General features: G+C 65.6%; 2 protein-coding genes across 2 annotated transcripts; both read right to left on the minus strand.

The window, feature by feature from the left end:
- Window positions 1-23,988: 23,988 nt before the first annotated feature.
- Window positions 23,989-25,769, minus strand: LOC132242640 (homeobox protein HMX1-like). The gene is made up of 2 exons (XM_059711597.1): window positions 25,697-25,769; window positions 23,989-24,759 (listed from the first exon to the last, which is right to left on the minus strand). The coding sequence occupies exons 1-2, from the start codon at window positions 25,767-25,769 to the stop codon at window positions 24,116-24,118; spliced, it is 717 nt and encodes a 238-aa protein (XP_059567580.1). The 3' UTR covers window positions 23,989-24,115.
- A 1,293-nt stretch (window positions 25,770-27,062) lies between these two features.
- LOC132242701 (homeobox protein HMX1-like) lies at window positions 27,063-27,643 on the minus strand. Its single transcript, XM_059711719.1, has one exon. It carries the CDS (start codon window positions 27,462-27,464, stop codon window positions 27,063-27,065), a length of 402 nt encoding a protein of 133 aa, XP_059567702.1. The 5' UTR covers window positions 27,465-27,643.
- Window positions 27,644-68,559: the final 40,916 nt, after the last annotated feature.

Genomic DNA, 68,559 nt, shown 5'->3' on the forward strand with positions numbered 1-68,559 from the left:
GGTCTCCTGGTCTGTAGGTCGATGCTCACCCACTGGGCCACGCCGGCCGGGCAGGGAAGCTGGCGTTTGATGGAGGCAGAACGCACACCTTTGGGGAAGGAGACTCACGCGGTGTTGGTGCCGACTGCGCCCATGGCTTTCCAGATGGAAGCGAGGAACACTTGTACTTACAGAAAAGTCACCTCCGGGCGACAAAGACATACGTGTGAAAAGGACGATAAAACCTTTAGAAGAAAAGATTAAATAATATCCGAGGGATTTTTAAATACAGCACAAAAAGTACAAGCCTGAGGGAAAGGCTGGTGGCTTAGGCTTGGCTGAAGCTAAAGCTGCCCATGGAGGCCTCCTGGGGACTGGCCCCATCACCTCTGCCCTAGTCGGTGGGCCCACCCACGTCACAGGCCACCCGGAGGGAACCCTATCTCCGCCCCTCGGTGGGCCAGTGCACAGGCATGTGGCAACGCTGTGGGTGGAGAATTGGGGCGAGCCTTTGTCCCTAATCTCCCGTGCCCAGCCTTGCGGTGGGGGAGGCCGCGGAGAGGAGCCTGGTCTGAGCAGGTGATGGGCAGGGAGGGGAGGGCGTGAGGAGACGGACGGGCCCCTGCACGGCCCCGCAGACCCACAGGCGCTGCCCATCCTACGGCTCCCGGAGCCAGAACCCCGCGGGAACCCGGGGTCCCAGATGCCACAGGAGAGTCACCCTAAAAACGCAGACCTCGTCGGTGTGGCTGTTTCGAATCTTCTCCCCAGCTCTTTCCAAGTGACTGAGCGACACGAGACACGAAGGACTACGTGTCCCTCCAAGCAAAGCACATCAGCGAAAGCAGGAGCAGCTGCCGGCCCTGCAGGTCCCGGCCGGGGGGGGGGGGGGGGGTGCGCTGGTGTCTGCTCCAGGCCCTGCCCTCGGCCTGGAGCCCGGGAGCAGAGAGGGGTGCCAGCGGCTCCAGGGGGGCAGGGGCACCCCGTGGGCGCTGGTGTGGGGCCCACCCGGGACACCAGGGTGCGAGGAGCCTGGGGAGCCGCCGTTCCTCCTCCTCCCTCCGGATGGTCGCGGAGATGCGCGTTTTGAATTGACCTGCGCGAGCTGTGAGGACGGCGGCGTTCATTAATCACTCCCGTCAGCAGCGCCCTGGCCCGGGCACAGCTGGCCCAGATGTGCGGACGGCCCTCCCCGAACGGGCGAGGGATCGGAGACGGGCAGGCGTGCGGGGCCTGGGGTGCAGGGTCTCTGGCTGCGAACACCTGCCAGGCTTCCCAGAGGCAGGCGGGGTCCTGCGCCCATTCTCACCCTCGGGGAACTCGACAAGGGCTCAGCAGCGCCCGGGCCCGGGGCATCTCTGGTCCCCGCAGCTCCACACCGAATCCCTCTGCCCACCAGGGACCAAGAACACGGGAGTCCCCGGCCGTGCCCACCGGGACCCGGTCCCCCAGAGCGGCCTTGCCTGCACCCTCCCCGCCCCCCCACGCCTGTGCGGCTCCTGTGACCCCGTCCTCAGGGTGAGTTCAGGGTCCTGGGGGGAAGGGCCTGCCCCCTCGCACCCTCCCTCTGCCCGTTGCTGCCCCTCCTGTGGGCACTGACGCCTGCCCCCGGGAGGAGGTCGGCCTGATGAGCACATGGCCCGCCGTGGGGTTGGCACTGCACGCCCTCTCGGTCTGTGGATGGGGGGACACAGGGTCTCCCTGTGGGCGTCTAAGTGACAACGAAGCCGGCGCTGCCCAGACACGCGCAGGGTGTGGGCTCGGGGCGCCCGGGAGGCAACGGAGTCTTGCACATTAGTTGCGACTGTGCAGCCCCCCGGCCCCCCTCGCCTTCCTGGGCTGCCCCGGGGCTGCAGGCCTATCACCCGCCGGGCCATGGCGGGCTGGGAGGCTTCTGCCCCACGCGTGCCGGGACTTGCGTTTTCCTCAGGCTCCTCTCGTCCGACCTCCATCAGCTGAGCTCATAACGAGGGAGCCGTGATGGGAAGGTAGCTGACGTGCCGGGGCGGGGGGAGGGAGGGGGGCCTGGGCGCCGTTGCCCAAGCGCGTCTTCTGCGTTCTATCCAGGGACCCAGCCGCTCAGCGAGCGGCCGCATTAATCCAGATGGACAATCGCGCCCTCGCTCTCCCTCCGCGCTCCCCGCGCCTCCTGCCGGGAAGGTATTGTGTTCCGACACGAAAATACTTTTCATTTTTCCTACAATTTCCGTTTAAAACGTTCCAAATGTGCAGCCATATGATCTGAAACTGAACTTCAGACAATCCTACGGGGGTTTGGACGGCGGAGAAACCGTGGGTCGGATCCGCTGACCCCGAGCCAACGGGATCCAGTTTCAGGCCCTTCTCCTCCCCCGCCCCAGCGGTCCTCGAGGGCCGGAGCCTTCGCTGGGGGCGGCCCACTGGACGCCGCCGGGACACCCGCCCCGGCTCGGGGTTCCAGGACCCGCCCTGAGGTCGGAAACCGGGGGCCAGGGCGGCTCTGGGGCCCCTCGCTCTGTGGCCTGAGCTGTCCTCGGTGAGTAACTGCGTTGAGTACTTTTCCGAGAGTGTGTTTTTGATTTTGGAGAGAGAAGAAGGGGAGAGAGAAGCATCCATGTAAGAGAAGCATCGATCAGTTGCATCCCGTCCGCTCCCGACCGGGGATCAAACCCACAACCTGGGGATGTTCCCGACTGGGAATCGAACCCACAACCTCGGTGTAGGGGACGATGCTGCAATCCCCGGAGCCACGCGCCAGGGCGAGGACTTTCACTTTTCCAGAACCGCAGTTAACTCCTTTGTCCTCGCAACACCCTGTGGAGTGACGCTCTGGTTTCCACCTTACAGACGGGTAACCTGAGGCCCACGGGCTCACCAACGTCTTCAGGCCCCGAACGCAGGCCAGGCCGAGTCAGGTGAACCCACGCTCTGACTGCCAGGAGCTTGCGGGCGGCCCTGGGGCTGGGACACCTGTGTGTCTACGGAAGCGTGTTGGGGCCTCGTCCTCTGAACTCTGTGAAGCGGGAAGCCGGGCAGCGGGAGGAAGCCTGCGGGTCAGCCGGGTCCCCAGGCCCCGCCCCGGGCCCCACGGACCCAGTAGTGAGCCCCCCTCCGGGTGCCCGCTCCCCGGCCCGGCTGCGGAGGGGACCAGGGCGGCCTCGCCCGCCGCAGTGGGTGGCGGGCAGTCACAGCCAGGATGCCGCAGGTTTAGAAGGTGAGCCGGACAAGCCGCGTGCATGATCCGCACCGCCGCGTCCACGCACGGGTGCAGGGCCGTGGCACGGCCACACGCAGGCCGGGCCGGGAATGGATGAGCCCCAGAGCCCCGGGTGAGGGCTTCGCATTACCGGCACCTGCAGTCATCAGTCGGAGCCATCGCGTTGCGACTCGGCGCCAGCCCAGCCGGGGTGCTGAGCCCCTGAGTGAACGAACGAACGAATGATGCCGGCGTGTGCTCACCCCGGAGACCCCCGGGCCCACGGGGTCAGCTGGGCCCCGCCGCAGCGCCCCTCGGGCTCCCGGGCCTGGCCCCTCTCGGCTGGGCCCAAGTTGCTACAAGAGAACCAGCCGAGTGTGTCCTGGCCTGTCTCCCCTCTCCCCGCCCACCCCGCCCCAGATCCCTGGAACTTCACAAGGAAGGAGGGGGGCTGACATGAAACGGGGAGGAGGCACAGAGATGGCCCGTGGCTGGGTTTTCACGTGGTCCCTCTGCCCGAGGACTTCTCCCGCAGGACTCACGCCCAGGGCACCCCCACAGCAGGAGCTGCCACTTGGCTGGACTCACAGCCCGCGGGCTCACCCCCGCCCCAGCCGGGGCCGGCGCCCCTCTGCTCCCCATACGTCGGGGGCCGGGGCCGGCTGGCGGGCGCTTCTCTCCCGTCAAGGCTCGAGGTCACACTCAGCAGACCCTCAGGCGGAGCAGACTCTTCCCCCAAAACGCCCACTAATGCGGACCAGGTCCGGCCGCTGCCCTCCATCCGGGAGCCCGGGGAGGCACAGATGCGATGCATCAGGCGGGAGCCCGTTCGCAGGCGGCCCACGGGCTGGAACTCTAGACCCCGGAGGGGAGATCTGAGAGGCCTCCCCCGCCACTGCATCGCCGCCCCACCGGGCAGGGCCGGGAGCTCGGCGCAACTGAGAAAAATTAACACCAGGGCCGCTCACACACCTGCCGTGAGGGGCCACCCACCCCCAGACCCCTCCTCCGCCAGCCCCGTCCTCCCCGAGATGCAGGGGAGAAGGCGTCTCCAGGGCCGGCCTCAGCCTGTCCCGGGGCAGGGGCGTGAGGCCTCCTCCCTGCCCAGCGCTGCCAGGCCCGCGTCCCTTCCCCGGGGGCCAGGCCCGTCCTGCTCCGCCACAGCTCGCTGCTCGCAGCTGGCTCGGTCACGGCGCTCCTTCCAGCCTCCGAGGAACTGAGGACGCCTCTCCCCGCCCCGCCGGCGGGGAAGCAGGCGCAGCGAGCGCACCCATGTTTCCGGGACCACCTCCCAGGCAAGCACTGCCCACCGGGACGCACACCAGGACACCCCAGGTCTGAGGCCGACCCTCAAAGCCGCCCGGAGGGACCCCTTCGCCACGCCAGCCTGGCGGGCACCTGCGTTTTAGCTGTTGCCCTGCGACACTTCACAGAGCAGCCGGCGTCTCGTGAGGCTTCTGGAATGGAAAGGAAATGGGTCAGAAAAGAGTTGGGGCCCGGCCGGTGTGGCTCAGTTGGCTGAGCATCGTCCCATGACCCAGGAGGTTGCTGGTTGGATTCCTGGTCCGGTCACGTGCCTGGCTGTGGGCTCCATCCCCAGTAGAGAGCGTGCAGGAGGCAGCCGACCGATGTTTTTCTCATTGATGTTTCTCTCTCTCTCTCCCTTCCTCTCTCTGAAATCAATACAGACTTCTTTATAAGAGTTTGGGGTGATGGTGAGAATGGAAATGCTGGCAGGACGTGACTGGATGTCCGATTCCAGGATCTCCTCCAGGTGGCGACAAAGGCAATAATGGACCACCCCAGCCGCAGGGGGACCCCTGGGTGTGGGCAGAGCCAACTTCCCCGCCCTGCAAGGTCCAGAACGGACCGCCGGTCCTGGTTCCGGCTCCTCAGCACCCTGGGACCCGACAGGGCAGGGCCTGCTTCCAGAACCCCAGGAACCAGCCCTGGAGAAAGGGCCACAGGAGTCCTGAGCGCTAGGACACCAGGTGGGACCCAGGTGCCACAGACCTACCTGGGGCCAGAGTCCAGCATCCAGGCTCCGCTCAGCCGGCCCGTGACCCTCCCAGGCCTCGGTCTCCTTGGAGCAGACCCAGGTGGTCGCCAGGGGTGGGCAGAGAAGGCGGCCAGAGCTTGGTGCCAGATGAGGAGGGCTTCCGTCCCAGAAAGCCCAGGGAGGACTGGAAGATCCCGGGGTCCCAGTGGACCTCTGCAGGCGAGGGCAGGCGGGACGACGCGGATCAGCTCTCCCACCGCTATTGGGCCAAGAACAGAGCCCCCCGGCCACAGGCTACGGCCCCCGGATGTCACTCATCTGCTTCTTCCGCCCGGCCTCCCCGCGCCTCTCAGAAGGACCTACTACGCGTTGGGCACGGTGCCCGCACACCAGCCAGGTTCGCTCAGCTGGCACCTCCCCGAGCACCTGCCAGGGAGGATTAGGACGGCGCCCTGGGAGCCGGCTTTGTTTGAGGCATTTCCCCAGCGGAGCAGGAGAGGGAAGGGGAAAGAATGACCAATTATTCACTGCGTTGTCTCAGATGAAAGGCCCTTTCTGTGGTCCCTCCCGCCTCCCTGGCGGCTGTCAACAGCAATTTGACCAGGGAGGCTGCTCGCCTGACCCGTTCCTGTTCCTCCCGCCAGAACCCACTTGTGCCCCATCCCAGCCCCGGAGCAGCCACGCCTCCCGCGGCCCAGGCCCAGGAGGCGCTCAAACCGGGGACACTGGTCGGGGTGAACGCAGGGCGGCCTCCCTGCCTCCATGTTCTGAGCTCGGGAACCAGGGAGCGGGAGCTAAAGGGGCCTCCACCGGGTTCTCCCCACGCAAATGTCGGCGCTGAATGGCCAATTGTTACTCAATTCTAATTGGTTCTGGGTCACTTCCTTCGAAGTCGCGGCTGCGTTCTGTTCATTTTTTCAATTAAATCTTAACAATTCACATCTGACAAAACTCAAAAATCTTGTCAAAAACTGTTCAGACTTGTGTGAGCGGGACTGTGCCGGGCGCGGCGCGGGCAGGGCTGGCCAGAGAGGCTCCCGGGAGGAGCAAGTGAGGGCTGACTCCCAGGACGGGCTATTCCCTCCAGACTCACCGTCCTGCGCTGCGGGGCACAGAGCACGAGTCTTTCTCACCAACTCGCCCCAAAATTATAACCCTGACACTGGGGGGAGACCACAGGCCGGGGCCTGCGCGGGGGTTTCTCCGGGTCTGGGGACTCGAGCCTCTTCTCGTTTCGTCTCCATTGAGAGAGCGGTTTCTTTATCCCCGAGGTACCCAGGAGGCGCCGATGGAGAAAGAGGAGGGCTTGGCAGCGAGCAGACTGGGCCCGGAGCGGCCACGCTGACAAGCTGGCTGGGTGGCATTTCCTGCAGGGACGCCCTCGGAGCCTCGGTTTCCCGCGTGGGGACGGGGTTTGCTACGTCTGTGGTCACCTGTGAACAGAAGCTGCGCTGTCCCCAGACGCTGCTGCTGCTGTCACCCGGTTGCAGAATGCTGATGGCTTAGCCCCAGCCTCTCGTTTGTCGATCAAAAACCTGCAGACCAGAGAGGGCGGGTGACTTTCCCAAAGTCACACAGCCCGTTAGTTCTGGAGGCAGAAAGAGAAGGGACCGTTCCCTCGACGCTGCTTTCAGGTGAGGTGCCGGGGCGGGTCCTGCTGTCTGGGGCCGGCTCCTCGCAGTGCGGCGGTCCCTGGACCCCAGCGGGGCGTCCCCCCCGGAGACCTCGTCAGAAAGGCAGGGTCTCAGCCCGCCCCCGCCCAGTGCGGTGGGTGTGAAATGGTGCTCTCACCACCCGGCCCAGCCATGGGGCGCCCTGGGATTTAGCCAAAGGAGGTGGAAACGGACTTGGGAACAGCTAAGCTGCCCCTCGGTGGGCGGCTGCATGAAAATCTGTGGTCCTTCCAGACCAGGCGCCTTACTCGGCTCCAAAAAGAAATGAGCGCCCGGCCAGCCTGGCTCAGGGGTTGAGCGTCGACCTATGAACCAGGAGGTCGAGGTTCAATCCCCAGTCAGGGCACGGGCCTGGGTTGCGGGCTCCATCCCCAGTAGGGGGCGTGCAGGAGGCAGCCGGTCCATGGTTCTCTCATCATTGATGTTTCTCTCTCTCTCTCTCTCTCTCTCTCCCCCTCTCCCTTCCTCTCTGAAATCAATAAAAATATTTTTAATAACAAAAATAAAAAGCCATGAGAAGATGTGGCAGAACCGTAATGCATGTGACTAAGTGGCAGAAGCCGACCCGCGAAGGCCACACACTGTGATTCCAGCCACAGGACACTCTGGAGAAGACAGCGCTATGGAGACAGCGGCAGGAGGCGGTCGCCAGGCTGGGAGGGGGCGGGGGGGGGGCCACGGGGAGCACGGAGGGCTCTCAGGCAGAGAAACAGCTCCCTGTCGCCCTATGAGGGAGGACACAGGCCACACGCATTCGTCCAAACCCAGAGAACGCAGAGCCCAGGAGCGACCCTGTGGACGGATCCACATTAGCTCATCGAGGTGAGGACTGTACCGCACCAACCTGTCATCCAAGGCAGGCGCCCCGGGAATGCTCTGTGCTTCTGGGCAGCCGCCTGTACCCCTGAAACTGCTCTGAAAGTGAGCGCTGTGAGTGACATTTTCACGAATTCCTCAGCATTAGCGGCTCCAGAGCCGCCGCCAGGAGGCCGGACAGGATGAGGCCCGAGTGCACCCCACAGCGCCAGCCCGGCTCTGCTCTGCGCCAGCTTTGCCCTGCGAGCCACACTGTGCCCAGGGAGACACAGGAGGCGTCTGGCCCTGCCTGGGTGGGGGAGGGGGAAGGGACAGGAAGCTGGGGCCCTTAGGAGGAGGGCGAGGCCAGTGGCACTGGCCACGGGGCTCTCTGGATGGGGACAAGGAAGGATGAAGTGATGAGGCCCCAGAGGCAAGCAGGGGCAGAGCTGGAAGGCTTCCCGGAGGAAGAGGCTCACTTCCTTAAGGGCCAGTCCCAGGAGCTGACCATACCCCCACCTCAAGTCTGGCTCACCTGTACCTCCTCCGGCCTCCCCATCCCCCACCAGGCTCAGGACACGCCCTACCACCCAGGCACTCCATCCCTTCCAAGCCCCTCGTCACAGCACCCACCCGGACTGCTGTACAGCACAGGCCCGCCATGGCTTCCCATTGCCCTCAGGAGAGCAATGCCTGGCCCCGCCCCCACCCCACCTTTCCCCGCAGGTGCGCAGGGCCAGGTGGAGGTGCGGGACCTTCCAGGTGGGCAGAACAGCGGGCACATTCCAGCAAAAGGGCTGGGCCTGTCAGCAGCTTCAGGGACATGGACCCCTCGTCCCTGCACAGAGGCCAGGTGGGCAGGTGGTGGCCGCCCGCAGAGGGACCCAGGTGCGAGGAGGCCCTGCCTGACCAGGGACTTCCCGGAGAGGAGCCTCCCCCCAGAGCTCCGCCCACTGTGCGGCGAGGGATCTCGGAGGGGAAGGACACCCAGGACCTGGCTGAGGGACCTCAGGCCACTGGGGCTAGACCTTCGCCTGCCAGCTTCCTAGGTCCTGGTGATGATGGGGGGACAAAGGGGAGGGCGGCGTACAGCTGCGGAGAGCCGGGCTGCCCTGGGGAGAGGAGGCAGCCCGGAGCACTTGGCCTTGACCCCAGGAGCTGAAGGCCACCGGCAGTGGCGGCAGCACTCCGCTAATTCATTACTGAGCACCCCAGCCGCCAGCAGGCAATTAGCAGGGGGCCTCCATCCTGACGGCTAATTGCACTAAGTGATGGGGTCGGCCACGGCCTCCCAGCCCTTGCCCCGGTCAGGGATGGCTTCACGCCTGGGAGCCCGGCCTCCGACCCCCTCCCGAGTTCTCTGGAGCGTCTCTTCTTGGAGGCCACAGTGTGGGGACCCTCGGTCAGCCCTCACCTCTGGCCTGGACTTCAGCCACGCCCTGACACCTGGTCCTTCATCCACATCTCTGTGAGACTTTGGGGGGGGGGTGTGGTCACAGAGTACAGAATCCGGCAGCCACTCAGGAGCTGTGGTGCTGTGGGTGGGTGAGCAGCCTCAGGACACTTGCAGGGTCATGGGGAAGGTTGGCTGAGGGGACAGATGTGATGCACAGACCCAGGTGAGGAGCTCAGGAAACTGTGCAGGTGCCATCACAACGATGACAATAATAGTGACAGTGATGGTGGTGGTGATGGTGATGGTGAGGATGGTGGTGATGGTGATGGTGAGGATGGTGGTGATGGTGATGATGGTGCTGATGATGGTGATGGTAATGATGGTGATGGTGAGGATGGTGGTGATGGTGGTGGTGATGGTGGTGATGATGGTGATAATGGTGGTGGTGATGATGTTGGTGTTGGTGGTGATGGTGGTGATGGTGCTGATGGTGATGGTGATGATGGTGGTAATGGTGATGATGGTGATGGTAATGATGATGACGATGGTGATGGTGAGGATGGTGGTGATGGTGGTGATGATGATGGTGATGGTGGTGATGGTGATAATGGTGATGGTGATGATGGTGGTAATGGTGATGATGGTGATGGTAATGATGGTGATGATGGTGATGGTGAGGATGGTGGTGATGGTGGTGATGATGATGGTGATGGTGGTGATGGTGATAATGGTGATGGTGATGGTGGTGGTGGTGGTGGTGATAATGGTGATGGTGGTGATGGTGGTGGTGATAATGGTGACGGTGGTGGTGATGGTGATAATGGTGACGGTGGTGATGGTGATAATGGTGACGGTGGTGGTGATGGTGATAATGGTGACGGTGGTGATGGTGGTGATGATGGTGAGGATGGTGGTGATGGTGACGGTGGTGATGATGGTGGTGATGGTGGTGATGGTGGTGATGGTGACGGTGGTGATGATGGTGATAATGGTGACGGTGGTGATGATGGTGATGATGGTGATAATGGTGACGGTGGTGATGATGGTGATAATGGTGATGGTGGTGATGGTGGTGATGGTGGTGATGATGGTGGTGATGGTGGTGATGGTGGTGGTGATGATGGTGATGGTGGTGATGATGGTGATGGTGGTGATGGTGATAATGGTGACGGTGGTGATGATGGTGATAATGGTGATGGTGGTGATGATGGTGGTGATGGTGGTGATGGTGGTGGTGATGATGGTGATGGTGGTGATGGTGGTGATGGTGGTGATGGTAATGGTGATGATGGTGATGATGGTGGTAATGGTGATGATGGTGATGGTAATGATGGTGATGATGGTGATGGTGAGGATGGTGGTGACGGTGGTGATGATGGTGGTGATGGTGGTGATGATGGTGGTGATGGTGGTGATGATGGTGGTGATGATGGTGGTGATGGTGACGGTGGTGATGCTCTCTCACCCCCTGTAAAGGCCACAGTGTGGAGCTTCCATTGTGGGGTGGTTACAGCCCGGGCTCTGGACCCAGCTGCTGGGTGCAAATCCTACTCTGTCGTGTCCCCTGCCCACCTGAAAGGCAGGGCTTGGAGGGACAGTCTTCTATGTGCCTGCTGGGGACAATAGTCCTGTCTACATGGGGTGTCAGCTGTCCTGTGGCTCCACTGACCCGCCACAGCAGCTCAAAACCAGGCCCTGGCTCACAGAGGGGTTCTGTGACCCTGGGAGCTTGTCGCACGCAGGCTCCCACCGAGACGGATGCAGTATGTTCGGGGGGGGGGGAGCCTGGGGGTCTCCCCTGGGCTGCACTAACCCCCCATCGGGGAGTGTGGCCTGCGATACCATGTGTCCTAAGCAGGCCTGCCATTCTCCCCTCCTACACCCGCCCACACTGGACATCGGACCAGGGCAGAGCCCCCTCTGGGCCCTGATGTGCCCTTTCACGTGCTGGAATCCCTTCCCCGCTCCTTATCTTATTCTTTTCAGGTTATCCCTTCAGACTCAGTTCGTATATCACCTCCTACAGGCAGTCTTCCTTGATCTTCTGATGGGAAATGCCTGACCCTTTTTCCGAGCTCCAACATATCATCGCTTTAGCTCTTCCTTTGGCCCACGTTTTCATCAGGGGGCACTGCCAGGCGTCTGCCGTGAGCAGGGTGCCGCTGGGGTCGTGTGCAGAGGGCGGGGGGGGGGGGCGGGCAGATATGGCTGGCGGGACCCAGGAGCTGAGTTTTACATCTAAAAACCGACACTCCTCTCAGGACCTGGACGTTGGCATGGTATTAGCGTGTATGGAGGAACATTTCAACTCTGGGGGTACCAGGGCCTTGGTTTCTCCATCCCACCGGCCCTGCCGACCCCTCTCCAGGTGGCACAGACAGCAACGCCTCTGAGGTCCTTGGAGACAGACAGGGTCAGTGTAGGAAGTGGGGTGTGAGGAGGGCACCCCTCGCTCCCCAGCCCAGAGAGGAGGGGCGCCGGGCCTCCAGGGGTCTGTCTGATGGAAGCCACACCCCCTGCCCTGACCCCACCTTCCAGGATGCTGGGGGGGGGGGCCGGCGGGAGGAAGGGGGTGGGTGGCAGCCAATCAGTGATTCTCTCTCATCATTGGTGTTTCTCTCGCCTGCTCTCCCTTCCTCTCTGAAATCAATAAAAATATATATTAACAATAAAATAAAGCCCTGACCGGTTTGGCTCAGTGGATAGAGCGCTGGCCTGTGGACTGAGGGGTCCCAGGTTCGATTCTTGTCAAGGGCATGTACCTTGGTTGCAGGCACATCCCCAGTAGGGAGTGTGCAGGAAGCAGCTGATCGATGTTTCTCTCTCATCGATGTTTCTGACTCTCCCTCTCCCTTCCTCTCTGTAAAAAATCAATAAAATATTTTTTTAAAAAATAATAAAAGTCCCGGTCTTGTTGCTGAGCTGTGGCTGCAGCTCACAGCCTCCTCTGCGCAGCGCCTCCTGGTTGCCTCCCAGTGCCCAATCCCCTCCCTGCATTAGTAACTGCACCCTCTGGACGATAGGGGTGGTCAAAGAGATGAAGGCAGGCATCAGGGAAAGGGCCCCTGGGGCACCCCTAAAAGCTGGGAGGACACCCCTCTGCTCCTCGCACTTCCTTTCCTCCTGCCTGGGACAAAGGCATGATGGCTGGAGCTCCAGCAGCCGTCCACGGGCCTGGCGGGTAGGGCCCATGTGTTAGGGTGGCAGAAAGAGAGGCAGAGGGGCCCTGGGTGCCCCTGCCTTTGTGCGTGGCTCACCTACAGGCTGTGTAAGCTGCTGTGGCCAGTTGGTAGCTGGCCAGTTTCCTAAATGGAAACCAAGTCCCAGGGCTTACACCAGACAGGAGGTTTTCTCTCCCGAGTAAAAATGCAAGTGCAGATGGGCCAGGGGCCTGGCAGCTCTGCTTGGGGCCAATGGACCCAGATGAGCCAGGTGTAACCGTGAGCCAGCCTCCCGGCCCCGCCCCTACACTGCCACCACCTGGACACTGCGGGAGAAACACCCGCCCCCACCTGCCCTCTCCCCGCACTGGCCCAGCCTCTGTGGGTCCTGGGCACCGGAGGTGGTGGAGGTGATGGAGGTGATGGAGGTGGTGGAGGTGGTGGAGGTGATGGAGGTGGTGGAGGTGATGGAGGTGATGGAGGTGGTGGAGGTGATGGGGGTGATGGAGGTGATGGAGGTGGTGGAGGTGGTGGAGGTGATGGAGGTGGTGGAGGTGATGGAGGTGATGGAGGTGGTGGAGGTGATGGAGGTGATGGAGGTGATGGAGGTGGTGGAGGTGATGGAGGTGATGGAGGTGATGGAGGTGATGGAGGTGGTGGAGGTGATGGAGGTGGTGGAGGTGATGGAGGTGGTGGAGGTGATGGAGGTGGTGGAGGTGGTGGAGGTGGTGGAGGTGATGGAGGTGATGGAGGTGATGGAGGTGATGGAGGTGGTGGAGGTGATGGAGGTGGTGGAGGTGGTGGAGGTGGTGGAGGTGATGGAGGTGGTGGAGGTGATGGAGGTGATGGAGGTGGTGGAAGTGATGAACTCTCCCCTGCCCTCCAGGAGCTCACCGTTGGGCGGGGAAGGGACCAGAGGTTGGGGGACAGGGTGGCTGCCCTCACACAGTGAGTCAGGCCGTAGCTGCCCTGTGGTGTGACGGCTGCTCCCCGCTCCCCGCTCCCCACGGCTGGTGCCCCAAACGGGGCCTGCAGCTGGGAAGCCCAGTGGTTTGAAGCGCGGGGGGCTCACAGACGCTGCTCCGTTCACCTACACGTTACGCGATGCCAGCTTTTTCTGTGGAGAGAAGACTCGAGATTCATACAGAGGCCCGACTCCTGAGATGTGAATGTCGGGCACCAGGTAGCCAGTGTCAGGCTCCGGCCCAGGTGCTGCTGCGAAGGAGGTTTTAGGCGAGATCAGCGTGGACTTGGGGTAAGCCCTCGCTGTGCGGTGGGCCTCACCCAAGCAGGTGACGGCCTGAGGGCAAAGACCCGAGTTCCACCGGGTGGGAGGGGCCCTCCTGAGACCCCCGGAAACCCGCCTGCGCTCCAGCGGCAGCCTGTCCTGCAGACCTCAGGCTCGCTGCCCCGGGAAACAGCTCTCTCTCTCTCTCTCTCTCTCTCTCTCTCTCTCTCTCTCTCCCCCCCCCCACCTCAATACCTAAGACAAACGTGTATTACTTCTCCAAACAAGATTTTTAAAAATGAAATATAAGGTGACAAAAATCATTCTGACATGACCCTGTGACCTTCAAACTCTGTAGACATGGTAAGAAATAAATCTATAACTACAGGGTGTAAAGCAATTTCAGTGAACGCGCCAGCCCTGACAGGTGTGGAGCCTGGGTCCCCCACCCCCACCCCCACCCCCACCCCCGCAGCTTTATCAGGGCTGAGTCACTGTGCCCAGCGCCCCATCCCGTGGGCCTCTCCACCGCCCCTTCCGGGGGCCCCGCTGTCTCCTGTGGCGCATGGGGACCTGGGACCAGTGCCCGCTTTGCTCCCGGATTTGGACTCCGTCCCCGCTGAGTGGGGGCGCCCCCCATCGCATGGAGGCTGTGGGGGTTCCCCACCACCTCGCCCACCATTCACTCACCACGATGGACCAGGGGCCCCATCAAGCCCCCAGGAGCCCCAGGCCCGCCAGGCAGACATGGAACTCCAGAGCCTCAACGATGGGAGGAGGGGTGGGGAGGGGTCACCTGGCAGAGCCCAGAGGCGGGTGGGTTGGGTGGGGGTGCCAGGGCAGCTCGCTGCCCAGTGACCCCCACTTGAAAGAATTCTGTCTGACAGGAATGTTTGCGTTGCCTGCACCCTCACTGACCCCGGCTCAGGGAGGCTGGTCGGGGCGTCGCTCTGGGCACCCACAGCTCAGCCAGGCCCCCATTCCTGCAGCGCCTGGGAAATTCCGAGTCTGAGCCAGGCAAACCCCCCTGCGAGGAGCGGAAGGTGTCCCAGGGGCACAGGCGCCCAGAGCCTTCGGGAGGGACCCACAGAAGGCCGCAGCCGGGAGCTGGCGGCTGAGAAAGCCTCGGATGTGGCCTCGGAGAGGGGCGTCCAGAGAGCAGGAAGCCGAGCCCACCTGCATCCCCCTTCCCCAGCCCCCGCCCCCCCCCCCCCCGCATGCGTGTCCCGGAGAAGCATATGGCAGGTACAGAGAAAAGGAGGGAAACTAGTGTGCGAGGGACCAGTGACCCAGCCGGTGCCAGTGGGAGGGCGGCCCTCTGAGGAGGGGAGGGGAGGGGAGGGCTGTGCCTGCCCGAGGCAGTGACCGCCTGCAGCCAACCTCCCATCTTACATCCGGGCCACGGCACTCGGACCCGGGACTGTTCTTTTAAAAATGAAACCCAGCAGCAGCAGCAGGAGCGCCTGGAAGGAGGGCGGCCCGCGAGGCAGCGGACGGGGCTGTGTCTCCTGTGGACACGGAGGGTTTAGAATCGCGCGCGGATAAGTGATGTTCGAGGGGCGGGAGGGAGGGGGTGCGGGGGGCCTCTGAGCCTCGGTCTCCGGGCCGTGTGCGCGAGTGTCTCCATCCCTTACAGAGGAGGACGGGGCGTGGTTTGCCCCAACGCACTGAACTGTGCGCTCCGCGCGGTGCCCTCCGCGGACCTGCCCGGTCGGGAGGCAGCGTCCCCGCGGGCGGCTGCTGGGAGTGTGCGCGGCCGGGCAGGGCCGGCACTAACTGACCAGCCAACTAGCCAACTAGCCAACTAGCCAACTAACCAACTAGCCAACTAAACAACTAAACAAATGAACAAACAAGGAGAAAACCCCAACAACCTTGTTGTTTTCGTGCCTGGATTTCCGACTTTTCTACAACAAAAGGGACAGGAAGCGAGTAGCGCTTGTTTCCCGGTGAAATGAGGGGCCTCGCGGGCGGGCGCCGGGGCAGGGCCGGGCGGCGTCGCCACGGAAGGCGGCCCGAGCGGGACTCCCGGGCAGCGGCCGAGGAGGTGGCGCTGGGCCGGGCCGGGGCTGAGGCGGCGGGTTCCTCCCCTTCCTCTCGGCCCGCGTCCCGGGCCTGCGAACGGCCGGCTGCTCCGGTGACGGGCGCCCTGGAGCCGGTCCCTGGCCGCGCCTCCCGCGGGTGGAGCGGGCAGCGGGGCGCCGGGAGCCCCTCCGAGAGGTGGACCTGCCGCTCCTGGTCGGTCCGTCGGCGCTCGGTCCTGCCGGGTCCGATGGCGGGGGAGGGGGGAGACTGGTCGGCCTCCTGGCTCAGCTCCAAGTTCTGCATTTTACGCGCCGGGAGCCCAGGGGCCCGCGCAGCCCCGGCCCGGCCCGGCCCGCACCCCGCGGCGGGATCACGGCTCGGTGGCGGCCACGCGGTCCGAGCGGCGCCCGCCCGGTGGCCGGAGCCGCGTCTCCGGGGGCAGCGGGTCCTGGGCGCGGGGCTGCGGGCGCGCCGCGGGCGGGGGGCCGCGTGGCCGGGGGAGGCGGCGGCGGAGGCGGGTGAGGACCGAGGGTCGGCTTTTAGCGAAAAAGAAGTTGAATCATCAGCGAAACCATTAGGGCTAATGCGCCGTGCACAGGAGGCGGGATCAATGCCGGGCCTCGCGGGGGCGGCGGGCGGAGCGGGCCGCGGGGCCCACGCGCCCCTCCCGCCCATGGCGGCGGGGGGGAATGGATTTTCGCGATTCAGAAACAAACTCAAACCAAAGGGAGCGAGGCCCGGATGTGCTGACGCTGCGGCCCCGAGACTGGCTCCGGGAAGGGGGCGCGGGCGGGGTGGGGGGCGCGGGCGGAGAAGAGGGAACTTGGCCGAAGGGACCAGGCCACGCGCGGGGTCTGCGCTCCCGGGCGGTGGGCCGGCCTGCACTCCCCGTGCTCCGTGTCCCAGGCCCCCAGTCGAGCCACGTGAGCCCGGTGGAGGCCGGGCCTGTGCAGGACGCAGGGACACCGCCTACCTGGCCAGCTGGGACCAAGCCCCCCACCACCACCACCACCAGGCTTTGATAGGTGGGCACCATCACACACGGCCCCGCCTCCTGAAGGACAGTGAGCCCCAAGCTCGGGTCCTGGGGTCCTGGGCCCAATCCTGAGTGTCCCTCTGCCAGCCCCTGGGGGAACCAGGCTTTCAGAGGAGAGAGTCCATGGGGTGAGCGTCCTCACAGCCCGGGTCTCCCTCCGCCGCCCTCTCTCCTCCCTCCAACACGCTGGGGGCGATGGCCCCTCCGTTTCTGGGCACTTCCTGTGGGGTGGGGCGTGCCCTCTGCCAGGGCCCCTTTGCGGGTTCAGGAGCAGAGGGAAGAAGAGGGAGCTGACTGGCTCAGTCTTTCTCGGGGCCTCATTGGGTTTGTCTGTGAAATGGGTGCAGGAGCTGAGATGGGCTGGAGCAGGGGGGCTGGGAGGTGGCTCAGGAGCAGTCACCACCACCTCCAGGAGAGGAATATTGTTAAAGCGACCCTGTCCATCACACATCAGCATGTCAGCATCGTCTGTCCACCTGGTCTCTGATCCCGGCCAGGCTGCTTCCCAGAACTGGGCCCACACAGGGCTCTGCGGCCTGAGCCTCCCCTGGGGCCCACTGAGGCCCAGGTGGGGTCCAGGCACCCAAAGGGCCTTAGAAAACTCCACGGAAGGCACTCCACAGCTCGGGGCCCCTGAGGCAAAGCCTGGGGCACGGAAGGACAGCCTCTGAGACACCCCCACCTTGGGGGACTCAGGGAGGGAAGAGGGAGGGGGGGCTTGAGGAAGGGAGGGGCGGGCCCTCACCCACCCATCTCCCCTGCCCCAGCCCTGCCCCTTTGGAGACCCAGCCCTGCCTTCCCCGCAGGCAGCATTTGCAGTCAGAGGCCCTCAATCCTCTTTCATAAAACGGGGCCTCATCCCACCAGGTGGCTCAGGGGGTGAGACAATAAGGCCCTGGATCACCCCCAGCTCAAAGGGAGCCCCATGGATGCGGATGGGGCTGGGCCATGCACCTCTCCCCGTGGCCAGCTCTGGGCCAGGGTCTGCGCCAGGGTCTGCGCCCACCTCTGGACACACTGTCCTGCCAGCTGTGTGGCCAGTTGCCTGTGGTGGGAATGGGGGCACAGGCATGTGGACACCCCATCTCTGTCTCTGCTGGGGATGTGGCAAGGGGTGGAGGGGAGATGGGGAGCTTGGATCCCCTGGCGGAGGCGGGGGGGGGGGGGGGGGGGGGGGGGAGGCGAAAGAGGGTGCTGGAAGTGCCTGCAGGTCAAGGGTACAGCTGTGAGCATGGAGGGCCATGGCGCAGCGTGCGCTGTCCTTGGGGCTAGGGTTGTGGGCACCTCAAGGGGCAAGGCCGCTGTCTTGGCTGAGCCCAGTGGGGCAGCGGCGTGACGCTGCCCCCTGTCCACCCGCAACAGACAGGCCGGGCGCTGTGGCTGAGCATCTGGGCGGTGCGGGCTGTGCGGAGATCTGAGAGGGACGCGGGCGGCTGCATGCCCACGCTCAGCCTTGTCATGAGGTCGCGCTGCCTTCACCCAGGCTCCCTCCCACTGCTGGGCGAGCTGAGCTCAGGAAGGTGAGGCGAGTCTCCCGAAGCCACGCAGCTGAACTCTGAGCCCCTCTTCCGGGCAAGTCCCGCCCAAGGACCGGAGGGCGCAGAGCCCGATGTAGCTGCCCCTGCCAAGGCCGAGGCGCGAGGCCGGGTCTCTCTGTACCTTCGGGCCTCCAGCCTCACGTCTCTCTAGCTCTCGGGTTTCGTGCCGCCGCCTCCCAGAAGCCTTCCGGGACCTCCCTTCGTCCTCCTCCTGCCCCCCCACCCCCACGCCCGCCCCTAGATTGCGCTCTGCGCACTTCTGGAGCTGGTGGCGCGGATCCTGCGCGTGAGCCGAAGGGAAAGGGACGGGCGGGGGAGAGGGAGCGGGAAGGGGCGAGGTGAGAACCGGGGGGCGGGGCCCCAAGGCCCAGCTAGACTCCCCGACGCCTAAGAGACACCAGGTGAGCCCGGCGGGGGCGGGGAGGGGGCCGGGCGCCAGCGGGAAGGGTGGGGGCGGGGCCGGAAGGGCTGCGGGGAGGGGGCGGGGCCCCCCGGGGCCCGCGGGCGGGGAGGATGGAGGCGGGGAGGGGAAGGGGTCGCGTCCGCGGGGCCGGGAGGGGCGGGGCTGGCGCCACTGCCAGGTTCTCTCCTTCGGTCCCGGGCAGCCCCGCGGGCCCGGGCGCCGTTCCCTCTTCTACCTCCGGGACCTCAGGCCCGAGAGGGGGCGAGCCCGGCTCCAGGGCCCACGGGCCGGCGCGGGCTTCGGACGCGGGGCAGCGACGCCAACTCCCCCAGCCCGACCCGAGCGACGCAGGGCCCGATCGGTGCGCCGTCGCCCCCGGAGCGCGCGCTGCTGGCGGCCTGGGTCCGGGAGACGCTCGGCAAAGAAATCAAACCTTTGGGGGCGCGGGGCTCACCTGGGCGGGCCCTGGAGAGGGACATGGGGGACGGCCCGCGGCCGGGAGGAATCGGGTCCCGGAGAGGGACACGCGGGGACGGCCCGCGCAGATGCCGGCGCAGGCGGAGAGCGGAGGGGAGGCGGGCGGAGGCCCAGAGCGGACTCTGAGCGAGGAGGCAGCGCGCGCGGGGCAGGCGCAGTCCCGGGGCGTCGCCGGGATCGTGCGGGTAGGCGCTTCCCCCAGGCTCCTTTCCAGGGGGCTGGGGAGACACGCGATTCCATGCTGGGCGTCCCCACCCCCACCGCCGGGCCCTAACACCCCCAGATTCCGGGAGCTCACCCCCTTCCAGGGGACAGGGCGCAGCCTTCGCACGGCTCGGTCCCTCGGACGGATCCCTCCCTGGCCTGTCCTCCGGGGTCTCCGGCCCAGCAGCGGGTGGCCACCCAGCCCAACTTCCGGGGAGGCCGAGAGCGTCCGGGACGCATCGTGAAACCAAAGACACCAACACAGGACTGGGGAGGCCGCCGCCGGGCTCGTCCTCATGAACGCACAGCGGGTCTGACGGCCGCACCCGCAGCTGCACCTCGAGGTCCGCGTTGGCGACTCCAGCGCTGGGCCCGGCGTTGGGGGGGGGGGCGCCCTGATCCCGCAGCGAAGCTCCGACCTGTCCCCGCGGGGCTCAGCGGCGCCCCAGGCGGGTGGAGGCCAGGGAAGTTTCCTGGATAAAGAGGAGGCTTGAGGCCGGGACGCGTCTGCAGAGACCGAATGGCGCGGTTTGCTGTGCCGGGTCCGAGTGAGCGGGCGGTGGGGGAGCCCGCGGGCGAGAGCGGGGCCCAGGCAGACCCGGGTGGGATGAACAGCCTTCCGCCAGCGGGACCGCGGCCGCCAGGAGCACCGGGGGTTTCTCCTGCTTTTAAACGCGCTTTTATTCTGGTTTCCTAACGTCCGCGAAGTGGAGGGAGCCGACCCCCCCCCCACCCCCCCAGCTGTGACTCCTGGCCAGCCGGTCCATCCTTCTCTATTAGCACTTAATGTTTATTTTTGTTGAGCTATTTTCAAGCAAACGCAGGCATCACATCATGCCATCGGTAAATACATGTGTCTTTAACTGATAAGAACTTTTAAAATTAACAATACAAAAAAATAAAACTAAAAAATTACCAATACAGCTGAAAATTCACCTCTGGGTAAGCCACCGCCTTGTCCGCAGCAGCCGACTGGTCCAGGGGGAAATGCAGGCAGTTGCTTCTGTTCTGACCGATCGCAGGGATGCAGGGGATCTCGCTGTGACTTAAACGCAGGGAACTGAGCCAGTGGCTCTGGAGCCCTGAGGGCGGAGCAGGCGGGCGGCTCCGCTGCTGGGTCTCCAAGCGGCTGAGGCCGCGGGGCTCTCGGGTTCCTCTTGGCACCTTTGTCCCTTGAGTCTGAGTCTGAGTCCCCTGTTTCACCCCCCTTGTCGGGGCAGGCAGCAGGGCTGTGCAGCCCGCTGTGCAGAGCCGCCTGGGGAGGGCCTGGACCCCGCTCCCCTCCAGAGGCAGGCGCTAGGAGGACGCTGCACTGGCCAACAGCGGGGAGGGTGGCCCAGGGAGATACCCAGGCGATTCCAGCCGCAGGGAAGGCGCCTGGGCACTAACTCCCAGGGAGGGGCCCCAGCACAGGTCGGGCTCCGGGGAGGGGGTGTCTGACCTCCCAGCACCAGGTGGAGGAAGGGGGTGGCCCAGTGACTGCAGGGGATCCCTGCCCCACAGTCTCTGCTCCTCTCCGAGCCCCAGTTTCCCTTTCCGGGAATTGCCCGATGGGCCTGGCCGGTGTGGTTCAGCGGTTGAGCATCGTGGACCCAGGAACCAAGAGGTCGCAGGTTCGATTCCCGGTCAGGGCGCATGCCCACATGCTGGGGTTGCTGGCTGGATCCCCAGTAGGGGCCCTGCAGAAGGCATCTGACGGATGATGTTCCTCTCTCATCTCTCCACGATGTTTCTATCCCTCCCTCTCCCTTCCTCTCTCTCTAAAAATCAATAAAAACATGTTTTTAATTTAAAAAAGAAAAAGAATTGCCAGATGGGACCAGAGGCCACGAAGGATGCTTGGGAGAGAGACCCGCAGACACAAGAAAAAGAGCGGCCCGCCTGCCGCTCCTGCTCCTGCCTCCCTCTTGGTGCCCACCTGTCCCCTGCAGCTCCCAGCCCCTTTGTCTCCGTCCACCTGGGGCAGCTCAGAGCCCGGCTTTAGGAAAACCCCTCCCACGGGCCTCCCGCCTGGCTCGTCAGCGGGAGGCCCTGGGGGCAGCAGTCTGGGCCAGGGCTCCGAGGTGCAGGAGCCTGGCTGTGGTTTGTTGTCATGTTGTGGCTCCATTTCCCCTTGACCCAGGAAGGGCCCAGCCCTCGTCCCCCTTTAGTGGCCCTTCCCAGACTCACCTGCACAGACGGGGGAGCCAATTCTCCACCTTGTTCTCCGGGAGGCGCTAGTGAGGACTTGGCCTGGTCCTCCCCAGGCAGGGCCCGGAGTGCCCGAGGCTTGGGTCACTCCCGAACACCCGTGGGGTAATCCCTAGACTCGTGGGCAGGGATGTGGCTATGGCGCTGGCCTGGGTCCGGGCCAGGGAAGGCCCAGCACTTACAGGTGAGACCCCATCCTCAGCCTGGAGAAGAGAAGGGGCCGGCTCCAGGCCCAAGGTCACTGGTGAGGACGGCTGGGGCTGGGCCAAGGCGGGTCTGCCCTGGGCGTCCAAAGCCGGTCAGATCCTCCTGGGCTCAGGGAGTCTGACCCGACACCCTGGGCAGCTCTTGGTGGCTGAGTCGGGCCTCTCTGAGGGGTGTGTGGGGGGGGCAGTGTGGAGGGGAGGGCAGGCGAGGTGGAGGCAGACCTAAGCCATTCATCTTCAGCCAGGAGCGGAGCCAGCACACTGAGGCTGGCGGGAGATCCATGGCGCTGGGGCTCGGGGTGCTGCGGTCCCAGCCTGGCCCCGCTTGTAACCACCACTGCTCCCTGCTGGTGCTGCCCCTGGTGCCACCCCCAGGATGCTGGTAGCGCCGGCTTCGGGAGCCCGGTTTTCTGTGCTTCCCCGTGGGGCTCCCAGCTCAGAGACAGCGCCAGGCCCTCCGAGAGGGGTGCAGCCGCCTCCACCGCCGCTCCCTCCATCCACCTCAGCCCCGCCAGCCCCCGGCCTGGCAGGGCAGGTGTGTTAGGTGCTGGCCAGCCCAAACATTCACAGATTCATGGAAAAGACCTGGCCCTTCTCTCCCCTTCCCTCCTCCCCCTTCCCTCGGACATAAGTGGCCAGCTCCTCTGCTGCTTGGGGGAGTGGAACTTCTGACTCTGCGCCCACAGGCTCCGTGCCCTTCACACGCCTGTGGCCCTGCCGTGAGGCTCCTGGGCCTGAGGCTCGCCTGCCTGAAGCTCTGGTTGGTGGCACCCACCGGCCCCTGAGGGAGACACGCCTGGGGACCGGCACCGTCCTCTGCTCAGCACACGCTGCAGCCGCCATGTCTCCTCAGGGCCACGGGGCTGTGGGCCTGGTGTGCAGAGAGGGTGGGCGCTGCAGGCAGGACCAGCCCTGGCCCCGAGGCCTCCATGGGAGGACGGGAGCCACAGGAGGCCGTCCTCAGGACTGACATTGCATGAGGCCACCACCAATGCGACAGCGCGAGGGTCCCAGGGGAGCTGGAGCCAGGGTGTGGAGGCCCAGGGTGGGCCTGGGGAGCAGCGACGGAGGGTGGGTGGGTGGGTGCGGCCCTCGGAGCGGCCATGCGGAGCCCCTGGCACCTCACTGACTAGGCGCCCAGGCCTTTAAACTTAGCATAACTAGCAGCAAACCCGCTCTGTTAAACCAGGTCCTACGTCCCTTCTAGACTAAGTCAAGCCGAGTCTCAGCAGCTGCTAAAGGAGGGGGTGAGCCTCCCGCCCCGGAGAGCGAATCTGAGCCTGGCAGGGCCACGGGGAGGCTGACAGGGAGCTGGCAGGTCTGCCTCACCAAAGGGTGGGGGCTGGTTTGGAGGGTGGGCCCCTTAAGTTCCTTAAGATGCTCCCCGTGTCCTGCATCAGGCAGGAGGAGCAGGGAGCCGGGGATCTCAGGTGGGGATCTTAGTGCCCAGAGGTGCCAGGACAGCCTGGGTCACCACGGAGGCCCCACCACGGAGGCCCCAGGCTGACAGAGAGGGGTGGCCACAGGGATCCCGGCGTTTGAAACGCTTTCTTCCAGAGCCCACAATGGCCCTGAGTGGGGACTGTGCCCATCGCCAGTCCCAGGCCCCCAGGCGGCCAGAGACTGCAGGCGGGCCAGAGGTGAAGCCAGGTGGGGCTCAGCATTCCTCGCAGCCCTTTTTGGGAGGCCAGGGTTTTGTTTTGGCAAAAAGAAAAACCCCATCTGGTTGGAGAGGCTCTTAACTCCAGGCCCGATGGGACAGTGGGCATGGCTGCCACACGGAGCAGCCCACAGGCTCTGCCTAACCTGCCTGATGGCTGCTGGTTTCCGCGGAGACCCAGAGCTTCGCATAGGGACCCACCTGTGCCCCTCTCCCTCCCAGCTCCCTCCCCGGCCGCTTCCTCTGGGGTCGCTGGGGCTCCCCGTTGGGGGGAAGGGGCGGTGGTAGCGCAGCCCCCAGACCTCAGACTCTGGCCCACCTGTCACCAGCGGGGCTCTGCGCGGCCCAGGTCGGCTGGAAAGTGCTCCGGAGGGGAGGGAGGGAGAAAGGGCGCCCACGGGCTGCCGGAGAGGCGGCCCCACCCAGTGATCACAAAGCAGCCGAACCGTCCAGAAAACGTCCCTTTTATTCCATACGCAAATAAGTAGATTCGTTACAAAAAAAAAAAAAAGTCTTGGCCGCTGGAGCCGCAGCCCCGGAGGGGAGGCCCAGCCTGGCCCTCTCCCCCGGGTCCTCTCTCGGGGGCCCAGGGCCCGGCCCGAGGCTGGTCACAGTCCTGGGTGGCCCGGTCCGGTCCCCTCGCGGTGCGTGTGCTGAGGGTGCAGCTCCTGCTGCAGCGGGCGCGGGCTGTCTTGGCTGCGCGGTGCCGGCTCCCCCGCAGCGGCGGAATGGCTTCCAGGCTGAGGCCCCTTCCCGGGGGAGGACTCCGGCCTCGCGGATCCGCGTCCCTGTTATATTCTGGGGGCGCTGGGGCCAAAGCCCCGCCCAAGCTGGCGCGCCCGGCGCCCCGAGGGGCTGCAGGCGCACACCAGCCCTCCTGGGGGGCCCCGCGCCCCCTGAGCCTGGCGCCACCCCACGGAACGTCCCCAGAGCTCCCAGCGGCCGAGGGGAGTGGGCCCGGCGGAGGGGCTCACACCAGGCCGGGCATCTGCGCCCGCAGGAAGGGCACGGAGGCGGCGGCGGGGAAGGCGGCCAGGGGGTAGGCCAGGGCCCCGGAGAAGCCGAGCAGCGGCGGGGGCGGCGCGGGAGGAGCGGACGCCAGCGGGAAGGGCAGCGCGGCGGGCGCCCCGGAGGCGGCGGCCGGCGGGCTCTCGTGGTAGAGCACGGGCACGCGCACGAGGCGCTGCGCGCCGGGCGGGGACAGGCTGGCCGCCTCCAGCTCGGCCGCCAGCTGCCGCTTCCACTTGTTGCGCCGGTTCTGGAACCAGATCTTGACCTGCGTCTCGGTGAGCTGCAGGGAGGCGGCCAGGCCGGCGCGCTCGGCGCTGCTCAGGTAGCGCTTCAGGTCGAAGGTGGACTCGAGCTGGAAGACCTGGCTGCGCGAGAAGACCGTGCGCGTCTTCTTCTTGCGGCCGCCGGCCGCCGCCGCGCCGCGCGCGTCCCCCGCCGCCGGGGCCTCCGCCAGCTCCGCCGCCTCCTCCGCGCCGGCCGCCGGGCCCCGCGCCGTCAGCTCCGCCGCCTCGCGCTGCACGGCGCCCGGCCCGGGGCCCCGCTGCCAGGCGCCCTCAGCGCGGCCCATCTCCTCGCCCGTCTCGGGTGAGTCCCGGTCGCTTGCTGCAGGGAGACAGGGAAACACAGTCGGCGGCGCGGGCTGCTCCCCAGGCCCCGTCGCTGGGGCCTCTGCGCCCCGCGCCCCGCAGGCACCACCGCTACTCGCTGGGCGTCTTCCCGGCACCGGGACCGCAGTGGCACATCCCGCGGGGACGGGGACGGAGAGGCAGAGGGACAGGAGGTGGCCTGCAGACCAGAAACTGCCAGCACCTCGCGCCCGAGACAGAAAGCGGGGAGACGGCCGAAATGCACAGAGGCCGCCGCCTGCAGCCAGTGACACGCAGTGGAACAGGACACACAGGCCGCCTCCAGGAGGACAGATGCCCTTCAGAGAAATGTGCCGGGCGCCTGGGGAACAGCAAGACGCCCTGGCCCCAGCCCCCAGCCCCAGAAACGAGGACCTGCTGGGACCCGTGGGCTCTCGCAGGAGCGGGTGCAAGTCCAAGTCCCCGCGTGCACAGAAACATTCCTGCGGAGGCAGACCACGAAGCACACGATCCCAGGAAACTCCAGTGCTCAGGCCACCGATGCCCACAGCCCCTTTCCCGGCCCTGAGCCAGATTCCCCAGGATGCTCCCCGAAACCCACAGTCTCGCCCGGAGGAAACAAACTCAGGGCCTGCAGGACATGCATCGCCACTGAACACGCGGGCGGCTGCGCAGCCTGTGGCTTTCCGGGCTCAGGAGTCTGCAGGGGCCCCTGGCCGCCCAAAGGTGAGGAGGCCCCAGGCTGACAGAGGATGGTGCCCCCAGCCCAGAGCCGGTGGTGGCTGGGGCTGTATCGCCTGGTGCCCCGGGCTGTGCCGATGTGCGGGTGCCCCTGCCCAACCCCGGTGGCTACACCTCTTGGTGGCCACGGAGAGGTCAAGTTCCAGGCTGGTGTTCCTGCCACCTGATGTGGGGAGCCTGTCTGACCACAACACCCACACCCCCACACTCACGAGGCTGGTGAATGGCCACAGGGTGCCCGGCAGGACCACCAGCTCCGAAGCAGACTGGGACCCTAACCCGCATGGTGTGAAAGGAGCCCCGCCACCTCCTGGGAGCTGAGGAAGTGGGGGAGGGGGAGGGGGGTCTCACCTTCTGAGACCGTCTTCAGAGTCGCCCCTAGAAGGGCCCTAAATTGGATCACTCGATTTTAGGAAACACATCCGCTCACTTTAGTAACAGGGCTCAGACTTCCTGAGTGTGGCCTCAAGACCTGCCCGCGCTGCCAGGCACACCAGAGAGGGGGTCACCCAAGAGGGAGCAGGTCTCTGCCCACCACCTCAGCACACAAACATGCCACAGGGCTGAATGGACTTCGGATCAAGAGCCCCCAGAACCCAGAACCGAGCTGGCCACGCTGTGTGTGTGTGGGGGGGGGGGGCGCTGGCAAAACCTGGGCCTGGTTGGAATGGCTTCCCGGTGCCCCTCCCCGTGTCTCCCTGTGAAGGCCAGGTCCCCCCGGAAACAGCGACCCTCCTAGGAGAGCAGAACCTTGGGGAAGGGGTTCGGAATGAAGGGGTGCTGAGCTGAGAACCCCCAGTCCCAGCCCTCAGCAGGGAACAAAGGCAGGAGAGGGGGAGGAGCAGGAGAAGAGGGGAGGGGGAGGTTGGGGGCTTCAGTACAGGCCCCCTCTTGCCACCCCCCCCCAAACCACAGTCCTAGCGTCTGGAGGCGCGGGAGGGAGGCCGGGCCCTGCGGGAGGCCTGGTGCACAGCTCTCGCAGGAGACGGGACTTCGGGGCACAGACACTGTGGAAGCCGCTCCCCTTGGGGTCGGCCCCCCAACAGTGGCTCCCTCTGCTCAACGCCTGTATTTCCCGCATCTGACTCTCCTTTGTCCTCTCTTCCTCTCCTCCTCCTCCTCCTCTTCCTCCTTCTCCTCGCTGTATCCTTTCTCTTCCCCCCTCACTCGGGGGTTCGTTTTCTGCACCTTTCTCCTCTTTGCTCCTCCAGCGTCCTCCTCTCTCTCCGTCCCTCTCTGCTCCCTGTCCTGCAGGTCTCCTCTCTCCTCGTCAGATTTCACTTTCTCTTTTCTCTTTCTTCAACTGCCACCGCCTCTCCCAGGCCCTCTCCACGCTCTCCGGCCTCCCCGGGCCCTTCGGGGTCTGGCAACAGTGAAACCCCGACCCTGCGAAGCCTCCTCGCACGGGCACCCTGTTCCGGAGCGCAGGCCTCCAAACGCACCCACCAGGGTCTCCGCTGCGGCCGACAGGACCCAGACTCCGCCGTACACAAGAGGAGGGCGACCCAAAACAGTCCCCGAGCAAATGCGCGGGGAGGAAGCCCGGCCCCTCCGCCTGGCCCGCCCCGCCACGCGCCCTCACTCACTGTCCGGACTCAGGCCGCCTCCGTAGCCGCCGTGCGCCCGCGGGTACCAGCGCGTCGTGCCGCCGCAGCCCAGAGCGTAGGGCGGCCCGGGACCGGGGGGCGGCCGGGGACCGAGGCCCAGCGCGCCAGGCCCCAGCAGAGCCCGCGCCCGCGCCTCCCCGCCGGGCCCGGAGCCCGCGCGCAGCTGCCGCCGCCGCTGGAGTCGCCGCCGCCGCGCCCGCTCCGCGTCCTCGTCCTCCGGGTCTTCGTCCTCGTCCTCCTCGCCCTCGCGGCCGCCGCCGCCCTGGGCCGCGCGCCCCGTGCCCTTGGCCTCTGCCGCCAGCAGGTTCTCGATGAGAAAGGAGGAGGCGCGGGCCGGCGTGGCGCGCCCGGGCTCCGTCAGCTCGTCCGGCATCTCCGCGGCGGGCCCGTCGGGCTCGGCAGGGCTCCTCGGGGTCCCGAGCGCCCGGGGCGCGGCCAGTCCCGAAACCCACTGGGGACTGGGGCGCGCGGCTCCGGGTGCACGCGCCGGCCGACCCTGGAGCCGCCGCTCCGAGCCCCGGCGTCGGGGCCCGCGATCAGGCGGCCTCCGCGCGCGGTCGGGCCAGGCCGGGAGCGGGTGCGCGCCGACAGCCGGCCGGACAGCCGCCTCGCTCGCCTTTCACGTCGCCGCTCTGGTCGCCGGCGGGGCCGGCCCCGCTGGGGGCGGGGAGGGGAGGAGGGGCCAGCGGGGGCGGGGCGGGCGGGCGGGCGGGCGGCCAGCTCAACCCACGGACCCCGCGGCGGGCCCCGCGCGGCCACTGCCCGGAGATGCCACGGGATCCGCACGCGCAGGCCGTCGCGCGGCCGGGGACCCAGGCGGGGGGTCGCGGCGGGTCCGGCCTCGCGTGATCCGTTCCCGGAGTCCGCGCCAGCGCTCCGAGGGGTGGGGAGCTGGGGCCTCGGCCCGGCGACCGCCCATTGGCTGCGGGACCCCGGTAAGAAACAGGCTGGCCAATCACCGCCCTGCGAGGCCGCAATTCCCGGGCTCGGGGAGAGTGTGGGACCGAGCGTGAGTAACTGTGCGCGCGCGCGAGTGGCCTGTGCGTGTGTGCACGCGTGTGTGTGCGTGTATGTATGTACGTGCGTGTGTACAGCGGGGCGCAAAGATCCCGGGGCGTCCAAGAAATCGCAAGGGGCTGGACCACAGTCATTTTTTTTTAAAGACCCCGGTGTCAGGGCAAAATTATGGCATATTTTCTTTTTCTTTTATTTTTTAAATATATTTTTATTGATCTCAGAGAGGGAAATGGAAGCACCAATGATCAGAGAGAATCCTTGATCGGCTGCCTCCTGCACGCCCCACACGGGATGGAGCCCGAAACCTGGGCATGTGCCACCTTGGTTCCTGGGTAGATGCTCAACCGCCGAGCCCTTCGGACCGGGGCCTAGTTTCATATTCAAACTTAGTGAGACGTGAATGCCGACGTCGTTAACGTCGTTAACGCAACTCCGGTTCCCCGGCTCAGGCTCCGAGTAAAGAAAGACTCCCCCCCCCCCTACCCCGCCTGAGCCACCCGAGTAGGAGCTGGTGGTCCCCAAGTCCAGCGCCTGGGGAGGCCCGGCCTCCGAGGGGGTGGGGGCTTCCGGCCCAGCCGCTGCCACTCCGGGCGGCCCTGGGGAAGGCCCGTCCTCTCTGAGCCTCCGTTTCTTTTACTGTGAAGACGCGGAGAGCGACCTCCCTGCTGCAGCGGGGAGCGCGGGGAGCGTGCACCCCGCCCACGCCGCCACCCGGAGCTGCGGCTGCAGGGGAATCGGCTTTGGAACGGCTCCTGGCTCGGGTGGCAGCCGAGCGGCCGGGTCGCGGCGGTCGCTCGGGCTGGCGGAGCCGGCTTCCCCGGACGCGGATTACCGCGGGGCGATCCATCCGCACGCCCAGCGCCAGCGGGGGCGGGGGAGGCGAGGGGCAGTCCAACCGCGTGCCGCCCGCTTCCCCGAGGCCGGCGGCAGGCGCGGCCTCCAACTCGCTTTAATCCCCGAAAAACCAGGGCCAACGCGGGGAGCGCCGCCTCGCTTTCCGGGGCAGGAGCGGCGAGGGGAGGGCGCCCAGGTGGGACGTGGCGCCGGCCGGGGTTCGCGCTCGGAGCCTGGGATGCGCCCGCTCCGCGCCGACGCGGTGATCCGACGGGAGCTCAGCAGCGGGCGGGAGCCGCGCGGGCCAGGGCCTAGTGGGGACCTCGCCCCGTGCAGGTGCGCCTGCGGCCTGCATTTTCCTCCTGCGGCTGCCCCAGGACGGAGACCTCGGGGGGAGGGGGCTTGTCTGCCCACGCGGGACCGAGGCTGGACCCTCTCCTCCGGCCGCACAGCGGCCCAGGAACAAAGACGCCCCGGGATCCAGGCTCCTGGAGGGGACTCAGGGCTGGCGCAGATGCAGATGGGGCCTCCCGTCCGTCCGTCGGTCCGCTCTATGGATGAGGACACCGAGCTGAGGACACCGAGCTGGGGTCTTGGGAAGAGCCGTGGTCCCCAGGACTGCTCCCCGGGACTCCCCAGCCAGAGGGGCTGGCCAAGGGGAGGGATGAACTCCCCAATTACAAAGAGGACTGGTTCCTGGCTCCACGCTGCGGCTGCCTGCGACTCCCAGGGCGTCTGACAGATGGGGAAGCAGAGGCCCCCCGGGAAGGCGCTGGTGCAGAGGCTCTGGGGAGGAGTGCCTTCCGGACAACAGACTGCTCCCCCAGGGTGCCTGGGCGCTCCCAGGAGGGCCGCTCCCCCAACACTTCCCTGGACCCACAGCCTGAGAGTGGGGCCACCATGGCCATCTATCTGGGCACCTTCCAGCGGGCGTCCTCTGAGTGGCTCCTGACTCTCCCTGCTTGGGGGGGGGGCTACTGGCCCTGCGTGGGGGGGGGGGGGGCTCGTCTTCCCCACCCTGGCTCTCCTGGAAGCCGCACTAGTGCGTGCCCTGCCTGGGCCGGCTGCTGGGAGAGGCTGGACTCAGCCAGCTTGTGTCTCCCCACTGCCTCTGGGGGGCCTTGGGGGATAGAGGTGCCTTCCTGCCACAGCACAGGTTTCTGGGGGTGTCGGAGGGCTTGTCCCTGAGCGCAGGGCACCAGGCACCTTGGGTCCCCGCACCCCTGGGCCCTCATTGCTCCAGCCCACCCTGGCGGCTGGCAGCCCAGACTGGGACAGCCAGCAGGAGGTTGTGCTGTGGCCAGAGGAGGTGAACTAGCCACTGGCCGCAGGTGCTGGCTCAGGCCTCCCTCTGCTCCGTGCTGGTCGCTGGTCGGAGTGCCCTCGTGGTGGCTGGGTCCAAGGAAGGGGAGAGCGTCCAGGGAAGGGGAGAGCGTCCAGGGGAGGGGAGGGGAGAGGCATCCAGGGGAAGGGGAGAGTGTCTAGGGGAGGGGAGAGGGTACAGGGGAGGGGAGAGGCGTCCAGGGGAGGGGAGAGGCCAAGAGCCACAGGACCAGCAGCAGAGGCCCCATGGTCGGTTGCAGGTCTAGCAGGTCGCTGCCTCTCAGGCTCTGCAAGTTCAGACAAGGCTGCAGCTAGAGCAGCGGCTGTCCTCAACCCCAAGACCCACTCCAGAGGGACCCGCGACAGCACTGCTCTGGCGGGAGTCCTGGCGTTCCCATGGCCAGCGCCCCAGTTCTGGTCAGCCCTGGGCACTGGGAAGATTGGGAAGCTGGGGATTCCCTTGCAGAGTGGAGCCTCAGCCAACAGGTTGTCACATCTTTGTCTCCATGAGGGCCCCCACCCCCCAGGCCTCAGCCATCCCCCCCTTCCTCCTCCTCTTCCTCCTCCTCCTCCTCCTCCTCCTCCTCCTCCTCCTCCTCCTCCATCACTCTTGTCCTCCTTACTCTCCAGCCGCCATCTCTCCAGGTGCCGTGGCCACTGCGGGGCCCCCAGCGAGGGGTCTGAGAGGACGCCCTGTGCCCTTCCCACCTGGACAGTGGACAGGGCTGTGCCTGGTCGCTGGGCCCCCTCGCCTGGCTCAGGGCTGGTGGCCAGGGCTCCAGACACCTGAGGGATGAGTCGGTGGATGGCCGCCACCGCTTTTGTTTTAATAAAATTTTATTTGGGAATAATTTCAAGGAACGTCCACTTTTAAATTCCAGGCTGACCTCAGCTTGGCTTCCTCTCCCCACTGGGCCCTCCCTCCAGCCCCCAGGTCCCTGCTCCCGGCCTGCTCTCCCCGGAGGGGCTGCATTGGGAAGGGAATGGGGTGCTCAGAGGGGGGACCCCTGGAGGATGGACTGGGAGAGCGAGCGAGTGCGGGCGGGCGGAGTGTGTGAGATGAAGGGGCGCAGGAGGTGAGTGCATGGACCTGTAGGTAGCGCTGTTGGTGCCAATATTGGGGAGGGCCTGAGTGGCCCCGGAAACGCACCCCCAGCCCCTCAGGGTGCGCTGCCTCGGGGAGAGGGTCTTGGTGGGTAATGAGATGAGGTGCGGTCGCCTGGGGGGTGGCCCCGGTCCAGGGGGACCCTGTCCTGCAGGAGAAGGCCCTGCCCTGGCTGGTGTGGCTCAGGGGTTGGAGCATCGGCCTCCGACCAAGAGTTTGGTTTGGATTCCCCATCAAGGGCGCGGGCTTGGGTGCAGGCTCCGGCTCCAGCCGTCAGAGCAGGTGTGGGAGGCAGCCAGTCCATGTGGTCTGTTCTCTCTCTCTCTCTCTCTAAAAATATATCCTCAGATGAGAATTTAAACATTTTTTTAATTAAATGGAAAAAGTGAAAAGTCTTTAAGGTGACACCCTGGGGAGAGGAATCATTAAAGGTGGTTGGCAGAGAAGGAACCCCAGGCCAGCGGGCTGTGGAATGAGAGCGGATGATGTGGGAGAGGTGCCCAGAGCCCAGAGGAACCCCTACCCCCGGGCCCAGAGGGGCGGAGTGTGGGGGCGGCAGGTGTGGGGGGGTGAGTGTGGGGGGCGGCGGGTGTGGGAGGGGCTGGTGTGGGGGGCGGCAGGTGTGAGGGGCGGCAGGTGTGGGGGGGTGAGTGTGGGGTGCGGCGGGTGTGGGAGGGGCTGGTGTGGGGGGCGGCAGGTGTGGGGGGGTGGGTGTGGGGGGGCGGTGGGTGTGGGGGAGCGGCTGGTGTGGGGGGCAGGGAGAGTCAGGAGGCATCTAAGAGTGAAAGGCCCCACCAATGGACTGAAGTGTGGGTGAGGGGGGTCCATGTTGACTGTCCCCCAAGGCCAGCAGCGGGGGGCTGGGCTCTGTGGTCAGGCAATCAGCCGGGACATCCTCTCTGGGCAGCGGAATGAACGGGCCAGGCGCCCAGGGTCAGGGCCACACTGCAGCTGTGTCCGGGGGTCACCCGGCCCAGGCGAGGCCCTCCCGCTCCATGGCCATCAGTCCCTGCCTTCGCCCGCCTCTTCTCCCACGAGAAATAGGGTTCTGTGTCGCGTAAATAACACACTCAGCCTGAGACCCACCACCGTCTGCCTGGGACCCGCCGCCCACCGCTCTCCAAGCAGACACAGCCCACACCCACCCCCACTCATACACACACTCACACACACACACCACTTATACACACCCACCCCCACTCATACACACACTCACACACACACACCACTTATACACACCCACCCCCACTCATACACACACTCACACACACACACCACTTATACACACCCACCCCCACTCATACACACACTCACACCACACACCACTTACACACACCCACCCCCACTCATACACACACCCACACCACACACATGCATACACTCACACAAACACACACCATCCACACTCCCACACCCACACATCCTTACACACATGCAGCCCTCCAACCTCACCACACACCTCACATACACACGCACACCCATGATCACAGCATGCCCCCACGTCCACACCCCTCCCTCCACAGCTGAACCCCCAACGCCCCCTGCTCAATGTCACACCCAGGGCGCCCTCTGCACCCTGGTCACCGGCCCTCAGCACTCACCCGCCCCCACCTGCCCCGGAAGAACCGCCCTGCCGCCCTGCCATGTGTGCCCTGGTCTCCGGCCGTGTGACTGCACCCACAGCGGCGGTGGCGGGGTCAGGACAGCGAGAGCATCGTCCGTGCAAATTCCGTCGCATGGCGTCAGCCTTCGGCCTTCTCTCCCCCGGCGCGGCCTGGGGGCCCGGGCCTGGCCGTGTGAGCTGTCACGCTGGGCACATGCCCCCCGGCCACTGCCTCCTCTCATGGCCTTGACTTGGTCTCCAGCTCTCCCTGGCTGCCAACAGCACTGTGTCCGCGTACAGGAATCCTGTCACTGTCTCCTTCGGAGCTGCCTGTGTCTGCGGGAGACTCCTAGAGCCCAATAGCGTGTGCGTGAGTGAGTGTGCATGTGTGTGAGTGCGTGAGTGTGCACGTGGTGTGGGTGTGCATGTGTGTGAGTGTGCACGTGGTGTGAGTGGCATGTGTGTGCACGTGCACATGTGCATGCATGTGCATGAATGTGCATGTGTGTGTGCATGAATGTGCATGTGCGTGAGTGTGTGTGAGTGAGTGTGCATGTGTGTGCGTGTGCATGTGTGCGCATGTGTGTGGGTGTGCATGCATGTGCGTGCATGTGTGTGTGCATGTGTGTGTGAGTGTGCATGTGTGGGCATGTGTGTGTGGTGCACGTGCACGTGTCCGTGCCGTTGGCAGGATCCCCTTCCCAGAAGGCGTGAGTCGGTCGAGTTCTCACCAGCCTTGTGTGGGCCTTCCCTCCCTCCTCTGCCAGCAGGGGGCACGGCTCCCTTTAACTGTTTAGTTTCTTGCCAGACGGATGGGGTACAGTGGCCTTTAGGTCAAGGGCTGCAGGTGGGCAGCGGTGCAGGGTTGGCGGGGACGGTGGCGCGCGCCCGGCTGGCAGGGCACAGCTGGCATCCACACCTGCTCCCTGCCTCCTCCACGTGCTCCCCAACCCACGTTCAAATCTCAGTGAATGGACTGCCCCCCTCCGCCCAGCGCCCCGCCCAGGGCTCAGTGCAGAGTGGGGGCAGCGGGCACCTGTGGGGGGACGGGCTGTGGGACCCGCACCTCCCCCCTCAGGCTGTCCTCCGGAACCAGAGGAACCAGCGAGCCCTCCAGCGGGCGGAGGGGAGGCAGTGTCTGCCGTGGAGGGATTTCCACGGCACCAAGCCCGTCCCACCCGCGGCATCACGCTCCCCACCGAGGCCGAGTCCCTCAGAAGGAGGACGTGGTTGGGCCACGGGCTGAGGGCCACGCGTGTCCGGTGCCCTGACGGCAGGGGGGCAGTTGGCAAGGCGGGGCCTGGTTCTCGCCCACAGTGTCCCCCGGCTCACAGCCAGCCTGGCAGTCACCGGACCGTGGCCGAAGCATTGTGCCCAGATGCCGCAGCGCTCGGGGCCAGGGAGGACCAGCAGCGCCTGGGCCGGCTCTGCCAACAGCCGGGCCCTGGGGCGGCCAGCGGGCGCCTCCTCGCAGGCCCCTGCCTTCAAAGCGGAGCCACAGCGCCCGGTGACCGCCGACCCTCCAGCGCCACCGTGCGGGCACTTCTGGGACTGACCTGAAGGACCTGCAGGCCCGGGACAGGCCTTTTTAAGGTTATGTATGTGTGCACAGCTTAAAGTATTACCAAGAGCATTGCATGTGGCTCCTTTTCCCCCCTTGACAACCCCCTGGCCTCCCCTACCCCCCAGTGTCTTATGTCCATTGTGGGACAGGCCTTGAAAGCAGGCACTTCATCCCACGTCCCACTCCCCACTCCCACTCCCCACTCCCCACTCCCCACTCCCCACCCCCACCCCCCACTCCCCACTCCCCACTCCCACTCCCCACTCCCCACCCCCCACCCCCCACTCCCCACCCCCACCCCCCACTCCCCACTCCCCACCCCCCACTCCCCACTCCCCACCCCCCACCCCCACTCCCCACTCCCCACTCCCCACTCCCCACCCCCACCCCCCACCCCCACTCCCCACCCCCCACCCCCACCTCCCACTCCCCACCCCCCCCACCCCCACCCCCCACCCCCCACTCCCCACTCCCCACCCCCCACTCCCCACTCCCCACCCCCCACCCCCCACTCCCCACTCCCCACTTCCCACCCCCCACTCCCCACTCCCCACCACCCACCCCCCACTCCCCACTCCCCACCCCCCACCCCCACCCCCCACTCCCCACTCCCTACTCCCCACCCCCCACTCCCCACCCCCACTCCCCACACCCCACACCGTGTCTGTGACAGTCATGGGGAGTAAAGAGCTGGTGTGGTGGGGGTGCGCCAGGGGTGGAACTGGACTGAGGGTTAAAAACCCCTCTTCCTCCCGCCCCCAAAGGCTTGTTAAACACCCCCCCCCCAGAATGTGGGACCCTTTGAGGTGAGGCAGGCACGCCGTGTGCTCACAGGGTCATTTGTTCAGCGGCTGCAGGAGGCCCTGTTCCACGCCCGTGAGAGCAGACGGGGGGGGGGGGGGGGGGGCAGGGGGGGTGCTGTTTGCGTTTCAGTCTAATTACACAGCAGAACCCAGGGCAGCGGGGCTCACACAGGGGATGCGCCCCCACCTGCCGCGCAGGGGTCTCCTGCCCACCGGCCAGCGCGACCAGGACGCCTGCCCGCCGCCTCCTGACCCGGCGATGGGAGCCAACCCCAAGCCCCCCACCGGCTCCAGGAAGCAGGGGGACAGCTGAGCGCGGAGCCGTGCACCCCGGGGCCCAGCGCAGCCTCGCAGGCCATCTGCCCCCCGCTGAGCCGCTCGGAGAAGCCCAGCCCTGAGAGGTGAGGCACCCCGAGAGGGAGGGCCGGTTCCTGCGTGGGCCTTGGGGGTTCCTTCCCCACCCGGAGCCCGCAAAGCAGGCAGCACACGGAGGAGGAGGAACCGGAACTCAGCCCAGCAGCGGGCCTGGCCTGGCCCCAGGGGCCTGGGGTTTGCGCCAAGTGCCCGAGGGCACGGGATGGAGGGTTTCCCGGCCCAGCCCCTCCATTCTCCCAGCAGAGCTGGCGAGGGGAGCCAGGGACTTGCTGACGGCACAAGGCGGTGCCAGGCTGCCAGGGGACCCCTCTGTGCCAGGCTGCCTGGCCAGGGCGAATTCCCGTCCAACCTCCCCAAGCCCCGGCCTGCGGGGGAGCCCTGGTCCCCGCGGCGACCCTGCTGAGCCTGCCTGCACCCCACCCCCCACCGGCCAGAAGGTGGGGGCCCAATGTGTTCCCAGCGGAGCGAAGTCCGACCCTTCACCCCACGCCCTTGAGTCGCCCTTGCCCTTGGGAGCTGGCTGCAAACTCCTCCCTCAGGCGCCTGCGCCTCCGCTCGCCATCCCGCCAGCGAGGCACTAACCCCTCCCGCAGCGCCTGCCGGGACCTGGAGAGGCGGGGTGTCCGGTCCCCACCGCTGCCTGGCCCGGCCCTGCCCGGCTCCTTCGGGTCCCTGCACCCCGCTCTGCGCTCTGCAGCTGCAGGGGCGGGGGTGCGCCGATGGCCCATCGCGGGGGTGGGGGAGCTGAAAGCTGGGAGCACTGGTTGAACCTCGGCTGGTTGAACCTTCCCGCCCAGTCAGGACCCGCACCCCTGACCCCTGACCAGTGGGGTCAGGCGAGGGTGGGGGGCGGTGAGTGACAGGGACCCCCCCCCATCCGTCGTGCGCGTGGCTGGGGCGCGGGACGAGTCTGGCTGTGATCTCTCGGCAGCGAGGCCCTCCCCACCCCCGCGGTTCCGGGCTCTGGGGCCACATGAAGACCTGGGCCCCCTCTGTTCACAGCTTGAGATGGGCCCTGACGTTCGGGGAGCCCTTCCCCTGGGGGATCGCCCGGGGCGCTGGGGGCCTGTGCTGGCAGCCGGGGCTGCCCTGTCCCTGCACATGCAGAGATGGGCTTCGACCCCATCTCTCCCGGACCCGTCTCTCGCGGACCTGTGGGGCTCAGGGCCGCCCAGTCCCGCCACTGAGCGGGGAGGGAGCAGAGGGCTGGGGGGGAGGGGCTGGGGCTCAGGGAGGGAGTTGGGGCTCCGGCTCCGGAACCTCACAGACCTCAATCTCCTGCTGGAGGCGATGCCCGCGGCACCCCATGTGGGAGATCAGGGAGAGGGGTCCCAGAAGAGCTGGGTACCGCCCCCCCCAGAGCGCCGGGCAGAGGCTATGCACCCCAGCGAACGGGGGCGCTGTGTATTGGGCCCTGGACCATCGGGGAAGCAGGAAGCACCCCTCCTTTTGTGGGGCACCTGCGGGGGGGGCCTGGAGCAGCGAGGCCCAGGGCCCCCCAGGCAGAGCCCCCACAGGAAGCGCAGGCTGCGGGGTGGGGGGGAGGAGCTGGCCAGGCCCGGCCCCTCTGGGCCTCAGTTTCCCTGCCCGTGGGGCGGCTGCAGGACTGTCAGCTCTTCCCTCGGGAGGGGGGTGGCACCCTGAAGCAGAGGTTGACCTGGTCGGTCAGGGAAGGGCCTGTGGGGTGAATTTCCCCCGGGGGCCCAGCCCGAAAGGCCTCTGGACTGTGGGGCTCTGTGGGCGCAGCTCAGCTCCAGGCCCCTCTGGCAGCCAGACCCCGGCCACTGCGGGGCCCCAGCTGGGCTGGAGGCTGATGGGCCGGGAAACTGAGGCCGCACCTGAGACAGGGCCCTGGGCCCGGCCTCCCCGGCGCCTGGAGGGTGGGCATCCCAGACCCACCCCCACCCCCACAGGGAATGCGGCCCCCAGGAAGCTGCCCCTCCCACTGGCAGGAGAGGGGCTGGGGGGGGGGCTGCCGGCCAACAGCCTGGGAAGGCGACCGGCCACTGACCGACTGTCCCTCTTCACGGACCAGGAACCCAAGGCGGGGGGGGGGGGGGGCGGGGGACGCGCTGAGGACACAGCCCCCGAAGGAGTGGATTTGCATCCCGGCAGGGCCGCCCTCTGCTGCCCAGCCTCGCACACCGCGCACATAGTGCACACCACCTTGCACACCAACTGGGAACACCACCAGTCACACTGCCGGTCACACCACCTCACACACCACCTCGCACACCACCGCGCACCCGTGCAAATGGTGCTGAGACCTCTCGGGCACTGGGAGGTGCAGGGCAGGGGCACCCCAAGGTGTGAGTACAAACCCCCTTCCTTCAGGGAGCGGTGCATTGAGGGGCTCTGTGGGCGCTGACTGACATGGAAGTCAGTCGGGTAAACAGATCGGTTCAGGGGGGCGCTCCTCCCGGGGACCCTCCTCCCGGCGGCTGGGAAGGCAGCTCTGACGCAGGGTCCTCCCTGAGCTCACTTCCCATCCTGGGTGCTGGAGTTACCAGGGAAACCTGGAGGCTTCAGAGTCCGCCCGCCCAGGAGTCTGGCTTTTTTCAAAGGAACACCTTTTGGGATGGTTCCGAGCAGTGTGGCCTGGGCGGCTGCTGGAGGCTCAGGCAGATGCCCCAGCAGCTCCATGCTCCCTGCAAAAAGCAGCACACGTCTCCCTCTTTCCTCTTCCCTCCCCCTCCTCCCCTTCTCCCCTCCCCCTTCTCCCCTCCCCCTTCTCCCCTCCCCCTCCTTCCCTCCCCTCCCCCTCCCCCTCCTTCCCTCTTCCTCCTCCCTCGTTCCTCCCCTTCCCTCCTCCTCCCTCCTCCTCCCTCCCTCCTTCCCTCTGTCCTCCCCCTCCCTCCCTCCCTCTCCTTCCTTGACTCCTCACTGCCTGGGTGTGCCGGTCACCAGCCTGGGGCAGGCACCCAGGGCCCTGCCCACCCCCGCTGGCCTGGCCCCAGGAGGCATCCCTGTGTGGCAGAGGCCGACTTGCCTGAGGTCACCAGCAGGTGGTGGGCTCTGAACCCCCTCCCAGGCCTTCCCTCCTCTCCGGCTCCTCTTCCAAGCCCCGCCCCGCCCCGCCCCGCCCCGCCCGGCTGAGCCCCGCCCCACCCCTCTGCGCAGTGCACAGTCCCCCCCCCCCAGGAAGCCGGCTCCCAGCTAGAGGTGCCCCCACGTCTCAGAGCCGGGACCCCCCTGGGCCTCCTCCTGGGGCGGAAGCGGCCTCCCTGCTGCCCCCTCAGGACCTCTGTCCCCCGCTGAGCTGCGTCCCTCCCCCCCCTCTCCCCGCAGCCTGATGCTGGCCCAGCAGGCGGCCGCCAGGAGGCAGGAGGGCCGGGAAGGAAGGCTGGCCAGGGAGGGAAACGTGAAGGGGAGTGGGGGCTGGAGGGGGGTGAGGTGTGTGGGGGAGGGGGGGGGAGGTGTGTCTGGTGCACTGTGGGCCGGACCTCCAGAGCCGGGCAGGCAGGGTCCCAGGGCCTCGGGAGAAGGGACAGTGAGGCGGCCCTCGGGCCCCCTGGGCGGCAGGCGGCGGGCACCAGGGCAGGAGGAGCCCAGGACGGAGGTGAGGCAGAGGCCGGCCCATCCCACCACCTCCCGCCGGGCGTTAATTCGGTTCTGGCACTTTCCGGCGCCGCCCTTCGGAGCTGAGAGCACGTTGCTCTGCATCTGCTGGTGAAACGCCAGGGAGCCCAGGAAGAAACCACATCCGTCCACGTTGGGGGGCGGAGGGAGGGCGCCCGCCGGGGCTTGGGGTGCCGCGGGTCTAAGCGAAGGCGGGCCAGCGAGACGCGTCTGCAGACGAGGAGACGCTGGCCCTGGTCACGCTGCCCCCAGCGATTCTAAGGCCAGGCGTTGGCTCAGAGGAACGTGAGAACCCGTCGGGGGCTGATCCCCCGAAAAACATTTTAAGATGTGTCTCCCTCCCTGGAGCCGCTGAGTTTTGAGGGTCCGTGGGGCCTGCCCCCCCCCCCCCGCGCTGTTGGCACCTCCTCCTCGGTCCCGGGAACCTGGGGCTCGGTGCTGAGTCTCCTGCTCCCAGACAGGGACTGACTGGGCCATGACCCAGCATCACCCACCCTCTGGGGGCGCCCAGCACCCGGACCCCAGAGTCAGAGAAGGTGCTCTGAGCCTGAGGCGCTGCGTCCCAGGCGCCCTCGCAGCAGCCAGCTCCATGAGCCCCTGAGCCCCGGGAGCCCGCGCGGCTCCAGGAGGAGGATCCGTGGCCCTCAGGTCTGGGAGCAGCCGGGGCCACCCCCCTCCCCAGTGCAGACACAGGTTCCGGCTCTGCCCTTGCAGAGGTCATGGCCCAAGTAGTTTCTTTCTGTCTGAACCTCAAAAGACAGAGGCTTCCGGGGGAGAGGGGGGTCTGCAGCCATCCCCCCTCCTCTCCCCTCCCCCGGTGGCACCGGTGGCACCGAGGAGGCATCCCTGGGACATTCAGAAGCTCATGGCCCACCCAGCCCCCTGCGGTCCCCCCCCCCCCCCCCCCCCGCACTTTAGCATCAGCAGGAGGTGTGCCCAGTCCCGGGGGGAGGGGCTGGGGGGGTGGGGCTGAGCTGCAGGCACCTGGCGGGTCCAGGACCCACCTGGGACCTCACCCTGCAGAGCCCAGGCTGCAGGAGGTGGGGGGCCTCAGCTGCCTTCCCCACAGGCCAATGGGGGGCTGATGGATGGGAGGCGATGCGCACTGAATGGCATGGAGGGGACCCAGTGGCCCGTGAAGAGTCCTTATCCGCCCCCTCGCCCCTCCCCCCGAGTTTGCTTTACAAATTAGCGGAGGTCAGGGGTCACCCTGGAGCAGCCAGGAGCAGGGCGCGGTGGGAGACAGGGGAGGCTGACAGTTGCGGGGGGGTCAGGCAGCCCACCTCCCAGATCTCACTGACAGTCACCGCAGAGCGGAGGGTGTGCCCAGGCCCGGGGCTGACGGTGGGCGAACCCCTCACGGGGTCCTGCTAAGCGGGGTGCAGGGCAGGCCCCTCTGGCCCTGGCCCAGCTCCTCCCTCCAAGCGGTGGTCCCTCAAAGACGGGAGGGAGGGTCCAAATGCCAGAACTCCGCGCTGACCTGAGGGAAACTGCCCTCCCCCCTCCCCCTTTCCCCATCATCCTCCCCTGCCCCCACCCCCACCCCCACCCCCGCACCCGCTGGGCCCTCCGCCTCCACCTCCCTTCGGGAGGGGATATTTCACCCAAAGTGCCTCCTGCCTGGGTGCCCTGTGACCCACAGTGCGGGGAAGTGAGGGGGCCGCCAGCGCCTGCAGAGGCCCTGCGCCCAGTGCCCCAGCCTCCAGCCTCTGCACCGGAACGGAGAACAGGGAACGGGGTGGCAGGTGGTCCTGGCAGGAGCGCAGAGAGGGCACAGGCAGCACTGGGCCAAGGAGGCGACGGGCACTCCACTCACAGTCCCCGCACGGAGCGTGTGCTCCAGGTCCACAGGGACTCGTCCATTTAATCCTCACGCAGCCTCGTGGGGGCCTGCTGACATGACCCATTGTATAGACGAGGAAACCGAGGCGCACAGAGGGCACAACTTGCTCAAGACCGCACAGCAGTTCCAGGCCGGGGTGGGACTGGAGGGAGGCAGTGTGGCCCGCCACCCACGCCGTGGCCTCCACGCTATTCGCAGAAGCCTGCCCCGCACATGCAGAGATGGGCTTCGACCCCATCTCTCGCGGACCCCGTCTCTCCGGACCCCGTCTCTCGCGGACCCCGTCTCTCCCGGACCCGTCTCTCCTGGACCCCGTCTCTCCGGACCCCGTCTCTCCTGGACCCCGTCTCTCCCGGACCCCGTCTCTCGCGGACCCGTCTCTCGCGGACCCCGTCTCTCCCGGACCCGTCTCTCCTGGACCCCGTCTCTCCTGGACCCCGTCTCTCGCGGACCCGTCTCTCCCGGACCCCGTCTCTCGCGGACCAAGCATCGAATGAATCAACAGTCACTTGTCCACTTCGGCGTCTTCAGGAGCCACCTGGCGGGTGGGGCTGGCTCACCGCTGGGATGGAGCAGAGGGTCTGCCCTTGGGCGGTGGGCAGTTGGGGAACCTGGAGCGGCAGGGACCCTGATTTCCGAGCCTGATTCCTCCCCGGGCGCCCCGTGGGCTGGCCCTGTGCCGGCTGCAGGGAGCCCTTGCCCGGGGGCGAGGGTCCGGGACCTCACCCTGCAGAGCCCGGGCTGCAGGAGATGGGGGGGCGGGGGTCTCAGCTGCCTTCCCCGCAGGCCCGTGAGGGGGGCTGACGGATGAGAGGCCCCTGCCCCGGGAGGCCCCTGGCCAGGCCACGCTGCCCATCTTGCACCTGACGTTGCCCCTCCACATGCTGGACTCTGCCCTGGGGTGGGGGGGTGTCTCGGCCCAGGCCAGTGAGTCTGAAGCACCCGGGCTCTCTGTGGGCCCTGCTGTGCCCTTTGTCTGATGCGGGAAGGGCCTCGGGGTGGAGCGGAGCCACCTGCCTGGCAGGTGAATAATTCCCGCCCCCTCGCTGGCCAGAGACGCAAGGACCGCCCTCTGGGTTTGGGAGAATGCCGGGAGCCGGTCCATCCTTGCTGTTTCAAGGGACCTGGCGTATATGGCATACTGTTCTTAATATGTTTGCTCACCTTCTTGGCACTATGTGTTTTAACCAAGGTCACCTCTCTGAGAAAGGTTGTTTCCCCAGGTAGGGATTTTCCCCTGAAGTTAGGGAGGGAATAAAACCCCTTCACTAAGTGCCAGGCGAGTAATTAATCACTTTAACTACAAACAATCATGCTTAAGCTACATAATCTTTACTCCCTGGAATGGAGATAAGAAACGCCCTAATCTTTGGAATAGAGATTGATAGGATTGGAATCAACTGGTATAAATACAGATGTAATAAGACAACAGAACCCACACAGAACCTAGACACAGAACCTACACAGAACCTAGAGACAGAACCTAGCGAGAGAACCTGGCTGAAGAACCTAGAGACAGAACCTAGCGAGAGAACCTGGATAGAACACGGCGACTGAACCTGGCTGGAGAACCTGGAGAACCTGGCTGGAGAACCTAGCGAGAGAACATGGACACAGAACTTGGCTGGAGATCCTGGCTGGAGATCCTGGCAAGGTTGCCGATCAACTGAATGCTGCCTCCGTGTCATTCCCTCTTCGCCGACTCCGTCCACACCTTTGGGGACCCCTGGACCTGCTGGGGTTGGACATGGCTACAAAAGCTGGCTGGAGAACCTAGCAAGAGAACATGGACACAGAACCTGGCAATAGAACCAGGCAAGTGAACCCAACCATGCTGGTCAACTGAACGCTGCCTCCGAGTCTTTCCTTCTTCACCGACTCCGTCCACACCTTTGGGGACCCCTGGACCTGCTGGGGTTGGACCCCAGCAGGGGAACCCGCTAGGACCGGCCGGTCTGCACCCTCAGCGGCCTCTCCCTCACCCTTGGACGTGTAGACACCCTCGGGACGCCCTCCGGTCCTGGTGCCTGGGCCACAGTGGTGTCGGGGCACCGTCCTCCAGGCTGCCCCTCCTCCCAGCTCCTCCCTCCCTGGCTCTCCCTCCTCCTCTCCTCCTTGCATTGGGGAGGGCCTGGGCTCAGCCCTCTCCTGCCTGGACGCCTGCTCTGGGTTCCATGCCCCCTCCCAGCCCCTAGGAAGCCTCTCCCAGAGAACCCAGGACAGTCGCCCCATCGGACGATCGCACGGTCACACCTGCAAAGTCCCTTTGCCCTGCCAGGCCCGTGCACAGGTTGGGTGAGGAGCCCACCCGGCGAGGAGAGGCAGAGGGTAGGGGCTCCCCTTTATCCAAACTTCACGTCCCAGCCTGGGGGGGGGGGGATGGCTCAGGTGACCGGCAGCCAGAGCCGGGCGCAAGGGCGGGTCCCCAGGCGCGAGGACAGGGCGGGCTGTCCCGCCTGCCCCTGCCTTCCCTATGCCCACGGGAGGGCCTCGCAGAGGCGGGAGAGCCTGGGGCTGGGCCCACAGCAGCTCGAGGCGCAGAGCTCCAGGCGGGGCACCCTCCAGCAGTTAGGGCCGAGGCCTGGCCGGCAGCCGCCCAGCCCCGCCGGCTGCCAGGAGGGCAGCAGCTGTGTGCGGCCCAGACACAGCAGGAGGGTCTGCGGGCCGCGCCGTCTGGCTGGCCGTGAGGGCCAGGCGCTCTGCCGTCGGTGCGGGTTTAGGGTGCAGGCCCGTGGCCTCCGGGTGCAGGTCGCCCTGACGGCCACTCAGCCCGTGTTCTCCGTGGGGCTCCGTCCTGCCGGGCGTGGACGCTCGGCGGCATTGCACACCCGAGGGCCTCGGAGGACGGAGAGGTTAAGCAGCCAGCCGGGGTCACCCAGCTGGGCCTGACGGGCCGGGCCTGGCGCGGACACCTGTTTGCTCTCGAATCTGTGCTCAGACCCTGCAGGGCCCCCTCCCTCCTCCTCAGAGATTCAGCTCAGGCTGTGCCCCCCCGCCCCCCGTGTCTCTGCCAGGACCCAGGGCAGCCCAGCCCAGTCCCCCCAGAGACACACGCCTGCAAGGCTGGTCCCCTGTCCAGGAGGGCTGAGCGCTCGGGGGGGGGGGGGGGGGGGGTCCGGTCTGCCAGGCAGCAGGACAGGGGGCCGCGCTCCCAGGGCCAGGCCCCTTCCCCATCGGCACTCTGGGCACCGCGGGTGGGACAGACGGGAGGACAGACGGGAGGACAGGACATGATGCGGTGTTGACAGTGACGCCCTCATCACGGAAGGTCTGGTGAGTGAGCGCTGACGGTCCCCCAGTCCACCCCCCCCCCCCCCGCTGGGAGCCAAGGACACTGCTCTGGCCGCACAGCGGGCCCCTGGGCTGCGATCCCCTCGGTGTCTGACAGGGGGACCAGGGGACACTCCCCAGAAAGGCAGCAGGTGGGACAGGAAGCTGAGAGGACGGAAGACAGCGGCTCACACCTGGAGAGAGAGACAGCTTCTTCAAAAGCCGACGGCTCGGCCTGCTGCCCGGCTCTAATCTGCAGACAGTTTGGCGCGATTCAATGAAGCAAGTGAGAAACTGCAGGTTCCCGGTTTGGATTGACATCAAAGGTGCCTCATCGTCAACTTTAAATTTATCTCTGAAGGAGGGGGCCGGGGGATCAGATAAAAGGGCCAGAAGCAAACAAAGGTGTGAGGAAGCTGAGAGCCGCCCGCGCCACACGACCAGGCGCAGCGCAGCGGAGAAACGCCCGGTCGCCCCGGCACCGTCACTCCCTCTCGGAGGAGACGCAGTGACTAGAAGCAGCCAGCAGCCTGCGTGGACCCTGAGTGACCCCATTACTCGCAGGCGGGGCCGGGGAACCCGGGGACGCGGGGAAAGGAAACGGACGCTCTGTGCATCGGGAGCAATGAGTGTGGAGCTACAAACAAGGCAGGACGACGACCAGCAGAGCAAATTACAACCCACCCGACGGTGGGAAGCAGCGCCCACTTTCCGGTCTTTACCGAGATGATGGCCTCGCTGTGTCACCCCCAACTCGCCCGCCCAGCCCGCCCAGCCCGCGGGGGCAGGACAGGGAAGCGGCTCTGAGCGGGAGGATCTAGCAAATGTAGGGGAAAGGGAACACCATCGGGCAGATAATAAAACTGTTCTTGTCCCAGATTTTTAAAAATATGCGTGGAATTTGTCAGTTTAAAAGAAAGGGTAACATGTGCTTCTTTCCGCTGGTCATTAAACGTTCACCTTTGCTCCTGTTTTGCATTCATAGTTCTGCGGAGTCTTTCCTTAAAGAGGGTCCCCAAGCTGCCTCTGGGCCAGGCCCACGGTGCCTGGTCCCACCCCCGCCCTCGCGGTGTGTTTGTGGGGCTGGGACGAGACCCACAGGGGACGCGCTGAGACGCTCACAGTCAGGATGATTTCTTACTGGTGACGAGATCCAACTCCCGCTTCGCCCGCCTTGGGCTGGGGATCAGAAGTTTCCCCTGGTCCCCCACCCCTGCCCTGCCCTGCCCTGCCCTGCCCTGCCTCCACCGAGTCTCTCCCTCCAGTGACCCTGCCTTCCTCCAACTTCCAGCAGCCACAGCCCTCTGGCCGGTCCTGCCTGGGCCCGGTTCTAACCTCGCAGAGATGAGGAAGGGGCCCCGGGGAGAAGCAAGGCCCTGGCAGAGACGGCGGTGGTGCGGCCACCAGCCAAGGAATGCTGGCGGCCACCAGGAGCTGCGAGAGCCGAGGAACAGATGGGCCCCTGGACCCTCCGGGGGCTGCAGAGCCCTGGTGACGCCTGGGTTTCGGATCAGACTCCAGCGCTGAGAGGGTGGCTCTCCTGTGGAAGCCCGACGTGTGGTAACCGGTTACAGCGGCTGCAGGAAACTAAGACCCCATCTCAGCGTCTGCTCACTGCCGGCCCGTCCGCAGGCACCAGGCCCTCCCGCCGCAGGCCTGTGCTCACGGCCATGCCCTGTGCCTAACGGGCTCGCTCCCTCTCGTCCCTCAGGTCTCTGTGCGAACGCCCGTCTGCCTCGATCCACAGTCCCCACCTGATTGTCCTCCGTAGCACCGGTCACCGCCTCTGCTCCGTGCCACCTGCTGGTCTGTGGTGGTCACGCTCGGTGTCGCCCCCTCACCCCGCCCGGCCCACGAGGGCAGGCCTGTGCCCGGTGTGGGAAGCGATGCTCCGTGAAGTGTCCTTAGGTGACCGGAACTGAGAAGTAGACTGTCCCCCCGGGAAAGGCCCCTGGAGGCCCCTGAGCTCAGATTTTTGCTGCAGGAGATGTGGCTGCAAAGGAAAGGGACAAAGAGGACGGAGCCCTGCCCGCGCCCAGGGACCCAGCTGCCGGCTGGCTCCCTGGTCCATCAGCCATCCAGGGGGACCAGCCATGGGACCGGCCATGGGACCGGCCAGGGGACCAGCCAGGGGACCGGCCATGGGGACCGGCCATGGGACCGGCCATGGGACCGGCCATGGGGACCGGCCATGGGGACCGGCCATGGGACCGGCCAGGGGACCGGCCATGGGGACCGGCCATGGGACCGGCCATGGGGACTGGCCATGGGACCGGCCAGGTCCTGACGACAGTGGCTGCATGATGCGAGCCTGGGCATCAGGGCCCCGCCGCCTGTGTCCTCAGGCAGGAGGGGTGCGTGGCCACCAGGGACCTGCACTGGCCTTAGAGGCCCAGGACCCAAGTTCAGGTCTGCCCCACCCCCAGCGTGTCCATGCCCCCAGTCCCTCCCGCCCGGTCACCTGGGACCTGTCATTCCCTGGGCTCTGCTGCGGTGGGGCGGGGGGGGGGGGCGGGGGTCAGAATGCTGAGCCCAGACCCAGCAGAGCGCCCGCAGCCCACAGAAGGTTCTAGTGAGGGGCGGAGCGGCCGTGCTTAGAGAGCCGCGCTCACGCTCAGGACTGGTTGGGGCAGCCCTCCCCACAAGGGCCCCTCGGAGAGCATCTGTTCCCCATTATCTGGGGGCGGACAGGACGCGAGATGCGGCCCCATGATCTCACGCGGGAGGGCGGAGGCTGGCGGCTAATCAAGAGCCCAGACCCCTCGGCTCAGCTCCGCACGGCTGGTCTGCGGGCCGCTGGGGAGCGAGGGGGCGGGGGGGGGGGAGCGAGGGGGGCGGGGGGTGGGGAGCGAGGGGGGCCGGGGGTGGGGAGCGAGGGGGGCCGGGGGGAGCACAATTAGGCGGAGGCGCCTCGCCCCGCAGGCTGAAGCAATCAGCATTCCTGGCATTTTTATAGCACCTTGCCCGGATGGACAGACAACTCCAGCCCGGCTCCCGCCCCTCCTCCCTGCGGGAAGCACCGGCTGGAGATGGGGCCGGCTCCCTCCGTGACACAGAAAGGGATGCCGCCAGCCCCGGGACAGGCTCTAGGGGAGAACGAGTGACCATGTGGACAGCGCCTGCGTCCCCGCCAGAGCTCCGAGCACCACGCGCCTTGCCCCCTCCCAGCCCCCGGCCACTCGGCCTCCCGTGGCAGCCCCGTCCGGCACTGTCTGCGGGTGCTTTTCACCATAGTCTCAGACGATGGCTGGTCGGCTGCGCTTGCATGCCTCCGGAGACAGGCAGCTCACTACCTCCTGGGGACTCCCTTTCACACTTGGATGGCTCCAACTGCTACTGCCCCCCTGGGACCCCGCTCACCAGGCCCAGCTGTGTCCCCTGGGCCCGTGCCCCTCCCCCGGCGGCGGCCTCAGGTGGCGAAAGCGGTGACCACCCTTTCCTGGTCCGTTAGGTGCTGGGCACTCCCCTCGTCATGGTCGCCTTCCCCGGCTGTGCTCTCTCACTACATAGATGTTGCCGGAAAGAGCAGAACAATAAGATCGAAGGCTCCCAGGGCCTCCCTGTGGGGCTGCGCCTGAGTCAGACCCCGACTCCCGGGAGGAGCCTGGTAGGGACCCGCGCCTCCCGCCCGGTCTGGATCTGACCATGTGCCTCCCCTCCCCCCTCCTCCCCCCTCCTCCCCCTTCACCACTCGGTGCTTACTGAGCCCCTACTAAGTGCCCTAAGGCCGGGTGGAGCGCTGTGCCATCCTGCGCCCACGGAAAGCCTTGGGGAGCCCGAGCATCAGGGCGTTTTCTTCCCTGAGTGGGTCAGTGACCGCCATAAAAACCCCTTCCCGTTTCTGAGCTCACACATCAGCTACTGGGGCCCGGAGCCTGCAGCACGGAGCACGGGGCGCCAAGGCCACTCCCTCGCTCAGCGTCCTCTCTGTCTAGTTTCCCAAAGAGAAACCCACCCCCCCACCCCCCACAACCCACCCCCCACCCCCCCACCCGCGCACAGATCGACCATCTTTCTCGCCGGGACCTTGACCCTAACACTCGTGCGTGGGGCCTCCCTCCAGCCGCTCCGCTGATGCCGAAGGACCCGTGGGCTCGAGGTGCGGCACGGCCCTCCCAGCAGAGAAGCGGGGCAGTGGGTCCTGTGTGAGGCCTGAGCCTGGCCCCCATGTTGGAGCCCCAGCCCCAGCACCTCCGAACCCGACTTATTTGGAAATAAGGCCTTTGCAGATGCCATGAGTCAAGACGAGGCCGCGCCGAGCAGGGCCCCGGGGGTCCTTCCCGAGGCGGGAGTTGGGCACAGCCCCCCCCCCCCAGAAGCCGTGGGAAGGGTGGTGGCTGCCCCGGGAACCGCCGGGCGGGGACAGGGACAGGGACCCTCCCCTGGCGCCTCAGGGGGAGCAGGGCCCGGACCCCGAGACCTGAGACTGCAGCGGGCGGGGAGGGGGGGCAGGCCTGTCTGCAGGGGTTGGTGAGAGCGGCCGGGAGGTGGAGGTCAGCGCCCAGGGCCGGCGCCGGGACCTGAGGCCACGGAGATGCGGCTCCCGGTCTCCTGTGTGCGGGGCGGGGCGGGGATGGCGTCGGTTCACTTTGCCATCGTTCATCCGCGGACGCGTCGCCAACAGCTTGGACATCCGAGCGGAGGGGCGCGCTCCCCTGACCGGGCTTCGTTATGGGGCGTCACCGCAGGCGCCCGGGGCATCCGACCGCACACGGTCCGGGCCCTGCCGCCCCAGCAGCATGAGCAGACCCGGAGGGAAGCCCGCAAAAGCTGCTCTGAACAGGGTGACCCCAGATGCCCCCCCCGCCCCAGTCAGCCAGCGGGTGCCCGATGCTCTGTCGGAAGAGGGGTGTCCACTGGGTCACCCCGACCTCTGCAGCCCAGTGGGAGCCCTCTGCCGGCCCCGACTTCCCGGCAGCACTGTCCCCACACCCCATCCCCGGGGGACCCCTGTGGCAGCCCCTCAGCTTCCTGAGGCCTGGGCACCGCCGGAACCCTGGGGCCGGCCTTCTCCCGTGTCCCAGGCCGGACCCCAGGCCGGACCCCAGGCCGGCTCGGCCCCTCCTCTCCCTCACCCCTCCTCAGCCTCAGCCCCTGCCGTGGAGAGGGTGTCTGTGCCCCCCCACCCCCCCACCCCCAGCAGCCATTGTTTGTAACAAAACAGCCTCTATGTTTGTGTCTCCAGGACAGATTGCTCTCACCTGGAGTTTAATGGAAACCAGGCCTCACCTCATTTGACTCCCCGGGAGGGCTGTCCAGGGAAGGGAGGAGAGGGACCCCAAATGTTGGAGAGGCAAGAGGGGGCCCAGTGGTCAGCGCCCGGCCTCCAGGACCAGACCAGGTACACACCCCAGCTCTGCGGCTTCCTGGCCGTGCATCCTCCTGGGGGGGGGGCACCCCGACCCTGCCCTCAGCGCCTCCCGTCTGTGAGACCAGCGGGTGCTGCTTCCATCCATCCGAGCCTTGGTGGGGCCTGTGCGGCCAGGGGGGCCCTGCAGGAGCGACAGGGATGCGGAGCGGGGAGCAGCCCAGCCCGGGAAGAGGCCTGGGCCTCCGCTGCTGTTCATGCCGCCCTGGAAGCCTAGGGGTGAAGCGCCCTCGGGAGGCGGCTGGTTGGTTTGTGCAGGACGTGTGGCCGCAGCGGCTCTGGCCGAGGCTGGCGGGCTGGAGGCGTCCAGGCCAGGGACCCAAGGGCCTCCTCGAGGTCCCAGGGGAGTGGGAGTGGCAGGCGGGCAGAACCCCTCGCTAGGGCTGTGACGGGAAGTGGTCTCTGGGGGTGTCCGGAAGGGTGTCCTTGAGGAGTGTCCTTGGACCCAGGTGCACCTCTGCCATCGGGGCCTGGGAAGGGCTTGGGGGTCCCACCCAGAGAGAAGGCCCAGGGACAGACTCCAGGGATCCCTGGGGAGTGCCACCCGCTCTGTGCACAGCCTCGCGGTGTATGTACGCAGCCTGGGGCTGAGTTTGGGGTCATTTCTCCAGGCCAAACAGTCAAGCTGTCCTTTCCTCATGACCTCTGGGGTCAAAGCTGGCAGAGCCACACCACTCCGGCCCACACTGAGAAATATAGATGATTCCATCCGCTCATCCATCCATCCATTCATCCATCTATCCACCTCTCCATCTGTCCATCCACCTCTCCATCTGTCCATCCATCCATTCACCTCTCCATCCATCCATCCATCCATCCATCCACCTCTCCATCCATCCATCCATCCATCTCTCCATCTGTCCATCCATTTATTTACCTCTCCATCTGTCCGTCCATCCATTCACCTCTCCATCCATCCATCCATCCATCCATCCACCCATCCATCCATCCACCCATCCACCCATCCACCCATCCATCCATCCATCTGTCCATCCACCTCTCCATCCATCCACCCACCCATCCATCCATCCATCCATCCATCTGTCCATCCACCTCTCCATCTGTCCATCCACCTCTCCATCTGTCTATCCATCTCTCCATCTGTCCATCCATTTATTTACCTCTCCATCTGCCCATCCATCCATCCACCTCCCCATCCATCCACCCATCCATCCATCCATCCACCTCTCCATCCATCCACCCATCCATCCATCCATCCATCCATCCATCCATCCATCCATCCATCCACCTCTCCATCTGTCCATCCATCCATCCACCTCCCCATCCGTCCACCCATCCATCCATCCATCCACCTCTCCATCTGTCCATCCATCCATCCATCCACCTCTCCATCTGTCCATCCATCCATCCATCCACCTCTCCATCTGTCCATCATCATCCATCCATCCATCCACCAGTCAGGGGCACTGACATTGTTTGGGTGCCTTGCTCTCCTTCCTGGAAATGGGGAGCCCAGTCCCAACCTCACGTTCGTCTTGACGATGAAACTTGTGAGGGCAGGTCCTGGGCACACAGGATGCCCAGGAACAGCAGAGCCATCACAGCTTCCGGTGGAGTCAGGTCCTCCCCACCCACCTGGCTCCCCACCCCTCCGTGGCCCAGTGCCCGCCACGCCCAGGACCAACCCACCAGCAAACCTTTGCAGTGCAGCCCCAGCTCTGGGCTGGTCCTTGCTGCCCCCTGATGGGGTCCCCAGCAGCCCGGGGAGGTGTGTGGGGGGGGCCAGGCTCAGAGGCTGTGTGTCTGCAGGGAACAGGGCGGGGCCACATGGCAGGTGCAAGGGGAATGGAGGCAGAATGGAGGATGAGAGAGGAAGACTCCCAGACAGAGACCTAGACCCCCCTCCGCCCCCACCCCAACCGCCCCACCCCGCCAAAACTGGGACTGTGAGAGCAAGTGGAGGAGAGAGAGGAGGGGGCTGAATTTTCCTGGGCGGGGGGGGGCGGGGGGGTGAGGCCTGCCCTGCTCTGCCCCTCCTCCAGCTCCTCAGTGGCATGGGTCCCCCAACCCTGACCTGATGAGTCAGGTGGTGGGGGTGCGGGCTCTGGGAGGGAAGCACCCTGGAAGCCTGAGGCCTCCCTGCGTCCGCGGCACAATAGTGCCACCTCGTGGCCGCCGCAGGAATCGCCGCTGCGCCCTTGCCTGGAAGCCGGGGGCGCCTCACCTTCTCGGACAGCCTCCTACACCGCCCGCCGCTTCACCTTCTGCTTCACCTCCGCCCACCCGCCCGCCCGGTGATGAGGGTCACCTGCCCCATCGGGCGTCCTGCCCGCGGGGGGAGATGTTTTCCCACGGCCACGCCCAGGCGCCCGCCCGTGGAGCGGCCTCGCTGGGGGCGTGGGTGCCTGCCCGGCCCTGAGCCCCGAGTGGGACGGGTGCAGAGTTCGAGATCGCCTGCGGGGGGGAGGGGCGGCTGTGCCTGGGACCCACCCCCACGGGAGGGGGTCCAGAGAGAAACCAGGAGGCCCTCACCGACCGCCCCCCCCCACACCCTCCGGGACTCTGAGGGGAGCACGGGGAGGGGGGAGAAGTGGGCCAGGCAGCTGCCTTCTGCCCAGCAGAAAAGGTAGGCGCCCTCTGGTGGCCGGGGAGTAAGTCCTGCATCCCAAGGGGGACTGGGTGGGGCTGTGGGTTAAAGCGACCAGGTCCCAGAGCAGACAGGGCAGCCCAGGGGCTGCGGCCCCTCCCGGGGACGGTCCCCTTTCCAGGCAGGAACCCCAAGACCCTCTGTCTCCAGGTGCTCTCACCAACCCGCTGCCTCCTCCAGGCTGTCCCCCAGGCTGACCCCCAAGGACACTGCTGCCTCTTCTACCCCACACGGGCCCACCCAACACCGGTCAGGGCAGCCCAGGCCTCGAGGGCAGCCCAGGGGCCTGAGCCACTGCCCCTCCTCCGTGAGGCCAGTGGGTGTGGGGGCCTCCGGTGTCTCGAGCAGCCCCTGGGTGGGTGGGGCTGGCCTCACAGCACAGCCCAGGTGTGGCAGGGGCTCCCCCGCGGCTCCAGGAGGGTCCTTCCGCCTCTCCCGCTGGTGGCGGCTCCGGGCGTCCTGGGCTGCGGCCACAGGGCCCAGTCTCTCCTCCTTCCCGGTGTCTGCACCCCTCCTCTCCTTGAAGGAGACAGCCAGGGTTTAGGGCCCCCCCCCATAATCCAGCTCATCTCCTCACTGCCCCTGCGCAGCTGGCCTGCGGCCCTCGTCAGGGGGAGATGGCCCCGAGGGGGTCCTGGACTCAGGCCACAGTCGAGGGGCCGTGGGGCCGAGGGGCCGTGGGGCCATGGGACCGTGGGCCATGGAGCCGTGGGGCCGTGGGGCCGAGGGGCCGTGGGGCCGTGGAGCCGTGGGGCCGTGGAGCCATGGGGCCGTGGGCCATGGAGCCGTGGGGCCGTGGGGCCGAGGGGCCGTGGGGCCGTGGGGCCGTGGGGCCGTGGGGCCGAGGGGCCGTGGGGCCGTGGGGCCGTGGGGCCATGGAGCCGTGGGGCTGAGGGGCCGTGGGGCTTGGAAACAGCGGGTCCGAGGGGGCGCTCAGGGCCAGAACAGCGGGGCCTGCCTTCCTCTCCACGGGGAGACCTGGTGGAGGGGGCTCGGTCGGGTTTTATTGTCAATCAGCTTCGCTGAGGTGGAGCCCACACACGGCTGCACGTGGAGGAGTGCACCGGTGATGGGGTGGGCACACCCCGAAGCCCGCAGCTCACCAAGACAGGGCAGCTCCTCCTGCCCCACCCAGGGGCGCAGTGCAGATCTCCGTCCCACCCTCTGCGCGGCTCCTGGAGGCCTCAGTTTCCCCACCTGTGCAATGGGCTCCTCCCGGTTTTACCCTGGGATTCCGAGGGCAGAGCCGTGCGTGGCCACATGGCGTTGACGGCACCAGCACCATGTCGTCCCAAACTAACCCGGCAGGCAGCGTGGCTGTCCCTCAGTCCCTGGGTGGCATTGCCCCCCCCCCCCCCGCCTTCCTCCCCAAAGACACTGAGGCCACCTGGTCTGGCCGTGACCCTGACGCCTGACCTGCTCTCAGGATGCCTTTGTGTTTCACCCAAAACCTGTGTGCCGTTTCTGTCCAAATGAAAGCCAGGCTGAGAAGCAGGAGAGGGAACCCACACCCCACACAGGGCAGGGCCGGGGGCCACACCCCACACAGAACAGAGCTGGGGGCCACAGCCCTGCCCAAAGCAGGGGGGAGGGTGTGGGGGCGGCAGCCATCCTGCCCTCCCTCCCCTGTGCGGCCTCCCCCCCCCCCCCCCCCCCCGGCTCCCCAGCAGCTCAGCCCCTTATGGCTGCTGTTCCGAGGGAGCTTTGTTGCAGCTTCTGTCGATAAAGGCGATGAGGCCGGGGGTGGTGAGTAACCTGCCCAAGGTCTCCCAGCAGGAGCCAAGCCCAGGTTTGTCCAAATCAGCTCTCTCCTCCCCCCCCCCGCCCCCCTCTCCCTCCCCCTCCCCCTCAGGTGGCGCCGTGCCCTCCCTGGCCGGCAGGTGGCAGCACAGGGATTCACTGGATGTGAGAACCGGGCAGGAGGCAGGCCGGGGGCGGGCATGAGTCTGCAGATCAGGGAGGACCCCGGGCCTGTGGCCTCCCGCCTCCACCGGGCGGGGCTGCCTGTCTGGAGCAGGAGTGGGACAGGGATAGAAACGCCAGGCTCCATGTCAGGCTCGTGTGCGAGCAGCTCCCGGGGCCAGCGTTCCCACAGCAGCGCGGCCCCTCCCGCTGGGCTGGGGTCGGACCGGAGCCAGTCCTGTCACCGGAGGAAAGGCCCAGCCCCCCACCCCACCCCCGCTCCCCACCAGCCGCTGCCCCCACAGCTGCGGGCCGAGGTCCTGCGTTGGTCTTCAGCACCAGGACCTCCATGCGGCTCCCCGGCATGGACGGCCCGGAGCTCGTCGGGATCGCGGGGAGCCACTGAGGTGCTTGGGGGGTGCAGCCTCCTGGAAGTCAGGAGAGCACAGGCCCACACAGGCCAGCCACGGGCCTGGCGGGTGGGACCGCAGGCGGGGATGGGGCAGGGGCCGTGTCTGACCTCCCCGGGGCCCACCTGCCTCCTGCCTCGCAGGCCGGCTTTCTGCCCCTGGATCTCCGAAGGACTCAGTTAGGTGCCCCTGCGCGCGCCCTGTATCTTTAAGAAGTGAGACTTGGTCCCGGTGGAAAGTCGGGGCAGTCCCTCTAGACCAGCGGTTCTCAACCTTCCTAACGCCGCAACCCTTTAATACAGTTCCTCATGTGGTGACTCAACCATAACATTATTTTCGTGGCTACTTCATCACTGTCATGTTGCTCCTGTGATGAATCGTCATGTAAATATCTGATCTGCAGGATGGTCTTAGGCGACCCCTGGGAAAGGGTCGTTCGACCTCCAAAGGGGTCGCGACCCACAGGTTGAGAACCGCTGCTCTAAACTAACAAGCGAACATCGTTGACGCAGGCCAAGGGCCTTCCCAGACCCAGGACCGGAGATGCAGTCCCTCCGCCGACTGCTTCCACTGAACACGGTGCTGTGCGCGCAGCGATGTTCCCCAGATCCGTGCTGGCGTGGGGCCGCCCCTCCTCCGAACCCCCAGGCTCCGGCGCGGCTTCTGGGGCCCAGGCGAGGCCCTGCACTGGGCCCTTCCTGGCCAGAGGGCTCTCCCCGGGTGCCATGGCCCGGGCCTGTCACCTCCCTGAAGCCTCCGCCGCCCCGTGGGGTGCCACCTAGGACCCACGGACTCTGAGTCTTCGTGCTGCTGTTCCTCTGCCTGGAGGTCCCCAGGCTCCCTCCTCATTCCCCTGGGTCCCCCCCTCACATGCTGGCGGGCAGCACCCTGCTGTGTGGATCCACGGCCCCCACTCTGTCCACCTTGTGGCTCTGCCCTCCTGCCACCACCTGCACCAGCTGAGGGGGGGAGCGCCCAGAGCGGGAGCGCCTGCTTCCCCGTGGCCTTGGCCTTGACTTGGCACAGCTCGCTCCCCTTCACCCGCTCTGGGCAGAACTCACGTGGCTGCACCTCCCTGCAAGGGAGGCAGGAAATGTGTTAGCTGGGAGCTGGAAGGACAGGCGTGTGGACGGTAACAGGCAGCTCGCCGTCACGGCCACGTGCGTAGGTCTGTGTAAAGGTTAATAAAGAAACACAATGAATTACGCAGACACGTTTTGTATGTGGTGCAGAGATCAGTGTCACTACATGGAGGTCAAGTAAATGCTTGTTAAAAAGAATGCTGAATGAAAGGATTTGTATTGATGCATGGATGGATGGATGGATGGATAGAGGCATGCATGCATGGATGGATGATGGATGGGTGGATGGATGGATGGATGGAGGCATGCATGCATGGATGGATGATAGATGGGTGGATGGATGGATGATGGATGGATGGATGGATGGATGGGTGGATGGATGGATGATGGATGGATGGATGGATGGATAGAGGCATGCATGCATGGATGGATGATGGATGGGTGGGTGGATGGATGGATGGAGGCATGCATGCATGGATGGATGATGGATGGGTGGATGGATGGATGATGGATGGATGGATGGATGGATGGGTGGATGGATGGATGATGGATGGATGGATGGATGGATAGAGGCATGCATGCATGGATGGATGATGGATGGATGGATGATGGATGGATGGATGATGGATGGGTGGATGATGGATGGATGGATGGATGGGGAAATGGATAGATAGGTAGATGGGTGGGTGGGTGGGTGGGTGGGTGGGTGGGTGGATGGATGGATGGGTGGATGATGGATGGATGGATGGATGGGGAAATGGATAGATAGGTAGATGGGTGGGTGGGTGGGTGGGTGGGTGGGTGGGTGGATGGATGGATGGATGGATAGATGGATGGATAGGTGGATGGATGGGTAGATGGGTAGATGGGTGGATGGATGGATGGATGAATGGATGAGGAGATGGATAGGTAGATGGATGGATGGATGGATAGATAGATAGATAGATAGATAGATAGATAGATAGATAGATAGATAGAAAAATGGGTAGATGTGTGTGTGGATGGATGGATGAATGGAGAGATAGGTCAATGGGTGGGTGAATGGACGGATGGGGAGATGGATGGATGGATGGATGGATGGATGGATGGATGGATAAATGAGTGGGTGGATGGATGGATGATGGATGGATGATGGGTGGATGGATGAATAAATGGATGGATGGATAGATGGATGGATAGGTGGATGGATGGGTAGACGGGTAGATGGGTGGGTGGATGGATGGATGAATGGATGAGGAGATGGATAGGTAGGTAGATAGATAGATATAGATAGATAGATAGATAGATAGATAGATAGATAGATAGATGGAAAAATGGGTAGATGTGTGTGGATGGATGGATGAATGGAGAGATAGGTCGATGGGTGGGTGAATGGACAGATGGGGAGATGGACGGATGGACGGATGGATGGATAAATGAGTGGGTGGATGGATGGATGATGGATGATGGATAGATGGATGGACGGATGGATGGACAGATGAGTGGAGGGATGGGTGGGCGGGTAAAAGGATGGGTAAATAGAGGGATGAATGGAGAAGTAGGTAGAAGGACCCAGTGTCCAGGGGTGCTGACGGGGGTCAGCTTCTGAAGAAGTAGCTAGACCTGGGCAAATAGGGGACAACCAGCAGAGTCCCTGAGTTGGGGAGGGGACACCATGAGGACGAAGTATCTTGGCCTGAGGGGTCTGGTGGCCGGTAGGTGGACATTGCCGGTACCTCTCCTTGCTGCTCCCCCTCTGGCTGGCCATGCCCGCCCTCCTTCATTGCATGCCAGGGGCGGTGGAACCAGGCTCCCAGGAGGGCAGGGTGGGCATGCGGGTGGCAGGGCCTGAGCTGACAGTGATGGAGTGGAGTGACCTCTGCCGTCACACTGAGCAACCTGCAGTGCAATGTGGAAATGGCCAGGTGACATGAGGCCTGACACAGTGTGACGGGGCCCAGGAAAGGGGGGCTGGGGACATGCCGAGGGTCTTCCTCTCCCGGCTTCGGCACCTTTTTCCAGGGGAAGTCTCCCACCTGCTCTGCCACCTTGGGGCTCCCGAGAGCCGTGGTCGGGGCCGCTCCCTGAAGCTGGGCTCCTTAAAGGAAACGTTCTCAGGAGCATGTGCAGCCCAGATGGCATATCCAGGGGCTCAGGAAGGGGCACAGGGGCGAGAGGCACAGGGTGAGGGGCACGGGGGCCAGGGGCACGGGGGTGAGGGGTGAGGGGCACAGAGGTGAGGGGTGAGGGGCACGGGGTGAGGGGACAGCAAAGGGCATGCATCTCCTACGACAGAGAGGAAATGAAGCAGGACGCGGTTTCCTCCCCAGAACAGTGGCTGAGCTGGTCACCCCTCAAACCATCAGATGGGGCAGAGGAACCCCTGGGCCACGGATGGGCAGGGGAGGAGGGGGCACCTCCACAGCCACAGGCGGGGCACCCAGATGTCACCTCTCCTCCCCTCTCTCGACAAAACCATTTTTGTTTTGTTTAGAGAGAAGTGCGTTCGTGGTAGAGACTCCTGACAACGTGCAAAAATGTGAGGAAGCAAAACCCCGGCAACTCCCCGGAGCCACAGCAGGTGTTCCCGCGCAGGTCCCGGCCTGTGGGGATGCGCATGTGCACAGAGCGACGTGTGCACAGAAACGGGAACAGCAGGCGGGCGGCGGGTGCGAGCACGCGGGACTCCACGGCGCCTGTGTCACACGCTCGTCCTCGGGTGGCCCTGCGCGCGAGGCTAATCTGAGCGCGTCCCTGGTCGATGCCTGACGTGGCCGCGCCCCCAGAGCCCCTGAGGCTGAGAAGAGGGGAGGATGTGAGCAGGGCCACCCTCGGTGACCGCCAGTCGTGGGCATCACTGTCGGGAGGAGGGATTGCCTCACGGGGAAGCAGTGTCCACTGTGTCACACGGAAGTGACAGCACCGTCCCCAGGGGCTGTCAGGCAGGGACTGAGGCGTACGCTGGCTCAGCACCCGCGTGGCACAGAGGAGCCACGGGAAGGGTGGCAGGGAGGGGGGCAAGATGGCATCCCTGCCCTGCCACGGCCAGGCGTGGCCCTCAGGCGTGGCCCTCATGTGTGACCTTCAGGTGTGGCCCTCGGGTGTGGCCCTCATGTGTGACCTTCAGGCGAGGCCCTCAGGCATGGCTCTGGCAGTGTCTATGTCCTCAGGTGATAGTGGAAGCCTTGTGTCAGTCAGCGAGGGGAGTAATAACACTGTGTAACAAACAGCCCCAAACCTCCATGCGTAAACATATGCTGGCCCAGGAGTCTGCAGGGCTCAGAGGTAACTGAGAATGTCACCTGCCTTGTAGCCATCCTTTCTCTTTCATCTCTTTTAATCTGGAACATTCCCACATGATCTGGTCACCCAGGACCGTACACGTTTGAGGCATGGGGGCCCGTGTGGTGTGGTTCTGCCTCTAAGGACAGAGCCCAGGGAGCCAGGGCGGGGCCTCCCTCTCCCCCTGCGAGGCGCAGGCCTGGAGGGCCCTCCGTGGGCAGGGGTGGACCGCGCAGTCAGGAGGCCGTCTGCCAGCGCCCAGGAGGAAACTGAACTAAGAAGAAAAAGCTTGCGGGCCACAGGCCTCCGCTCCTCGCTCAGGGTGACATTACAGCCATGCGGCTCCTGCTCCAGCTCCAGGCGCACAGACACCCGGGGGGAGACGGGGGAGCCGCCCGGGGACGGGGCTCCTTCGCCCAGGCCGCTCACGATGCAGGCCCGTCACGGCCGCTCAAGCCTGGCCCAGACGCCAGGGATGGAGCCCCTCTGTCCTCATCCTTTTCTGAATCGAGCGGGAGCGCCTCTGTTTAGGGCTGAGAAAGCGTGGCCCTGGAGCCACGCCCTTTGTGGCTGTAACCACAGCCGCCGTCCCGGCCATGTGACCCCGGCCTCCAGGCCCCGCTGTAAGGGGAGGGCGGGCCGGGGGCCGAGGCGGCATGTCCAGTGAGCGCGGGGGTCCGTGTCCCCGCAGGTGCGCAGCGCAGGGCAGCGTCTCCGCGGGGCCGGTCGGGCCGCGAGCTCCCTCCCTGGCGCGTGGACCTCCCTCCTCCCGTGTCATCACGTGGCCTCTCCTTGGCGCCTGTGTGTCTCGCTTCCTCTTCACATTAGGGCACTGATCCCACCACGGGCCCCACCCTCACGACCTCATCCCCGCCTAATCCCTCCCTAGGCCCCAGCTCCACACACCGTCCCACGGGGCCAGGGTCGCAGCCTATGGGGTGGGGGCCACACATTCAGCCCAGGACAGGCGGCTGACAGCCATCCGCATCCCAGCAGCCATCCCCCGGGGCTGTGAGCACGTCACCCGCCCGGTGATGATCATACCGCTCTGCCCAGGGGGGACCCCTGGTCACTGCCGGTGGGTTCATGGGAGGCGGGACCTCTGTCCCCTCCCTGTGCCCGGGCCCCGCCCTGAAGGGCCTCCCTCCCCAGCCAGCAGGGAGCCCACTGGGCAGGGCACACGTGGACGCGGCCCGCCCTGCCCCCCGGTGCCCTCGGGTCCGCTGGGCTTCTCTCTGAATCCAAACCACCTCCCTTCTGCAGGGCCTGAGCCGCAGGTGCCGCGCTTTGGGGATCCTCTGATGGGCGCTGGGTCCGTCTGTTCCAGGCCCCACAGGCCGCCCTCCCAGGTGAGCGCGCTGCAGCGGCCTCCGCTGGTCCCCGCGTCCTCCCGGGACAGCCCGTCGGAGGTCCCTGCGCTCCCGGGAGGCGCGGGCGCTGAAGAGACCTGGTCCTCCGGGCTGTGCGGCCTCCATCGCTCACCGCAGGCTTCACCTTGTTTAGGGGATTCGTGGGGTTTGCGGGGCGCGGTTCCGGCAGGTGGGCCGATTCTGGCGTCAGGGACAACCCGCTCCCGCCAGAGAACGGGGAGCAGAGCCGCCAGGGGCCCCGCGCTCGAACCGCCTCCGAGGAGCTCCCAGGTGGCTCCATGGGGTCGCGTGGAGGCTGAGGAGGCGAAGCTAGTCCCCAGCGCAGGACCCTCGCCCGGGAGGGGTCAGCCGGGAGGGGAGGCACCCTCAGAGGCTCAGCGAGGGGCCCAGGTCCCCCAAGAGCGGAGGCCAGCGGGGGGCTGAGGCCGGCCTGGAGCTGGAGCTGGTCCTCACACCACCTGTTTCCTAAGGGCCGAGCCTGGGCTCAGAGGGCCGAGGAGCAGCGGCCACGGCCGGGGCTGGGCATGCGGCCGCTCCTGCCTGCAGAGCTGCGGGGGCTCGCTCGGCGCCCCAGGACCCGTGGCTGCTCCGTGCGTGCGGTGGGCGGTAATCACCGTCAGGCGGCTTCCTCGCCAGCCTTCGAGCGACTTAAAAATACCTGCACCGTGAGTCACCATCCCGGCACGGCCTGGCAGCAGCTCGTCTGTGCATCCCTGAGCCCGGGCGGCCGGGTCCCCAGAGATGGAGCCCCCACACCCGCATCTGCCCGGGCAGCCGGCCACAGGTGCCCGTCGCCTGCCCCCGCCCCCAGGTCTGATGCTGAGCCGTGGGGCCAGCGCCAGGGCCTGATTCTGCCCACACCTGCCCCTGCCCACACCTGCCCCTGCCCACACCTGCCCCTGCCCACACCTGCCCCTGCCCACACCTGCCCCTTCCCACACCTGACCCTACCCACACCTGCCCCTGCCCACACCTGCCCCTTCCCACACCTGACCCTACCCACACCTGCCCCTGCCCACACCTGCCCCTTCCCACACCTGACCCTACCCACACCTGCCCCTGCCCACACCTGCCCCTACCTACACCTGCCACTGCCCACACCTGCCCCTGCCCACACCTGCCCCTTCCCACACCTGACCCTACCCACACCTGCCCCTGCCCACACCTGCCCCTTGCGGGCTGCACACGCACCCGGCAACAGCAGCCCAAGGTGCCAGGACCCTCCCCAGCGCCCGTGACAGGGGCACCTGAGCTGCGTCCCGCAGCCACTCTGCAGGTGAGAATGTGGGGTTCAGAAGAGGGGGCTCAGCCGGGCAGACAGCCACGGGCGGCATGAAGCCTCCCTTTCTACCACGAAGCTCAAACAGCACGAAACTTGATGCTATAACCTGCATGTCCCCCCGAAACCACACCCCCAAGGCGATGGTGTGAGGCGGTGACCAGGTCAGAGCAGGCTCTTATGAAAGCCCCCCTCAGCGCTCCCTCACCCCCACCCGGTGAGGTGGCAGCCGTGCCCGCCTCTCCTCTCCGCCTGGAGGAGGCCCTGGGGACGGCCTGACCTGGGCGCAGCCCCGGGGCTGGGACGGCAAAGGGAGGTGCCGGCTCCTCAGACGGCCCGAGGCTGGGTCACCGGGACAGACCTGCCGCCCACAACCCCACCGCAGGGAGGGAAGCGCTGGAGGGAAGCGGGGGGGGCGGGAAGGCCGGCCTCGGGGAGAGATGGGCAAAATGTCTTTTTAAACCTTAGTGTTTTCTCCTCCTTTTAACCCAGGCCTTCCTCGTGTGGGTTCCATCTGGGGGGGATGGCGCGTGCGCCGTGGGCCTCGCCTGCCGGGGCCGGGAACCTGGGGACCGGGGCGGGTCGGGGACAGCAGACATGTCCGGCGCCCGCAGGGCGGCCTCCTCAGGGCCCAGGGCCCGCTGAGCCGCCGGGCTGAGTGCGTCTCCCGGAGGCCGAGCAGATGGAGGCTGAGCTGGGCTCCTGAGGGCCTTGTCTCATTTCCATTAAAAGCGTTGGTGCCCAGGAGTCGGGGCAAAGTGATTGAATTCATTGTCCACCTCGGACGGGTCCTGGGCCTGGAGGTCCCCCCAGATCTGGCCTCCTGCTCCTTCCTCTCCTCCTGCGCGTGCTCCTCCTTGCTATTCCCTCCCGGATCCACGCGCTCTGCCCCAGGGCCTTTGCACAAGCTGGTCCCTGCCGTCTGGAACATTCCTGTGATGTCATCATAGCTCCAGTGACTCTTTATGGGGAAGGGACCTTCCCTGACACCAGATGGAGAATAGTAACACGCACACATGCATGCACACACATGCACATGCACATGCACACACACACATGCGCGCGCGCTCTACCGCCTGCCGGCCTCGGTGTGCCCCAGCCTCACCTCGGGCACCCACATCTGCGGGTGATTGTCAGCCTCTCCCTCTGGGATGGACGCTGCGGGTGCAGGTGTGCGGCCTTTGGTTTCCTGCTGTGGAGGACACAGCACCTGCTATGTGCTCAATAAACACCCCTGGACTGAATCTGCCTGCCCATCCGCCTCGAACGCTCCCCGAGGTCTCCTCTGAGCCGAGGCCGCGGCGCGCACTGGGCTCCGATGAACTTAGTGACATGGAACTTCGCGTTTGAAATGTGCATCAAGCATGAATCTCCAGGGCCACGGAAAGATCAGGAAAATGCCTCCTCAAGGACATGGAAACAGAAAGCAGTGTTTATCCAGCCCCGAAACAGGTCTATGGATGTGCTTACATAACGCAGTAACGCCCAGAGAAGCCGCTGGCGGCCACGCCGCGCCCCCACGCACACGCGGCACGTGCCACCCGCTCCGCCCGCTGCGCGGCCTCCCAGCGCGGGAGAGCGGACTCAGGCTTTTCTCCTCGGCAGCGTGGCCGCCTTTGCCTCTGTTTTGCTAAGTGGCGGGAGGTGTTGCGATTCCAAAATGAAATGAAGCCGTCACCGGGTTGCCCTGAGCGGTGCCCTGCGCGGTCTTCTTCCATTTTTCTCAAACTTGCGAGGCCTTGCCGGTCTCCAGGGGGGAGCCGCGGGTCCCCGGGGTCAATCCGATTAGCGGGTAATCGCTCTGCGCCCGGAACCCGGGGCCGGCGGTTTCCAGGGCGAGGTCTGTCCCCGCGGCAGCCAGCGCTCAGAGCTTCCTCGGCGACTCCCACAGACGCCTTTGTTCCCCGAATAGCGTGTGACTGACAATGTATTCCCCGGTGGAGAGGCAGGTGAGTGAGCGAGACATTCCCGGAAAGCCCACGTGTGAGCTGGGGAGCGGTGACTCAAACCCTGGAAGAGAAAGGATGTTGACTATTAAAACGATGGAATATGTATTTCTTTCCTCTTTTTTCCCGCTGATATTTTTGAGACGGGTGACAGGAAGCCAGTGGCTTGTTTAAAAGCTGAAGTTGTTTTTAAAAAGCTATCATGTACGGGTGACAAGTTGCATTGTCCCCGGTTGCATCAGGATTTACAGTGTTTGGGGGGTGTTTCCGGAAGCATAAACCCTGCGGCCTCCCACTCTCTCGTTAGGGCCTCCCGCTGGCAGAGGAGGCGTTCGCCCTGATCGTCTGGTGACCCGCTTCCCCGGGGCTCGGGCTCGCGGAAATCTCCGCTGGTGACCTGTGTGTGTGAGGGTCAGCTTTCCCAGGTGCTCCCGGGAAAAGTGTGGCAATGACCGCGGAGACTGCTCGGTTCCGAAGGGTCCAGAGGGTGAAATGACACAAACATCGTGTAAGCGGCTGATAGATGAGGTTAATGAAAAGAAAATGTAATCTTTGGTTGTATTAATAGGAGCAGATGTCTGAAAAAAAAGGAGGTGACAGCTCTGCTGCATCCCAGGTTAACCCTACCATTCTTTTTTCTATCTTTTTTTTTTTTAATCCTCACCTGAGGATATTTTTCCATTGATTTTTAGGGAGAGGGGAAAAGAGAGGGAAAGACAGAGAAATATCGATGTGAGGGAAACACATCGACTGGTTGCCTCCTGCATGAGGACCTGCCGCTGCCTGGGGCGTCTCTGCAGAACCCAGGGCAGGGGCTCCCGGGCTCCTTTCCTCTCGCTTCTCTGGCTGTGAGTCTGTCACTCAGCGGGGCTCACTGAGGCGCACAAAGCAGCACCGGGGTGCCGCCCGGAGCCCCAGGCCCGCTCACCCCAAGCCGAGGCAATCAGCGTGCCCCGAGGGGCTTCCAGGAGCCCAGGAACACGCAGCACACAGGCCCTGGCCACCCTCCCGCCTCTGAGCCCTGGGTTCCTGCCTGTGAAACAGAAGGCTGGCGTGGCTCAGTGGTTGGGCCTTGACCTATGAACCAGGAGGTCACAGTTTGATGCCCGGGGTGCGGGCTCGATCCCCAGTGTGGGGCGTGCAGGAGGCAGCCGGTCCGTGATTCTCTCTCCTCATTGATGTTTCTCCCTCTCCCTTCCTCTCTGAAATCAATAAAATAAAATTTAAAAACACATAAAAAAGGAGGAGAATCATGTGACTGGAACCTGCCCTCCGGGCTGTCCTGGTCAGCAGAGGCGGCGGGAACGGGAGGACTGTCCCGCAGCCCAGCGGGCTCTCCCTATCTCTGCCGCGGTCTCGCGGCGCCGGCCAGGGCAGGGGGACACAGAGGCTCGGGCACAAGCACGACCTAATATTGCACAGGATCTACTAAGGCCCAGTCGTTGTTTATCTGAGATTGGCATGTGACCGGCGTCCTGCGTCTTTATCTGCTCAGGCGGGGTCGCTCCATGGTCCAGTCTGGAACTCAGAGGGCCGGCTGGCTCGGCCTTTGGCTCCCAGGCCCCAGGGCTGAGTGAGGTCTCAATCCAGGTGGGCAGCAGGGAGGCGGCAGCATCCCGATACCCCGTGTCCTCTGAGTTAAATCAGAGGTTGCAGACTGAGCACAGGATTTGGGGGGAGTTTTAGGGTGGAACCCTGGGGTCCTGGGCAAGCGACAGCCTCTGAGCTGCAGTTTTCTCCTCTCTGGAAAGGGGTGCTGTTGGATGCACAGGGGTGCAGGGACCCTCGTGAGACCAGCCGTCGGCACCCGCCCACGGAGGGCCCAGGTGGAGCGCGGCCCGTCCTGCCCTGGCTCCACCTGCTGGTCCCTCTGAGGAGCCTTCACAGGAGCTTCTAGGGCTCGCAGAGTCACCTGTGATTTCCCAACCAGGATTGAGTCGTCGCCTCCGGAGAAAGAATGACGTTTGCCATTCATCCGGCACCGGCATCTATGATTCCTGATCAGATTTTAATCGGCTCATCTCCTGGCGATTAATTCTTGGGGCTCCCGGGGCTGGACATGGGGGCTCTCCACGGATCCACGCCTTGGGGAGCGAGCCCTGGGCCAGGGGCCCTTCCGTGTGTTTTATGGGACGTCCCTCCTCCACTTCGTCCTGCCTCCGTCCCTCTGCTGGGGAAGGACCGTTCCTCCACAGCCAGGACACAGCTCCCGCCCGCGCGGATCGCCCGGCATCGCCCCTGCAGGCCAGCCTCTCGCCCGCACAGCCAGCACAGTGCACGCGTCCCTCAGGAGTTATTTGTGCCCATAAGAGTGTTTTCATTTCTTAAAAGTCAAAAAATAAAATCAACTTTTAGTTGTAGCCTATTACTGCATACTAGTGACCGGGTGCACGGATTCGTGCACAGTGAAGGGAAATTAATTAGAAGGTGGTCGGTGGGCGGGACTGGGTGAGACGGGCCGGACGCCCTGGAGCCAACCTCCCGAGGTCCCTCCCCAGCGTCTGCGGAGTGAGCAGGGTTCCACCAGCAGGTGGGGTCCCTCGGCCTGGCCTGCAGTGATCGGGCCGAAACCGGCTCTCCGACATCCCCCGAAGGGTCCCGGAGTGCGAGAGGGCGCTCTGCAAAGTTGCTGTCATACAAGGTGTGAAACGCAAACACAAGTGTGCAGTAAACCAGATTCGGGGCCGACAGTGCCCCAGAAACAACATAACCCACGGCTGAAGGTGGAATCACGTGGCCCCACGAGGAATCGGGCTCCCTCCTCTCTGGTTCCAGGGTGCGTCACCCGAAAACCACCACTGCCAAGTCACTGCAGCTGGGCAGCTCCTGTGTTGAGCGTCTGCCCCCTGGTGGTCAGTGCGCATCATAGCAACCAGTCAGATAGGCAGAGGGACACTTAGCATATTAGCCTTTTATATATATAACTTAGATGTGAATTTATATTTATTATCATATATAAGTTAAGTATCGATAATAATACAAGGGTAATATGCTAACTAGACTGGACGTCTTCCAGACATTGTTCTGGACATCCTTCCTGATGAAGCCAGGGCTGGAGGGAAGCCAGCCCGGGTCCTGGGTGCCTGTGGGCAGCTGGAGGAGGGAAGCCCAGGTCCCGGGTGCCGGAAGGAAGCCGGTGCCAGCAGCCAGGGGAAGGAAGGCCTACTCTTGCATGAATTTTCATGCATCAGGCCTCTAGTAAATATGTAATAAATGAAAAGGTGGGACATGGCCGACCCAGCCTCGGTTCAAAGGCTGCCGGCGGGTGCCCCAGCTCCTGCAGTGTGCACACTGCCTCAGGCTGCCAGCCCACACCTGCTGATCTGGCTCACTGCCTCCATGCGGCCCTGGCCCCCCATCCTCATCCCACATCACCCTGCAGGCAGACCCTAAAACATGCCTGCTCCTGAGTCAGTGAGTGGCCCAGAGGTGACTGGGCAGTGAAGAGAGATAAATCATGGAGGGCTTCCTGGAGGAGGTGGCTTCTCAGCTCGAAGTGGGAGAGCAGAGCAGACACATGCTAACGGTCCAAGAATCTCCCACGGATCGAAACGACCTCGGAAGCTCGGGCTGGCCCATGTACAGCGTCCTTGCCAAGGCCAGGAGCCCAGGGACCATTACGCATTTCGGTGAAGACTAAGGTTTGTGAGAATTCCTGAATTCACCCACGATTCTGCAAGGAGCCCACCTGGCAGCTCAGTTCCCAGAGGTCTGCCTCGTGAGGCCCCACAGACTTTTGTCACAACCCAAGCCGAGTGACCTCCCGGCTGGGGCCAGCCCAGAGCCCAGCGGCTCATGGGAGCAAATGGATTTGTCTCGAGATGAGAGACACTGGACCACGGCGCCTCTGGCACTGGTCTGGCCGGAGCCAGGTAGTAAGCGGACATAATTTATAATCTCCCTGCACGGAGCCGCCGCCTGAGCCCCCACACAGCAGGATGAGCGTCGAGAGTCCCAGCCAGGAGCCCGGAATCCAATTTCCGCCCGGGCCTGCGGACTGAAAGCTCTCTGCACGCACTGCAGCCCGTTCTCAGATCCAATTAGCCGCGGCCTGAGTTACTTGCCCCGAGCAAGGGGACCAGCCAGGCTCTGCGAGTCCGGTGGCCTCGGGCTCTGGGCAGCGCCCAGAGCCGGGAACTGGCCCTGTGCCCTCCCTGCAGCCACCTGGTGAGCACCCTGCCTCCCAGACGCACCCCTCCCCGGAACTAAGGGGTCCCCCCCCAGAACCAAGGTGCCCCATCTGTCTGGCACTCCTGGCTGCCGTCAGGTGCACCCAGGGCCGCCCAGGCTGGAGAGGAGAGCTGGTGGACGGAGAGCTCACAGCCACTCGGGAGGCAGCAGGGAGCATGCCAGCCCGGCCCGGAGGGCAAGTGATGGACCCACAGCACCGCCGCCACCAGAGGCGCTGGCTGGCTTGGTCTTTTGGAGAAAAGAGAAAGTGAAACCCGGGATTCGTAACCTAAGGACGTGCTTTATTTGTGTTTGTGTCAAAATGTAAACCTGGGCCCGCTACGCACCCCCGTGGACAGGCGCCCCCCCCCGTGGACAGCCCCCCATGGACACCCACCTCCCCGTGGACAGGCACCCACATCCGAGCTCATCTGACCGGGGCCGCCCTGCCTCCGGTGTCTCCCACGACGGCCTCCGTCCCCCCTGGAATCCGAGAGGCTGGCGTCCAGGAAGCAGCAGCCCCTGCCGCTCAGGCTGAGCCGGGGCACCTCCCAGGCCCGCAGGACGGGGCGCCTCTCAGACACTCAGCTCTGAGACTGAGGGGGGGCAGCGGCAGGGCTGCAGGGGTGGCACTCACCGCCACTCGGCCTCGCGCCCATTCCTCGGGGGGGGGGGGGCGGGGGCGTTGGCAAGGTTGGGGCGTCTCCTTCATCTCACTTATTAGCCACCATGTTGGGGTCCACTCTGTGCACAGGC

This window comes from Myotis daubentonii, chromosome 1 (genome assembly GCF_963259705.1).
Source record: "Myotis daubentonii chromosome 1, mMyoDau2.1, whole genome shotgun sequence".
Classification (NCBI taxonomy): Eukaryota; Metazoa; Chordata; class Mammalia; order Chiroptera; family Vespertilionidae; genus Myotis; species Myotis daubentonii.

What these genes read in the sequence shown, in the direction of transcription:
- LOC132242701 (XM_059711719.1), bottom strand. Translation starts at nt 27,464, where the DNA reads ATGCCGGACGAGCTGACGGAGCCCGGGCGCGCCACGCCGGCCCGCGCC.
- LOC132242640 (XM_059711597.1), bottom strand. Translation starts at nt 25,769, where the DNA reads ATGCGGGTTAGGGTCCCAGTCTGCTTCGGAGCTGGTGGTCCTGCCGGG. An exon ending in TGTGGCCATTCACCAGCCTC is followed by an intron (nt 24,760 to 25,696) that starts GTGAGTGTGGGG and finishes GTCTCCCTGCAG; the next exon opens with CAAGCGACCGGGACTCACCC.